The sequence below is a fragment of the Leuresthes tenuis genome, unplaced genomic scaffold (genome assembly GCF_036924035.1).
Source record: "Leuresthes tenuis unplaced genomic scaffold, fLeuTen1.0.hap1 SCAF_20, whole genome shotgun sequence".
In the NCBI taxonomy this organism is placed as follows: domain Eukaryota; kingdom Metazoa; phylum Chordata; class Actinopteri; order Atheriniformes; family Atherinopsidae; genus Leuresthes; species Leuresthes tenuis.
Window position 1 is genome coordinate 24,327,329 of NW_027325374.1, and position 72,089 is coordinate 24,399,417.

At 43.0% G+C, this 72,089-nt stretch overlaps 2 non-coding genes across 2 annotated transcripts; one reads left to right on the forward strand and one right to left on the reverse strand.

Annotated features, from left to right (window-relative positions):
* Positions 1 to 22,280: 22,280 nt before the first annotated feature.
* Positions 22,281 to 22,394, reverse strand: LOC140279111 (U5 spliceosomal RNA). The gene has a single exon (XR_011909307.1). It is a non-coding gene; the product is annotated as a U5 spliceosomal RNA (small nuclear RNA).
* Positions 22,395 to 64,806: 42,412 nt separating this feature from the next.
* LOC140279112 (U5 spliceosomal RNA) lies at positions 64,807 to 64,920 on the forward strand. The gene has a single exon (XR_011909308.1). It is a non-coding gene; the product is annotated as a U5 spliceosomal RNA (small nuclear RNA).
* Positions 64,921 to 72,089: the final 7,169 nt, after the last annotated feature.

Below are 72,089 nucleotides of genomic sequence, written 5' to 3' on the forward strand. Positions count from 1 at the left end.
GAGTGTGTGATTGAAAACCACCGCGGACTGCTTCTCCTCCTCCAGTTGCCGAGACTTTGTGTTTTTAATAACGCTTGTCTATAAACATGTGTTAAACATATAAATTGCATGAACAGAAAGAAGGGACTCACCTGTTGAGTAACACACATTTCCTTATACGGAAAGCCTTGTCGGAATGGTGGGACATTTGAACGTCGGAATAACGGGATGTCGGAATGGTGGGATGTCGGAATGGTGGGACGTTTGCATGTCGGAATGGTGGTATGTCGGAATGGTGGGATGTCGGAATGGTGGGATGTCGGAATAGCGGGATGTCAGAATGGCGGGATTTCGGAATGGGTGTTGCCACCCCCTTCGTCATATACACAGTTATTTATACATCACCTTCCACCATGAAGCGTCCCTTTTTGTTTCTCTCTTTGTTCTTAAAATGCTGTTATGCATGTCTAAACCAATCCATTAAATTAGATCATTTTTGCAGTAAAGCGATCTACAATGTGCTTGGTCGCAAAGCTGCTCATCTGTGGTAAACAGCTCTTCAGAAAGGCATTCTTCAATTGATTTCACTAATTTTATGTAATAATTTTGTGATTTCCTACAAAACTACACTTCTTCTCCCATCTGTCTGTTGTCCCTTTTTGTTTCTCTCTTTGTTCTTAAAATGCTGTTATGCATGTCTAAACCATCCATCCATCCATCCATCATCTGCCGCTTATCCGGGGGTCGGGTCGCGGGGGCTGCAGCTTGAGTAGAGAAACCCAGACGTCTCTGTCCCCGGCCACTTCCTCCAGCTCTTCCGGGGGGACCCCGAGGCGTTCCCAGGCCAGCCGAGAGACATAGTCTCTCCAGCGTGTCCTGGGTCTTCCCTGGGGTCTCCTCCCAGTGGGACATGCCCGGAACACCTCCCCAGAGAGGCGCCCAGGGGGCATCCTAACCAGATGCCCGAGCCACCTCATCTGACTCCTCTCAATGCGGAGGAGCAGCGGTTCTACTCCGAGCCCCTCCCAGATGACTGAGCTTCTCACCCTATCTCTAAGGGAGAGCCCAGACACCCTGCGGAGGAAACCCATTTCGGCCGCTTGTATTCGCGATCTTGTTCTTTCGGTCACTACCCACAACTCGTGACCATAGGTGAGGATGGGAACGTAGATTGACCAGTAAGTAGAGAGCTTCGCCTTCTGGCTCAGCTCCCTCTTCACAACGACGGGTCGGTGCAGAGCCCGCAACACTGCAGACGCCGCACCGATCCGCCCGTCAATCTCCCGCTCCATTCGTCCCTCACTCGTGAACAAGACCCCGAGATACTTGAACTCCTCCTCTTGGGGAAGGATCTCATTCCCGACCCGGAGAGAGCATTCCACCCTTTTCCGGCTGAGAACCATAGTCTCGGATTTGGAGGTGCTGATTCTCATCCCAGCCGCTTCACACTCGGCTGCGAATCGCTCCAGTGAGAGCTGAAGGTCACGGCCTGACGACGCTAACAGAACCACATCATCTGCAAAAAGCAGAGACCCGATTCTGACGTCGCCAAATCGGACACCCTCAACGCCCTGGCTGCGCCTAGAAATTCTGTCCATAAAAGTTAGGAACAGAATCGGTGACAAAGGGCAGCCCTGACGGAGTCCAACTCTCACCGGAAACGTATCCGACTTACTGCCGGCAATGCGGACCAAACTCTGGCACCGGTCATACAGAGACCAAACGGCCCCTATCAAGGGCTGTTTGGCGCATAGGCACAAACAACAGTCAGGACGGCACCCCCCACAGGACTCCACGAGGGACACGGTCGAACGCTTTCTCCAAGTCTACAAAACACATGTAGACTGGTTGGGCGAACTCCCATGCACCCTCCAGGATCCTGCCGAGGGTATAGAGCTGGTCCACTGTTCCACGGCCAGGACGAAAGCCACACTGCATCTCCTGAATCCGAGGCTCGATTATCCGACGGATCCTCCTCTCCAATACCCCCGAATAGACCTTACCAGGGAGGCTGAGGAGTGTTATACTATAGTTGGAACACACCCTCCGGTCCCCCTTTTTAAAGAGGGGGACCACCACCCCAATCTGCCAGTCCAGAGGCACTGTCCCTGATGTCCACGCGATGCTGCAGAGGCGTGTCAGCCAAGACAGCCCTACAACATCCAGAGCCTTGAGAAACTCAGGACGGACCTCATCCACCCCCGGGGCCTTGCCACCGAGGAGCTTTTTGACCACCTCGGCAACCTCAGCCCCAGAAATGGGAGGCCCCGTCTCCGAGCTCTCCGACTCTGCCTCTTCCGAGCACGTGTTGGTAGGATTGAGGAGTTCCTCGAAGTACTCCCCCCACCGACTCACAACATCCCTAGTTGAGGTCAAAGCCCCGTCCCCACTGTAAACAGTGTTGACTGTGAGCCGCTCCCCCCCCCTGAGACGCCGGATGGTGGATCAGAATCTCTTCGAGGCCGTCCGTGAATCGTTCTCCATGGTCTCACCGAACTCCTCCCAGGCCCGAGTTTTTGCCTCTGCAACCGCCAACGCCGCGGCCCGTCTGGCCTGTCGGTACCTATCAGCTGCTTCCAGGGTCCCACTGGCCAAAAAGGCCTGATAGGACTCTTTCTTCAGCTTGACGGCTTCCCTCACCACTGGTGTCCACCAGCAGGTTCGAGGGTTGCCGCCACGACAGGCACCGACCACCTTACGGCCACAACTCCGATCAGCTGCCTCGGCAATGGAGTCACGGAACATGGCCCATTCGGACTCAATGTCCCCCACCTCCCCCGGGATATGGTTGAAGCTCTGCCGGAGGTGGGAGTTAAAGCTCCTTCTGACGGGGGATTCTGACAAACGCTCCCAGCAGACCCTCACAATACGTTTGGGCCTGCCAGGTCTGATCGGCATCCTCCCCCACCAGCGGAGCCAACTCACCACCAGGCGTTGATCAGTTGACAGCTCCGCCCCTCTCTTCACCCGAGTGTCCAGGACATACGGCCGCAAGTCCGATGATACAACCACAAAGTCGATCATCGAACTGCGGCCAAGGGTGTCCTGGTGCCAAGTGCACATATGGACACCCTTATGTCTGAACATGGTGTTCGTTATGGACAGTCCATGACCAGCACAGAAGTCCAACAACATAACACCACTCTGGTTCAGATCGGGGGGGCCGTTCCTCCCAATCACACCCCTCCAGGTCTCACTGTCATTGCGCACGTGAGCATTGAAGTCCCCCAGCAGAACGAGGGAGTCTCCGGTAGGAGCATTCTCCAGTGCCTCCCCCAGAGACTCCAAAAAGGGTGGGTACTCTGAACTGCAGCACAGGGACAGCAGTCCAAGTCTTCTTTCCTCTTCTTCTTTCCTTGTCCCCCGGTCTGGTTCAGTTCAGTTCATGTCATATATTGTAAACAGAAATAAATAAATGGGCATCAAGGGGAGCTTTACATTTATAAAACTTCCCTTGGCAAAGCAAATCTGTTTGGCATCAAAGGTATTCAGACTACAATTCTTCTGAAGGGAAAAAAAAAAAAAAGTAAAGAAGACAGTTCTGCCGAAAGCCAGGGACTAGACCTGTTCTAAGTTCTATACTTTTTAAAAGGGGCGTGTTTATCAACTATGGAATTAGAAGATTTACAAAAATGGTCAAGTGCTAGATCTTCATCTGGGATTTTAACAGTGTCATATAACTATTCAACAGATCAGTTAAAAAAAAGCCTGCTCATGGAGATGTTTCAGGATCTGAATACCAAGCGTGGACCTAATTTTTTCATTTTTGCAATTCTGATACAGGCTATTGAGCGGTGATAACTAACACCAAGTTCAGATACTGCGGATTTTCTACGTTTGATTTGTTAAGATTGAGCAAATCAGGGACAACCTTGAAGGATCTCTTTGGTTTTGTAGGATCAGCAATTACCTGAGAAAGGTTGATATTGGTACACACCTTTTTTAAATGATCAGAGGCAGAGTCCAACTTGTTTAAATTAAAATTGCCACACAGAGATTGGGTTTAGGCCACATGCACACAGAATGACATCAACAAATATAAGAAATATTAAATATTTACACATAGATTTTTGAATACATGTAGAGGAATGATACTTTGAAATGTGCTCATTGCGGAGTTATGATCAGTTGAGTAATGAAGGTTGAACTATTCTGGGAAAGAGGTTCTATTCCCAGCATCATGATGGACACTCCTGATATAGAAGGTTTCGCTAACGCATTGGAATTGTTTTACTATTTTCATATGCATGTGCAATGAAGAATTGCTTGCTGCTGATAAATGCAAAGAAGAACAGCTTACACATAGATGCTCACATATAGGCTGCTGAATGCAATGAAGACCTGCTTATCCAGTAAAGTTCAATGTCAATCTGTAATATTCAATTAGGATTTGCAAAACAGTGAAGTTAAACAATGAATGGGTCCATAGTCGGTATGAGAAGACTACAGGAATATTTACCTGGGTGTACGTTCAAACAGAGATGAGAAAATTGCGATAAATAATTGTTTGTTTGTTTGTTAGTATGTATATGAATGTTATGTGTATAAACTGTGTTGAGTTATAGTTACTCAGTAGTGTCTCAGTGAAACAACCGACGGGGGAAGCCTTGCGGTGACAACAAAAGCAGTGTTTTACTGATCAGTCAAGTTGCTCCAGTGTACTCCATACAAACTGATTGGCTACTGAAGGGATAGAAAATGGGCAATACTTGTTTTAAAGCAAACAAGGAATTAGATGGGAAAAATACATGTTTTAACGGGACCCAGACAATATTAAATACTCAGACAGATGGGAGAAGAAGTGTAGTTTTGTAGGAAATCACAAAATTATTACATAAAATTAGTGAAATCAATTGAAGAATGCCTTTCTGAAGAGCTGTTTACCACAGATGAGCAGCTTTGCGACCAAGCACATTGTAGATCGCTTTACTGCAAAAATGATCTAATTTAATGGATTGGTTTAGACATGCATAACAGCATTTTAAGAACAAAGAGAGAAACAAAAAGGGACGCTTCATGGTGGAAGGTGATGTATAAATAACTGTGTATATGATGAAGGGGGTGGCAACACCCATTCCGAAATCCCGCCATTCTGACATCCCGCTATTCCGACATCCCACCATTCCGACATCCCACCATTCCGACATACCACCATTCCGACATGCAAACGTCCCACCATTCCGACATCCCACCATTCCGACATCCCACCATTCCGACATCCCGCTATTCCGACGTTCAAATGTCCCACCATTCCGACAAGGCTTTCCGTATAAGGAAATGTGTGTTACTCAACAGGTGAGTCCCTTCTTTCTGTTCATGCAATTTATATGTTTAACACATGTTTATAGACAAGCGTTATCAAAAACACAAAGTCTCTGCAACTGGAGGAGGAGAAGCAGTCCGCGGTGGTTTTCAATCACACACTCCAATGCTACTTGTTTCAACTTCCGAAAATTTAATCCAGGAAAAAAAGACTTACAAACATGGACCAAAACGGCTCCATAACACGCACAAGAATCCAAAAGAAACGAAAGTTAACTAAAAGAAAGCAAATGTGCAAAGCCCATCCGCGCTTCCCAAAATTGGAGTGAGTACTCATAAATCACGTGAATAACATGAATAAACGATTTTACTGCATTTTGTTGTGTTTTATACGTTCTATGCTGTCATTTCTCTCTTCTCCTATTGGCAAGGCAAGGCAGAGTGCTCGCAACTGTGTCCTGTGCAGTAGCCGTGATATCTGTTATTGCAATTATTACTTTTGCATATGATGACAGCGTGCAAAAGACGCATTGGCTCTGTGGAGAGCTCCGCTCCAGCTGGCTGCTGTGACAGCTCACTGACACTGTATTTCTGCTTAATCAGTTTCAGTCTCGCCAGAGTTACATTAATATCTGTATTTTTCTATTTGAAATTCAGGGGATTTTGATAATAGATTATTAAAGTTTGTTTGTGAGGCTGTGGCCTCTGGATGTGCAGAGCTTGTGCGCCAAACTTTAGGGCGTATTTGCGCCGGCATATCATTAGTGCAAAATGTTTTGGGTAAAAAATAGGCTATTAAAAGGAACTGTCGGAATGGCGGTATGTTAAATTAAAAAAAAAACATACCGCCATTCCGACCATAGGAGGAAAAAAGTGTCGGAATGGCGGGACGTTTGATAAAAAATTAAGTGTCGCCATTCCGACAATTGGAGACCCATGTCGGAATGGCGAGATGTCGGAATGGCAGCATGTAACCATGATGAAGGAGAGACCATTTGAGCAGCACAGCCATTTCGCAGCACAGGGACAGCAGTCCAAGTTAAAGGATCTCCCACGTGGTATCACCTGTCACATTGTGTCAAGGCATCAAAAGAAGAAAAAATCAGCAAACTCAAGGACAAAAAGACGAAGACTCCGGTGAACGAAGAGAGAGGACTGACAAACCAGAAATACAAAAGGATTCTCGATATCAAGATCCAGAAGAAGAGGCTAACAATGCCACGAACACTTACGATGCTGGGAATGATGCCAGCAATGAACAGAGAAGAAGATTCAGTGTCATCAATCTTCAACACGTGCCTCTAATGAGGGGGTGAATATAGAATCCTCAACGATTACAACGTCTCTGGGAACTGTGACAACAACAAGGTTTAAACCATTTTGATATATATTGTAACCTATTGGCTAAGGAATAGTGCTGAAAATGAGGTAAATCTAATACACCACTGTCCTTGGTCTTCTGTAGGGTTTTTAAACTAATACGTGGTGGTTTGTTTTTCCACAGAAATTTGGAGATGCATGAATCTAGTGACTTAAACCAAGTAGCAGATGGTTTTATGGGGATCATTGAAAACAAATAGTTAACTTTTGGTAGTATCATCATTTTAATGGATGTAACTCTCCCCATAAGTGATATAGGTAAGGACTTCCAACGAGAGAGATCGTCCTCTACTGTCTTTAATAATTGCACATAATTTAGCTTTGTTAGCTCTGAGAGCCTGGAGAAAATGTTTATGCCTAAATATCTAATATTTCCTGACTGTAAAGTGATCGCAGTTATATTATGGACCCTACAGTTAATGGGCAGAACTGTGGTCTTAGACCAGTTGATAGAGTAGTCAGAAAGTGCTGAGAATTTATTTATGAGTGTGATCGTGTGAGTGAGAGACGTCTGTGAGTTCTGAAGGAAAAGTAACACATCATCAGCATAAAGACTTATTTTATGCTCAATATTTTGGGATTAATTACTCACAAACGGGTAAGAAAAGGTAGTATTGCCAGACCATACATGATCAAAACAGGGAGCGGAGGTCGTTCAGCTGCAAGAAGGTGTGAATGTCCGACTAAAGTTTATAAAAAGCGGGTAAGACAAGGTGCGAATGCCCGACAATGTATGATCAAAAGAGGGAGCGGAGGTTTTCGGCTGCAAGAAGGTCTGAATGTCCACCCATAATTCCTGAAAAATGGGTAAAAAAAGAGTGCGAATGCCAAACCATACATCATCAAAAGCAGGAGTGGATGTGTTCGGCTACAAGAAGATTTGAATGTCCATCAATAATTGCTTTAAAACATGAAAGAAAATTTTCGAATATCAAACCGCACATGATCATAAGCGGGAGCGGAGGTGGTTCAGCTGCAAGAAGGTGTGAATGTCCGACTAAAGTTCAAATATATTAACAAAAGCGGGAGGAGAGGTCTTCGGATGAGAGTGGTTGAGAATTTCCAACCATAATCTATAAAATGCGGTGAAAAAAAAGGTGTGATAGAACACTAAAAGGTGGAGCGGAAGTGTTCGGCTGCAAGAAGGCGTGAATGTCCGACTATATTTGGTGAAAAGCAGGTGAAGCAAGGTCTGAATGCCCAACCTTACATCATCAAAAGCGAGATCAGAGGTGTTTGGCTGCAAGAAGGCCATAGTTTGCCAAAAGCGGGTAAGCTGCGAATGACCAACTAAATATCAACAAAAGTGGGGGCGGAGGTCTTCGGATGCAACTGGGTGTGAACATCCCACCATACAAGTATGGTGGAGAGGAAGCTGTGAACAGCCAACCATAGTTTGCAAAAAGCGGGTGAGAAAAGGTGCGAATGTCCAACCATACATGATCAAAACAGGGAGCGGAGGTGTTTGGCTGTGACAAGGTGTGAATGTCCACCCAAAATTAATGAAAAGCGGGCAAAAAATTAGGTTTGAATGCCCAAGCATACATCATCAAAAGAAGGAGTGGATGTGTTCGGCTACAAGAAGGTTTGAATGTCCGACCATAGTTTGTACAAAGCGGGTAAGATAAGGTGCGAATGCCCGACAATGTATAATCAAAAGAGGGAGCAGCGGTTTTCGGCTACAAGAAGGTTTGAATGTCCGACCATAGTTTGTAAAAAGCGGGTAAGAAAAGGTTCAAATGCCTGACTGTACACCATCAAAAGCGGGAGCGGAGATGTTCCGCTGTAAGACGGTGTGAATGTCCGACCAAAGTTGGCAAAAAGCAGTAAAGAAAAGGTTCGAATATCCAAACATAATTAAAAGCGAGAGAGATTGTGTTCAGCTGCAAGTAGGTGTGAATATCCAGCCATAATTACTCACAAACGGGTAAGAAAATGTAGTATTGCTTGACCATACATGATCAAAACAGGGAGCGGAGGTGGTTTAGCTGCAAAAAGGGGTGAATGTCCAACTAAAGTTCAAATATATTAACAAAAGCGGGAGGAGAGGTCTTCGGATTAGAGTGGTTGAGAATTTCCAACCATAATCTATAAAATGTGGTGAAAAAAAAAGGTGTGAAGGAATGAATTTTATAGCAAAATCCGAAATCATGCATAACTCCGCAAAAGGAACGTATTGCTCAACCAAAGAGATGCTTCTTTCTCATTCAGGGTAATATGAGGAACTTTATGCTTGATACATTTTAGACATGGATAACTATGAAGGACAAAGCAATTTTAACTTGGTTTGAGCAAAGCAATTCATTTTATAGGAAAATCCGAAATCGTGCAGGACTCATGAAAGTAAGCTTTTTCTCGGATTCCTGATCCTCCAGTGTTGCTCTTTCCTATAATGAAAAATACAGCCTTGTTCTTTGTTGAAATTTATATAGACATTGATAAATATGAAGGACAAAGCAGTTTCCACTTTGTTTGAGTGAAGGAATTAATTTTATAGCAAAATCCCAAATCAAGCAGAACGTATGAAAATAAGCTTGTTTTCGGATTCCTGATCCTTCAGTGTTGCTATTTCTTCTACTGCAAAATACAATGTTGTTCTTTGTTGAAGTCAATCTACACATTGATAAATATGAAGGACAAAGCAGTTTTAACATAGTTTGAGTAAAGGAATTCATTTTATACATAAAATCCCAAATCATGCAGAACGTATGAAAATAAGCTTATTCTCGGATTCCTGATCCTTCAGTGTTGCTTTTTCTTCTACTGCAAAATACAATGTTGTTCTTTGTTGAAGTCGATCTAGACATTGATAAATATGAAGGACAAAGCAGTTTTAACTTGGTTTGAGTGAAGGAATTCATTTTATACATAAAATCCCAAATCATGCAGAACGTATGAAAATAAGCTTATTCTCGGATTACTGATCCTTCAGTGTTGCTCTTTCTTCTACTGCAAAATCCAGTGTTGTTCTTTGTTGAAGTCAATCTAGACATTGATAAATATGAAGGAAAAAGCAGTTTTAACTTGGTTTGAGTGAATGAATTCATTTTATACATAAAATCCGAAATCGTGCAGAACTCATGAAAATAAGCTTATTCTCGGATTCCTAAAACTTTTGATTTGCTCTTTCTTTACTGCAAAGTACAATGTTGTTCTTTGTTGAAGTCGATCTAGACATTGATAAATATGAAGGACAAAGCAGTTTTCACTTGGTTTGAGTGAAGGATTTGCAGCTGAAAACCTCCCGCTCCCGCTTTTGATTGTGTATAGTCGGGCTTTCGAGCCTTTTCTTACCCGGTTTTTAGAAATTATGGTTGGACATTCAGACCTTGCAGCCGAAGACCTCCACTCCCTCTTTTGATCATACATTGTCGGGCATTCGCACCTTGTCTTACCCGCTTTTTACAAACTATAGTCAGACATTCACACCTTGCAGCTGAACCACCTCAGCTCCCTGTTTTGATCATGTATGGTCTGGCAATACTACATTTTCTTACCCGTTTGTGAGTAATTATGGCTGGACATTCACACCTACTTGCAGTCGAACAGCTCTGCTCCCGCTTTTGATGGTATATATTCGGGCATTCGAACCTTTTCTTAACTGCTTTTTGCAAACTTTGGTCGGATGTTCACACCTTCTTGCAGCCGAACACCTCCGCTTCCGCTTTTGATGGTATATATTCGGGCATTCGAACCTTTTCTTAGCAGCTTTTTACAAACCATGGTTGAACTTTCACACCTTCTTGTAGCCGAACAACTCCGCTCCCGCTATTGATTGTGTACAGTCAGGTATTTTAACCTTTTCTTACCCGCTTTTTACCAACTATGGTCGGACATTCACACCGTCTTACAGCGGAACACCTCCGCTCCCGCTTTTGATGGTGTATAGTCAGGCATTTGAACATTTTCTTACCCGCTTTTTACAAACTATGGTCGGACATTCAAACCTTCTTGTAGCCGAAAACCTCCGCTCCCTCTTTTGATCATACATTGTCGGGCATTCGCACCTTTTCTTACCCGTTTTTTACAAACCATGGTCGGACTGTCACACATTCTTGTAGCCAAACACATCCGCTCCCGCTATTGATTGTGTACAGTCGGGTATTTTAACCTTTTCTTACCCGTTTTTTACCAACTATGGTCGGACATTCACACCTTCTTACAGCGGAACACCTCCGCTCCCTCTTTTGATGGTGTATGTTTGGGCATTCGAATCTTTTCTTACCCGCTTTTTACAAACTATGCTCGGACATTCAAACCTTGTAGCCGAACACATCCACTCCTGCTTTTGATGATGTATGGTTGGGCATTCAAAGCTACTTGTTGCCCGCTTTTCATTAATTTTGGGTGGACATTCACACCTTGTCACAGCCAAACACCTCCGCTCCCTGTTTTGATCATGTATGGTTGGACATTCGCACCTTTTCTCACCCGCTTTTTGCCAACTATGGTCGGCTGTTCACAGCTTCCTCTCCACCATACTTGTATGGTGGGATATTCACACCCACTTGCATCCGAAGACCTTTTGTTGATATTTAGTCGGTCATTCGCAGCTTACCCGCTTTTGGCAAACTATGGCCTTCATGCAGCCAAACACCTCTGATCTCGCTTTTGATGATGTAAGGTTGGGCATTCAGACCTTGCTTCACCTGCTTTTCACCAAATATAGTCGGACATTCACACCTTCTTGCAGCCGAACACTTCCGCTCCACCTTTTAGTGTTCTATCACACCTTTTTTTTCACCGCATTTTATAGATTATGGTTGGAAATTCTCAACCACTCTCATCCGAAGACCTCTCCTCCCGCTTTTGTTAATATATTTGAACTTTAGTCGGACATTCACAACCTTCTTGCAGCTAAACCACCTCCGCTCCCTGTTTTGATCATGTATGGTCTGGCAATACTACCTTTTCTTACCCGTTTGTTAGTAATTATGGCTGGACATTCACACCTACTTGCAGCCGAACACCACCTCTCCCGCTTTTGATGATGTATGGACCGGCATTCTTACCTTTTCTAACACATTTTTCAGCAATTATGGTCGGAGATTCACACTTACTCACAGCCGAACAACTCCGCTCCCGCATTTGATGGTGTATAGTCGGGCATTCTCACCCTTTCTCATCAGCTTTTTGCAAATTATGATCTGACATTCACACCTGCTTTTGATAATGTATGGTTGGGCATTCGCACCTTTTCTTACCCATTTTTCAGTAATTATGGGTGGACATTCACACCTTCTTGCAGCTGAACACCTCCTCTCCCGCTATTGATTGTGTACAGTCGGGTATTTTAACCTTTTCTTACCCGCTTTTTACCAAATATGGTCGGACATTCACACCGTCTTACAGCGGAACACCTCTGCTCCCGCTTTTGATGGTGTATAGTCAGGCGCTTGAACCTTTTCTTACCCGCTTTTTACAAACTATGGTCGGACATTCAAACCTTCTTGTAGCCGAAAACCTCCGCTCCCTCTTTTGATTATACATTGTTGGGCATTCGCACCTTATTTACAAACTATAGTCAGACATTCACACCTTGCAGCTGAGCCACCTAAGCTCCCTGTTTTGATAGTGTATGTTCGGGCATTCGAACCTATTCTTACCCCCTTTTTACAAACTATGCTCGGAGATTCACACCTACTCACAGCCGAACAACTCCGCTCCCGCATTTGATGATGTATTGTCCGGCATTCTAGTCTCTTCTAACACATTTTTCAGCAATTATGGTCGGACATTCACACCTACTCACAGCCAAACACTTCCGCTCCCGCATTTGATGGTGTATAGCCGGGCATTCTCACCCTTTCTCATCAGCTTTTTGCAAATTATGATCTGACATTCACACCTACTTGCAGTCGAACAGCTCTTTTCCCGCTTTTGATTATGTTTGGTTGGATATTCGAACCTTTTCTTAACTGCTTTTTACAAACTTTGGTCGGACGTTCACAACTTCTTGCAGCCAAACACATCCACTTCCACTTTTGATGGTATATATTCGGGCATTCGAACCTTTTCTTACCCGCTTTTTACAATCCGTTCTCGGACTTTCACACCTTCTTGTAGCCAAACAACTCCGCTCCCGCTATTGATTGTGTAAAGTCGGGCATTCGAACCATTTCTTACCCGCTTTTTACAAACTATGGTCGGACATTCAAACCTTCTTGTAGCCGAACACATCCACTCCTGCTTTTGATGATGTATGGTTTGGCATTTTCACCTTTTCTTACCCATTTTTCAGTAATTATGGGTGGACATTCACACCTTCTGGCAGCTGAACAACTCCTCTCCCGCTTATGATCATGTGCGGTTTGATATTCGAAAATTTTCTTTCATGTTTTAAAGCAATTATTGATGGACATTCAAATCTTCTTGTAGCCGAACACATCCACTCCTGCTTTTGATGATGTATGGTTTGGCATTCGCACCCTTTTTTTACCCATTTTTCAGGAATTTTGGGTGGACATTCAGACCTTCTTGCAGTCGAAAACCTCCGCTCCCTCTTTTGATCATACATTGTCGGGCATTCGCACCTTATCTTACCCGCTTTTTACAAACTATAGTCAGACATTCACACCTTGCAGCTGAACCACCTCCGCTCCCTGTTTTGATCATGTATGGTCTGGCAATACTACCTTTTCTTACCCGTTTGTGAGTAATTAATCCCAAAATATTGAGCATAAAATAAGTCTTAATGCTGATGATGTATTACTTTTCCTTCAGAACTCACAGACGTCTCTCAGTCACACGATCACACTCATAAATAAATTCTCAGCACTTTCTGACTACTCTATCAACTGGTCTAAGACCACAGTTCTGCCCATTAACTGTAGGGTCCATAATATACCTGCGATCACTTTACAGTCAGGAAATATTAGATATTTAGGCATAAACATTTCCTCCAGGCTCTCAGAGCTAACAAAGCTAAATTATGTGCAATTATTAAAGACAGTAGAGGACGATCTCTCGTTGGAAGTCCTTACCTATATCACTTATGGGGAGAGTTACATCCATTAAAATGATGATACTACCAAAAGTTAACTATTTGTTCTCAATGATCCCCATAAAACCATCTGCTACTTGGTTTAAGTCACTAGATTCATGCATCTCCAAATTTCTGTGGAAAAACAAACCACCACGTATTAGTTTAAAAACCCTACAGAAGACCAAGGACAGTGGTGGATTAGATTTACCTCATTTTCAGCACTATTCCTTAGACAATAGGTTACAATATATATCAAAATGGTTTAAACCTTGTTGTTGTCACAGTTCCCAGAGACGTTGTAATCATTGAGGATTCTATATTCACCCCCTCATTAGAGGCACGTAATGCAGATTGATGACACTGAATCTTCTTCTCTGTTCATTGCTGGCATCATTTCCAGCATCGTAAGTGTTCGTGGCATTGTTAGCCTCTTCTTCTGGATCTTGATATCGAGAATCCTTTTGTATTTCTGGTTTGTCAGTCCTCTGTCTTCGTTCACCGGAGTCTTTGTCTTTTTGTCCTTGAGTTTGGTGATTTTTTCTTCTTTTGATGCCTTGACACAATGTGACAGGTGATACCACGTGGGAGATCCTGTAACTTGGACTGCTGTCCCTGTGCTGCGAAATGGCTGTGCTGCTCAAATGGTCTCTCCTAACACATTCTTCAGCAATTATGGTCGGACATTCACACCTACTCAGAGCCGAACACCTCCGCTCCCGCATTTGATGGTGTATAGTCGGGCATTCTCACCCTTTCTCATCAGCTTTTTACAAATTATGATCTGACATTCACACCTGCTTTTGATAATGTATTGTTAGGCATTCGCACCTTTTTTTTACCCATTTTTCATGAATTATGGGTGGACATTCACACCTTCCTGCAGCCGAACACCTCCTCTCCCGCTTATGATCATGTGCGGTTTGATATTCGAAAATTTACTTTCTTGTTTTAAAGCAATTATTGATGGACATTCAAACCTTCTTTTTGATGGTGTATAGTCGGGCTTTCGAGCCTTTTCTTCCCGGTTTTTACAAACCATGGTCGGACTTTCACACCTTCTTGTAGCCGAACAACTCCGCTCCCGCTATTGATTGTGTACAGTCGGGTATTTTAACCTTTTCTTACCCGCTTTTTACCAACTATGGTCGGACATTCAAACCTTCTTGTATCCGAAAACCTCCGCTCTCTCTTTTGATCATACATTGTTGGACATTCGCACCTTTTCTTACCCGCTTTTTACAAACCATGGTCGGACTTTCACATCTTCTTGTAGCCGAACACATCCGCTCCCGCTATTGATTGTGTACAGTCGGGTATTTTAACCTTTTCTTACCCGCTTTTTACCAAGTATGGTCGGACATTCACACCTTCGTACAGCGGAACACCTCCGCTCCCTCTTTTGATGGTGTATGTTCGGGCATTCAAACCTTTTCTTACCCGCTTTTTCCAAACTATGGTCGGCTATTCACAGCTTCCTCTCCACCATACCTGTATGGTGGGATATTCACACCCACTTGCATCTGAAGACCTCCGCCCCAAATTTTGTTGATATTTAGTCGGACATTCGCACCTTACCCGCTTTTGGCAAACTATGGCCTTCTTGCAGCCAAACACCTCTGATCTCGCTTTTGATGATGTAAGGTTGGGCATTCAGACCTTGCTTCACCTGCTTTTCACCAAATATAGTCGGACATTCACACCCTCTTGCAGCCGAACACTTCCGCTCCACCTTTTAGTGTTCTATCACACCTTTTTTTCACCGCATTTAATACATTATGGTCGGAAATTTTCAACCACTCTCATCCGAAGACCTCTCCTCCCGCTTTTGTTAATATATTTGAACTTTAGTCGGACATTCAAACCTTCTTGCAGCTGAACCACCTCCGCTCCCTGTTTTGATCATATATGGTCTGGCAATACTACCTTTTCTTACCCGTTTGTGAGTAATTATGGCCTGACATTCACACCTACTTGCAGCCGAACACAACCTCTCTCGCTTTTGATGATGTATGGACCGGCATTCTTACCTTTTCTAACACATTTTTCAGCAATTATGGTCGGAGATTCACACCTACTCACAGCCGAACAACTCCGCTCCCACATTTGATGGTGTATAGTCGGGCATTCTCACCCTTTCTCATCAGCTTTTTGCAAATTATGATCTGACATTCACACCTACTTGCAGTCGAACAGCTCTGCTCCCGCTTTTGATTATGTTTGGTTGGATATTCGAACCTTTTCTTAACTTCTTTTTACATATTTTGGTTGGACGTTCACACCTTCTTGTAGCCGAACACTTCCACTCCTGCTTTTGATGATGTATGGTTGGGCATTCACACCTTTTTTTTGCCCATTTTTCAGGAATTATGGGTGGACATTCACACCTTGCAGCTGAACACCTCCTATCCCACTTATGATCATGTGCGGTTTGATTTTCGAAAAGTTTCTTTCATGTTTTCTAGCAATTATTGATGGACATGTAGACCTTCTTGCAGCTGAACACCTCCGCTCCCGCTTTTGATCATACATTGTCAGGCATTCGCACCTTGTCTTACCCACTTTTTACAAACTTTAGTCGAACAGTCACACCTTTTTGCAGCCGAACACCACCTCTCCCGCTTTTGATGATGTATGGTCCAGCATTCTTACCTTTTCTAACACATTCTTCAGCAATTATGGTCGGACATTCACACCTACTCAGAGCCGAACACCTCCGTTCCCGCATTTGATGGTGTATAGTCGGGCATTCTCACCCTTTCTCATCAGCTTTTTACAAATTATGATCTGACATTCACACCTGCTTTTGATAATGTATTGTTAGGCATTCGCACCTTTTTTTTACCCATTTTTCATGAATTATGGGTGGACATTCACACCTTCTTGCAGCCGAACACCTTCTCTCCCGCTTATGATCATGTGCGGTTTGATATTCGAAAATTTACTTTCTTGTTTTAAAGCAATTATTGATGGACATTCAAACCTTCTTTTTGATGGTGTATAGTCGGGCTTTCGAGCCTTTTCTTCCCGGTTTTTACAAACCATGGTCGGACTTTCACACCTTCTTGTAGCCGAACAACTCCGCTCCCGCTATTGATTGTGTACAGTCGGGTATTTTAACCTTTTCTTACCCGCTTTTTACCAACTATGGTCGGACATTCACACCGTCTTACAGCGGAACACCTCTGCTCCCGCTTTTGATGGTGTATAGTCGGGCATTCGAAGCTTTTCTTACCCGCTTTTTACAAACTATGGTGGGACATTCAAACCTTCTTGTATCCGAAAACCTCCGCTCTCTCTTTTGATCATACATTGTCGGACATTCGCACCTTTTCTTACCCGCTTTTTACCAAACCATGGTCGGACTTTCACATCTTCTTGTAGCCGAACACATCCGCTCCCGCTATTGATTGTGTACAGTCGGGTATTTTAACCTTTTCTTACCCGCTTTTTACCAAGTATGGTCGGACATTCACACCTTCGTACAGCGGAACACCTCCGCTCCCTCTTTTGATGGTGTATGTTCGGGCATTCAAACCTTTTCTTACCCGCTTTTTCCAAACTATGGTCGGCTATTCACAGCTTCCTCTCCACCATACTTGTATGGTGGAATATTCACACCCACTTGCATCCGAAGACCTCCGCCCCAAATTTTGTTGATATTTAGTCGGACATTCGCACCTTACCCGCTTTTGGAAAACTATGGCCTTCTTGCAGCCAAACACCTCTGATCTCGCTTTTGATGATGTAAGGTTGGGCATTCAGACCTTGCTTCACCTGTTTTTCACCAAATATAGTCGGACATTCACACCTTCTTGCAGCCGAACACTTCCGCTTTTAGTGTTCTATGAGGCATTCACATATTTTTTTTCACCGTATTTTATAGATTATGGTTGGAAATTCTCACCCACTCTCATCTGAAGACCTCTCCTCCCGCTTTTGTTAATATATAGTCGGGCATTCGAACCTTTTCTTACCCGCTTTTTACAAATTATAGTCGAACATTCACACCTACTTGCAGCTGAATACTTCCGCTCCACCTTTTAGGTATGTATGGTTGGCATTTGCACCTCTTTTTATACTGATTGCTGAAGATTAAGTTGTACTTTCTCAAACTACAACATTTTTTTATTTGTTGAAACTTGATTTGAAGTGGATAAATAAGGAGGACAAACAGTTTTAAGTCAGGCTGATAGAAGGAATTAATTTTATAGCAAAATCTGTACTTCGTCATATGTCGAGAGATGCTTATTGCTGAAGAAGTTCTTTCTCATTCTACAAAGTACAACGTTGTTTATCGTTGAAACTTGATTAGACATGAATAAATATGAAGGACAAAGCAGTCTTAACTTGGTTTGAGTTAAGGAATTCGTTTTATAGGAGAATCCGAATTCGTGCATAACTCATAAAATAGAGCTTATTTTCGGATTCCTGAAGAATGATTCTGGTTCTTTCTCATAATACAAAGTTTGTTGTTTATTGTTGAAACTTCATCAGAAGTGAAGAAATAAATGAATGCCTATCAACAAATGTGGGATCTAAACTCTAGTGCTTCCTCTAAAATAATTTCCTTTCTCAATTTAGAAATGTGTGTGTGTAAGTCACAACACCCGTGACACCAAAACGGCTTTCTTTTCTCTACACTCTGCACTATGAGCACACACACCAAATCAGAAAGGCTTTTTTCTCTCTTTTCTACATTATGGACTGTGGGGACACAAAACCGCTCTCTCTCTTTTTTTTTTTTATCGTGTGCCAGGGCGTTGTCTCATGTATTAGATTATGCTTAAGATACGAATGGGTTTATCAGTCACATCAGAATCCATACATACTGATCCTCCCGTAATAAAATGGTCGGATCTTATCAAACACACTTTGTTTCTTGTGACAATCAAGTCAGCGAAACAGCGTATACACGTCAAGACACTGAATCAAGTTTGCCACAAGAACTCATAAGTTTGGCAGTATTGCTCTGCCATCAGCAATGATACACCCATTTTATTTTCGTGAGACATGTGCAAGCACCTGTTCATCTACTGTTCTATCACTATGAATTAGTAATCTATTATCAATAAGGATACTTCTACAACTACTATCAAAGTATGTCCGGACTTCTTATGTTGTCAGTTGCTATATATGAATAAGTGGGTAGCTACTGACAAGCATTAAGCATGTCACACAGCCCAAACATATAACATTTCAGGACACACCACAAAGTTAACAACCACAGTGAAGCGTGTCAAAGCCCAAACATGTAACATTCAACAGGACACTTACACAACCGGCATTGCTCCCTGCCTATTTTCGTACAGCACACTATGTGTGCGCACACCTTTATTCACAAACTCTTCAACTTATACTCTTTTACCGAAGCTGCTACAGCTCGATTGGCCAAATACCCTTAGATCCTATTTCGGTTAATTTGACATCTGCCTTGTATGTAACAGATTAGCGGTTTAGCAGTTTTAATTTAGTTTGAGTGAAGGAATTAATTTTATAGCAAAATCCGAAATCGTGAAGAACTAAGCTTATTCTCGGATTCCTGAATCTTTAGATTTGCTCTTTCTTTTACTGCAAAGTACAATGTTGAGCAGCACTAATGAGTTGTTTCTATTTTTGGCAGGCTTTACGTTTGCGGGTGAAGCCCTTTCTGTCTGTGCAAAAGAAATCTTCTTACTGTGCAGAGTGACTTCTCTGAGTAGAGTCGCCTTACTTGTTGCGACTGTGCCGATGTTCGAAGCTGGAGTGCAAAGTTGTTGCTTGAATGGTGCTTGCTGGAGCGTGCGGGAGTGCAAAGTTATACCATTTAAAAGGGCTGAAGAGTGCTCAGTGCAGCGGGTGGGCGACACTCTGGCCACCTTGAAAACCGAGATTACATCCACTACCAGTGGTGAGCATGGGCACCTGGTTGAGGCTTGTACCAAGGTGTTATGTGGGAAGAGCAGAGAAATTGGGCAAACTTTTGGAGAGTGTCCAAATGGCAGGAAATGTAATCTCTGTGGAGAATTAAATCACCTCTTCAGAGATTGCCCTAAATCTTTTGCCAACAAATTAAAGACGGTAAAGCCACAGTCAAGCCAACAAAGAGAAGGACCAAAGGTGGCAGTTGGTGAACAAAGTGAAGAGGTTGACCCAATAAATTCAAACTTCCCGCCAAAAGCTTGGATTGGAAGTGAGGAGCAAAAAGGGGAGGGGCCTGTAGAGGCCTCACCACTCAGTGTTGAAGTCTGTGAGAATTCACAGGCAGAGGGTGGAGCTACGCTAAATGAGGAGGAAGAGCAGACAGGTGAGTCTAGTGAAGATACTCACCTCCCCGAAGGTCAACAGCCGAAGAGGACGGCATCTGAGCCTCTGATTCCCCAGTGGTATCAGAGAAGAGGGGAAGGGTTAGGTCCCTTTCAGACAGTTCTTCAGTGGAAGAACCTAGAGTCTTCCCCTCCGACTCACCAAATGAGGTCTCCTTTTTAACTTCAGCTCTGCACTCGACCCCCAGGGACTCAAAGTTAAATGCAACATTGCGTCAGAGGCCAACACCGAGAGTCCGAAAAGGAAATATAGATCAACCTACTCACTTTTCACCTAAAGAAATGAAGGAAGAGCTAGTTTCCCAAGAAATAACCTGTGTGTAATTTGTTTTGATAACTTAGAAAAACGAAAATGACATACCTACTTTCCTTTATGCTTTTAATGGTTCTCACCTTCTCAACACTAAATGTGAGAAGTGTGAAATCAAAGACAAGAGCCCAGAGTATTTTATCCATCTTAGACTCCATAAAATCAGATGTGTTTTTAATACAAGAATGTGGACTACCTTTTTTAAAAAACCATAGACAATGGGAGGAAATGTGGCCCCATTTATCGATATGGAGTGGCTCAAATCAAAATAAAAATGATGGTGTGGCCATTCTAATTAAAAATCCGCATGTTCTGGTGAAAGGTAGCACAGTGGTGAGAGACGGACGGGCACTTTTAGCACACTTGAATTTTATGGGGCAAGACTTTAACCTCTTAAATATTTATGGTTTCAATGGAAAAAATGAAAGGTATGACCTTTTAGAAGATATACAGCTTTACATGCTAGGGCAAGTACCTTTAGTTGTAGGAGGGGATTTTAACTGTATCTTGAGCAGGAAAGATAGAAAAAGAGCAGGGGTAGATTTTAAAGTGGATAAGACTTCGATTTTACTTCAGGGCATATGCAGGGATTTTAAGCTTACTGACTGTTTTAAAACCATGCATCCCAGAGAGGAGGGCTTCACCTGGTTTAGTCATGATGGCACCAGAGCCTCTCGCATTGATTATTTCTTTACTAGAGATTGCCCACCCACTGATGTTAGATTAACCCCTGTTTTCTTTTCAGACCACCTTATGCTCTCCTGCACCCTTTCACCCCCTTCTGGTGTGACGGTAGGAAGTGGTCTGTGGAAACTCAACTGTTCCCTGTTGGAGGATGAAATCATAGTCAGTCAGTACAGGGAATGTTATAAAGAGTGGCAGACCCTTCAAGACCTCTACGAAACACATGCACAATGGTGGGAAATGGTGAAGGAAACGACCCAGACTTTTTTTAAACAGCAAGGTAAACGTAAAAAAAGGAAAGAGAATAGATGTATGATGGGACTACATAAACGCTTACAGCGCTACTTTAAACTAAATCAGTGTGGCATAGACTTTAAAGAAGAAATCAAAGATGTCAAAAAGGAAATGTCAGTTTTAGCAGAAATAAAGAGTAAAGGAATTTTTGTAAGAAGCAGGGAGCAGGAAATTGAGGAAGGTGAAAAAGAAAGAAAGTTATAAATAAAAAGGAGTGTATTCAAAATCTAAAAAGAGAAGATGGGTTTTTAACAAAATCCACACAAGAGATGATTGAAACTGTACATACCTTTTATAGTAACATGTACAAAGAGAAACCAGTGCACTTGGAAACATCGGCAGAAATCTTAAAATTCGTTGACAAAACCGTAAAAGAGAATGCACACTTGACACAGAATTTTACTGCTTTAGAGTTAAAAAAATGCCTAACAGGTTTTAAGAGAAGTCGAGCTCCGGGTTTAGACGGGCTTCCTGCAGAATTCTATCTGACCTATTGGGACCTTTTATCATCAGACATTTTAGATGTTTTTAAAGATTTTGAAAAACTCGACCGACTGCCTGACAGTTTTAGAGTGGGAATAGTGACTCTACTTTATAAAAAAAATGATAAGACTGACCTAAAGAATTGGAGGCCCATCACACTTTTAAACTTTGACTGTAAACTTTTTAGCAAGGTTTTAGCGACACGGATGTCCTCTGTTTTAGAGGAGGTAATTCACCCAGACCAAGCTTGTGCCATCTCAGGGAGACAACTCACCGACAGCCTCGTACTGATTCGAGACATCATTGATTACGCTAGAGACAGAAACACCCGGCTTGTCATCTTAAATTTAGACTTTGAAAAAGCATTTGATCGGGTCTCGCATCAATATCTCTTTCAGGTGTTGCAGCCATCGAAAAGGACCCGATTGTTCCTACTTGGTGAGCTTTGCTTGGTTGAGACGCTTGCCCCCCCCCCCCTGCTCCTCGGCTGACCAAGTAGAAACAATCTATTCGATGGCTGCCTTGTCTTGTAAGGCGACTCTACTCAGAGAAGTCACTCTGCAAAGTAGCAAGATTTCTTTTGCACAGACAGAAAGGGCTTCACCCGCAAAGGTAAAGCCTGCCAATAATAGAAACAACTCATTAGTGCTGCTCTCCACGGAAGTCTTTAGTAAAAGGCGAAAGACTTGTATGTTATGAAGAGAAACCAGAGTACGATTATCCGTCACTGCGGGAGCAGGGCATCAGGCTAGTTGGTATAGCCACCTTCCCCATGGTGAGCTTTGCTTGGTTGAGACGCTTTTACTCTATGCAAAAGACAAGGCAGCAACAAGGCAGCAACAAAAACACCACGAGAATCCCGTATTGAGGCTTTGTTCTGACCGCTCATTCGGTGTCGCGTTTCTTTCAAGCAATTCTCCCGGTTAGCCGACACTCGGCTCGCTCCCATAGCCGTGTTAAAGTCTACTTCGCATTCACTCTCTTTTCTCAGCAGACTCTTGGGATTTTATCTATAAAATGAATTCCTTCACTCAAACTATGTTAAAACTGCTTTGTCGTTCATATTTACCATGTCTAGAAAGATTTAAACAAAAAAAACAACGTTGTACTTTGCAGTAAAAGAAAGAGCAAATCTAAAGTTTCAGGAATCCGAGAATAAGCTTACTTTCATGAGTGCTTCACGATTTCGGATTTTGCTATAAAATTAATTCCTTCACTCAAACTAAATTAAAACTGCTAAACCGCTAATCTGTTACATGTAAGGCAGATGTCAAATTCACCGAAATAGGATCTAAGGGTATTCGGCCAATCGAGCTGTAGCAGCTTCGGTAAAAGAGTATAAGTTGAAGAGTTTGTGAATAAAGGTGTGCGCACACATAGTGTGCTGTACGAAAATAGGCAGGGAGCAATGCCGGCTGGGGTATATGTTCTTGTATGTTGTCTGACTGTTTGATTTGAATGTGTTGTGTAAGTGTCCTGTTGAATGTTACATGTTTGGGCTTTGACACGCTTCACTGTGGTTGTTAACTGTGTGGTGTGTCCTGAAATGTTATATGTTTGGGCTGTGTGACATGCTTAATGCTTGTCAGTAGCTACCCACTTATTCATATATAGCAACTGACAACATAAGAAGTCCGGACATACTTTGATAGTAGTTGTAGAAGTATCCTTATTGATAATAGATCACTAATTCATAGTGATAGAACAGTAGATGAACAGGTGCTTGTACATGTCTCACGAAAATAAAATGGGTGTATCATTGCTGATGGCAGAGCAATACTGCCAAACTTATGAGTTCTTGTGGCAAACTTGATTCAGTGTCTTGACGTGTATACGCTGTTTCGCTGACTTGATTGTCACAAGAAACAAAGTGTGTTTGATAAGATCCGACCATTTTATTACGGGAGGATCAGTATGTATGGATTCTGATGTGACTGATAAACCCATTCGTATCTTAAGCATAATCTAATACATGAGACAACGCCCTGGCACACGATAAAAAAAAAAAGAGAGAGAGCGGTTTTGTGTCCCCACAGTCCATAATGTAGAAAAGAGAGAAAAAAGCCTTTCTGATTTGGTGTGTGTGCTCATAGTGCAGAGTGTAGAGAAAAGAAAGCCGTTTTGGTGTCACGGGTGTTGTGACTTACACACACACATTTCTAAATTGAGAAAGGAAATTATTTTAGAGGAAGCACTAGAGTTTAGATCCCACATTTGTTGATAGGCATTCATTTATTTCTTCACTTCTGATGAAGTTTCAACAATAAACAACAAACTTTGTATTATGAGAAAGAACCAGAATCATTCTTCAGGAATCCGAAAATAAGCTCTATTTTATGAGTTATGCACGAATTCGGATTCTCCTATAAAACGAATTCCTTAACTCAAACCAAGTTAAGACTGCTTTGTCCTTCATATTTATTCATGTCTAATCAAGTTTCAACGATAAACAACGTTGTACTTTGTAGAATGAGAAAGAACTTCTTCAGCAATAAGCATCTCTCGACATATGACGAAATACAGATTTTGCTATAAAATTAATTCCTTCTATCAGCCTGACTTAAAACTGTTTGTCCTCCTTATTTATCCACTTCAAATCAAGTTTCAACAATTAAAAAAATTTGTAGTTTGAGAAAGAACAACTTAATCTTCAGCAATCAGTATAAAAAGAGGTGCAAATGCCAACCATACATACCTAAAAGGTGGAGCGGAAGTATTCAGCTGCAAGTAGGTGTGAATGTTCGACCATAATTTGTAAAAAGCGGGTAAGAAAAGGTTCGAATGCCCGACTATATATTAACAAAAGCGGGAGGAGATGTCTTCGGATGAGAGTGGGTGAGAATTTCCAACCATATTCTATAAAATACGGTGAAAAAATATATGTGAATGCCTCATAGAACACTAAAAGCGGAAGTGTTCGGCTGCAAGAAGGTGTGAATGTCCGACTATATTTGGTGAAAAGCAGGTGAAGCAAGGTCTGAATGCCCAACCTTACATCATCAAAAGCGAGATCAGAGGTGTTTGGCTGCAAGAAGGCCATAGTTTGCCAAAAGCGGGTAAGGTGCGAATGACCGACTAAATATCAACAAAAGTGGGGGCGGAGGTCTTCGGATGCAAGTGGGTGTGAATATCCCACCATACAAGTATGGTGGAGAGGAAGCTGTGAATGGCCGACCATAGTAAAAGGCGGGTGAGAGAAGGTGCGAATGTCAAACCATACATAATCAAAAGAAGGAGCGGAGGTGTTCTGCTGTAAGAAGGTGTGAATGTCCAACCATAGTTGGTAAAAAGCGGGTAAGAAAAGGTTAAAATACCCGACTGTACACAATCAATAGCGGGAGCGGAGTTGTTCGGCTACTAAAAGGTGTGAAAGTCCGACCATGGTTTGTAAAAAGCGGGTAAGAAAAGGTGCGAATGCCCAACAATGTATGATCAAAAGAGGGAGTGGAGGTTTTCGGCTGCAAGAAGGTCTGAATGTCCAACCATAATTTGTAAAAACCGGGGAAGAAAAGGCTCGAAAGCCCGACTATACACCATCAAAAGTGGGAGCGGAGGTGTTCAGCTGCAAGACGGTCTGAATGTCAATCAATAATTGCTAGAAAACATGAAAGAAAATTTTCGAATATCAAACTGCACATGATCATAAGCGGGAGAGGATGTGTTCAGCTGCAAGAAGGTGTGAATGTCTACCCATAATTACTGAAAAATGGGTAAGAAAAGGTGCGAATGCCTAACCATACATCATCAAAAGAGGGAGCGGAGGTGTTCCGCTGTAAGACGGTGTGAATGTCCGACCATAGATGGTAAAAAGCGGGTAAGAAAAGGTTAAATTACCCGACTGTACACAATCAAAAGAGGAAGCGGAGTTGTTCAGCTAAGAGAAGGTGTGAAAGTCCGACCTTGGTTTGTAAAAAGCGGGTAAGAAAAGGTTCGTATGCCCGAATATACACCATCAAAAGCGGAAGCGGAGGTGTTCGGCTGCAAGATATTGTGAACGTCCAACCAAAGTTTGTAAAAAGCAGTTAAGAAAAGGTTCGAATATCTAACCAAACATAATCAAAAGCGGGAGCAGAGCTGTTCAACTGGAAGTAGGTGTGAATGTCAGATCATAATTTGCAAAAAGCTGATGAGAAAGGGTGAGAATGCTCGACTATACACCATCAAATTGCGGTAGGGGATTATTCGGCTGTGAGTAGGTGTGAATCTCCAACCATAATTGCTGAAAAATGTGTTAGAAAAGGTAAAAATGCCGGTCCATACATAATCAAAATCGGGAGAGGTGGTGTTCAGCTGCAAGAAGGTCTAAATGTCCATCAATAATTGCTAGAAAACATGAAAGAAAATTTCCGAAAATCAAACCACACATGATCATAAGTGGGAGAGGAGGTGTTCAGCTGCAAGAAGGTGTGAATGTCCACCCATAATACCTGAAAAATGGGTAAAAAAAAGGTGCGAATGCCCAACCATACATCATCAAAAGCAGGAGTGCATGTGTTCGGCTACAAGAAGGTGTGAACGTCCAACCAAAGTTTGTAAAAAGCAGTTAAGAAAAGGTTCGAATATCCAACCATACATAATCAAAAGCGGGAGCAGAGCTGTTCGACTGCAAGTAGGTGTGAATGTCAGATCATAATTTGCAAAAAGCTGATGAGAAAGGGTGAGAATGCCCGACTATACACCATCAAATGTGGTAGCGGAGTTGTTCGGCTGTGAGTAGGTGTGAATCTCCAACCATAATTGCTGAAAAATGTGTTAGAAAAGGTAAAAATGCCGGTCCATACATCATCAAAATCGGGAGAGGTGGTGTTCAGCTGCAAGAAGGTCTAAATGTCCATCAATAATTGCTAGAAAACATGAAAGAAAATTTTCGAAAATCAAACCACACGTGCTCATAAGTGGGAGAGGAGGTGTTCAGCTGCAAGAAGGTGTGAATGTCCACCCATAATACCTGAAAAATGGGTAAAAAAAAGGTGCGAATGCCCAACCATACATCATCAAAAGCAGGAGTGCATGTGTTCGGCTACAAGAAGGTGTGAACGTCCAACCAAAGTTTGTAAAAAGCAGTTAAGAAAAGGTTCGAATATCCAACCATACATAATCAAAAGCGGGAGCAGAGCTGTTCGACTGCAAGTAGGTGTGAATGTCAGATCATAATTTGCAAAAAGCTGATGAGAAAGGGTGAGAATGCCCGACTATACACCATCAAATGCGGGAGCGGAGTTGTTCGGCTGTGAGTAGGTGTGAATCTCCGACCATAATTGCTGAAAAATGTGTTAGAAAAGGTAAGAATGCCGGTCCATACATCATCAAAAGCGAGAGAAGTTGTGTTCGGCTGCAAGTAGGTGTGAATGTCCAGCCATAATTACTCACAAACGGGTAAGAAAAGGTAGTATTGCCAGACCATATATGATCAAAACAGGGAGCGGAGGTGGTTCAGCTGCAAGAAGGTTTGAATGTCCGACTAAAGTTCAAATATATTAACAAAAGCGGGAGGAGAGGTCTTCGGATGAGAGTGGTTGAAAATTTCCAACCATAATGTATAAAATGCGGTGAAAAAAAGGTGTGATAGAACACTAAAAGGTGGAGCGGAAGTGTTCGGCTGCAAGAAGGTGTGAATGTCCGACTATATTTGGTGAAAAGCAGGTGAAGCAAGGTCTGAATGCCCAACTTTACATCATCAAAAGCGAGATCAGAGGTGTTTGGCTGCAAGAAGGCCATAGTTTGCCAAAAGCGGGTAAGGTGCGAATGTCCGACTAAATATCAACAAAATTTGGGGCGGAGGTCTTCGGATGCAAGTGGGTGTGAATATCCGACTATATTTGGTGAAAAGCAGGTGAAGCAAGGTCTGAATGCCCAACCTTACATCATCAAAAGCGAGATCAGAGGTGTTGGGCTGCAAGAAGGCCATAGTTTGCCAAAAGCGGGTAAGGTGCGAATGTCCGACTAAATATCAAAAAAATTTGGGGCAGAGGTCTTCGGATGCAAGTGGGTGTGAATATCCAACCATACAAGTATGGTGGAGAGGAAGCTGTGAATAGCCGACCATAGTTTGGAAAAAGCGGGTAAGAAAAGGTTTGAATACCCGAACATACACCATCAAAAGAGGGAGCGGAGGTGTTCCGCTGTACGAAGGTGTGAATGTCCGACCATAGTTGGTAAAAAGCGGGTAAGAAAAGGTTAAAATACCCGACTGTACACAATCAATAGCGGGAGTGGATGTGTTCGGCTACAAGAAGGTGTGAAAGTCCGACCATGGTTTGTAAAAAGCGGGTAAGAAAAGGTGCGAATGTCCGACAATGTATGATCAAAAGAGAGAGCGGAGGTTTTCGGATACAAGAAGGTTTGAATGTCCCACCATAGTTTGTAAAAAGCGGGTAAGAAAAGGTTCGAATGCCCGACTATACACCATCAAAAGCGGGAGCAGAGGTGTTCCGCTGTAAGACGGTGTGAATGTCCGACCATAGTTGGTAAAAAGCGGGTAAGAAAAGGTTAAAATACCCGACTGTACACAATCAATAGCAGGAGCGGAGTTGTTCGGCTACAAGAAGGTGTGAAAGTCCGACCGTGGTTTGTAAAAACCGGGAAGAAAAGGCTCGAAAGCCCGACTATACACCATCAAAAAGAAGGTTTGAATGTCCATCAATAATTGCTTTAAAACAAGAAAGTAAATTTTCGAATATCAAACCGTACATGATCATAAGCGGGAGAGGAGGTGTTCCGCTGTAAGACGGTGTGAATGTCCGACCAAAGTTGGTAAAAAGCGGGTAAGAAAAGGTTAAAATACCCGACTGTACACAATCAATAGCGGGAGCGGAGTTGTTCGGCTACTAAAAGGTGTGAAAGTCCGACCCTGGTTTGTAAAAAGCGGGTAAGAAAAGGTTCGAATGCCCGAACATACACCATCAAAAGAGGTAGCGGAGGTGTTCCGCTGTAAGACGGTGTGAATGTCCGATCATAGTTGGTAAAAAGCGGGTAAGAAAAGGTTAAAATACCCGACTGTACACAATCAAAAGAGGGAGCGGAGTTGTTCAGCTAAGAGAAGGTGTGAACGTCCGACCAAAGTTTGTGAAAAAGCAGTTAAGAAAAGGTTCGAATATCTAACCAAACATAATCAAAAGCGGGAGCAGAGCTGTTCGACTGCAAGTAGGTGTGAATGTCAGAGAATAATTTGCAAAAAGCTGATGAGAAAGGGTGAGAAATCCCGAATATACACTATCAAAACCGGAAGCGTAGGTGTTCGGCTGCAAGAAGGTGTGAACGTCCGACCAAAGTTTGTGAAAAAGCAGTTAAGAAAAGGTTCGAATATCTAACCAAACATAATCAAAAGCGGGAGCAGAGCTGTTCGACTGCAAGTAGGTGTGAATGTCAGAGAATAATTTGCAAAAAGCTGATGAGAAAGTGTGAGAATGCCCAACCATAAATTATCAAAAGCGGCAGCAGAGTTTCGGCTCGTATTTATCAATGTCTAGATAGATTTCAACAAAAAACAACGTTGTACTTTACAGTAAAAGAAAGTGCAAATCAAAAGTTTTAGGAATCCGAGAATAAGCTTATTTTCATGAGTTCTGCACGATTTCGGATTTTATGTATAAAATGAATTCATTCACTCAAACCAAGTTAAAACTGCTTTTTCATTCATATTTATCAATGTCTAGATCGACTTCAACAAAGAAAAACATTGTATTTTGCAGTAGAAGAAAGAGCAAAACTGAAGTTTCCTGAACTGATCAGGAATCCGAGAATAAGCTTATTTTCTTATGGGCAAGTGGGAACTGCTTTGTCCTTCATATTTATCAATGTGTAGATGGATTTCAACTTCTTCAAAGTCCAATGTTTTTCTTTGTTGAAGTCGATCTAGAAATTGATGAATATGGAAGGACAAAGCAGTTTTAACTTGGTTTGAGCAAAGCAATTCATTTTATAGCAAAATCCGAAATCGTGCAGAACTCATGAAAGCAGGCTTATACTCGGATTCCTGAAACTTTAGATTTGCTCTTTCTTTTACTGCAAAGTACAACGTTGTTTTTTGTTTAAATCTTTGTAGACATGGTAAATATGAAGAACAAATCAGTTTTAACATAGTTTGAGTGAAGTAATGCATTTTATAAGCAAAATCCCAAATCATGCAGAACTCACGAAAAGCTTTTTCTCGCTTTTCACTGCTTTTTAATAACTTTGGTCGGACGTTCACACCTTCTTGCATCCGAACACCTCCGCTTCCGCTTTTGATGATGTATATTCGGGCATTCGAACCTTTTATTACCCGCTTTTTACAAACCATTGTCGGACTTTCACACCTTCTTGCAGCCGAACACCACCTCTACCGCTTTTGATGATGTATGGTTCAGTATTCTTACCTTTTCTAACACATTTTTCAGCAATTATGGTCTGACATTCACACCTACTTGCAGCCGAACACAACCTCTCCCGCTTTTGATGATATATAGTCCGGCATTCTTACCTTTTCTAACACATTTTTCAGCAATTATGGTCGGACATTCACACCTACTCACAGACGAACACCTCCGCTCCCACATTTGATAGTGTATAGTCGGGCATTCTCACCCTTTCTCAACAGCTTTTTGCAAATTATGATCTGATATTCACACCTACTTGCAGTCGAACAGCTCTGCTCCCGCTTTTGATTATGTTTGGTTGGATATTCGAACATTTTCTTAACTGCTTTTTACAAACTTTGGTCGGACGTTCACACCGTCTTGCAGCCGAACACCTCCGCTTCCGCTTTTGATGGTATATAGTCGGGCATTCGAGCCTTTTCTTCCCCGCCTATTACTTACTATGGTTGGACATTCAAACCTTCTCTTAGCTGAACAACTCCGCTCCCTCTTTTGATGGTGTACAGTCGGGTATTTTAACCTTTTCTTACCCGCTTTTTACCAACTATGATCGGACATTCACACCGTCTTACAGCGGAACACCTCCGCTACCTCTTTTGATGGTGTATGTTCGGGCATTCGAACCTTTTCTTACCCGCTTTTTAAAACCAGGGTCGGACTTTCACACCTTTTAGTAGCCGAACAACTCCGCTCCCGCTATTGATTGTGTACAGTCGGGTATTTTAACCTTTTCTTACCCGCTTTTTACAAACCATGGTCGGACTTTCACACCTTCTCTTAGCTGAACAACTCCGCTCCCTCTTTTGATGGTGTACAGTCGGGTATTTTAACCTTTTCTTACCCGCTTTTTACCAACTATGATCGGACATTCACACCGTCTTACAGCGGAACACCTCCGCTACCTCTTTTGATGGTGTATGTTCGGGCATTCGAACCTTTTCTTACCCGCTTTTTAAAACCAGGGTCGGACTTTCACACCTTTTAGTAGCCGAACAACTCCGCTCCCGCTATTGATTGTGTACAGTCGGGTATTATAACCTTTTCTTACCCGCTTTTTACAAACCATGGTCGGACTTTCACACCTTCTCTTAGCTGAACAACTCCGCTCCCTCTTTTGATGGTGTACAGTCGGGTATTTTAACCTTTTCTTACCCGCTTTTTACCAACTATGATCGGACATTCACACCGTCTTACAGCGGAACACCTCCGCTACCTCTTTTGATGGTGTATGTTCGGGCATTCGAACCTTTTCTTACCCGCTTTTTAAAACCAGGGTCGGACTTTCACACCTTTTAGTAGCCGAACAACTCCGCTCCCGCTATTGATTGTGTACAGTCGGGTATTTTAACCTTTTCTTACCCGCTTTTTACAAACCATGGTCGGACTTTCGCACCTTCTCTTAGCTGAACAACTCCGTTCCCTCTTTTGATTGTGTACAGTCGGGTATTTTAACCTTTTCTTACCCGCTTTTTACCAACTATGATTGGACATTCACACCTTCTTACAGCGGAACACCTCCGCTCCCTCTTTTGATGGTGTATGTTTGGGCATTCGAACCTTTTCTTACCCGCTTTTTACAAACTATGGTCGGACATTCAAACCTTCTTGTAGCCGAACACATCCACTCGTGCATTTGATGATGTATGGTTGGGAATTCGCACCTTTTCTTACCCATTTTTCAGTAATTATGGGTGGACATTCACACCTTCTTGCAGCTGAACACCTCCTCTCCCGCTTATTATCATGTGCGGTTTGATATTCGAAAATTCTCTTTCATGTTTTCTAGCAATTATTGATGGACATTCAGACCTTGCAGCTGAACACCTCCGCTCCAGCTTTTGATGGTGTATAGTCGGGCTTTCGAGCCTTTTCTTCCCCGGTTTTTACAAATTATGGTTGGACATTCAGACCTTCTTTCAGCCGAAAACCTCCGCTCCCTCTTTTGATCATACATTGTCGGGCATTCGCACCTTTTCTTACCCGCTTTTTACAAACCTTAGTCGGACATTAACACCTTCTTGCAGCTTAACCACCTCCGCTCCCTGTTTTGATCATGTATGGTCTGGCAATACTACCTTTTCTTACCCATTTGTGAGTAATTATGGCTGGACATTCACACCTACTTGCAGCCGAACACCACCTCTCCCGCTTTTGATGATGTATGGACCGGCATTCTTACCCACTTTTTACAAACCATGGTCAGACTTTCACTCTTTGTTGCTGAACAACTCCGCTCCCTCTTTTGATTGTGTACAGTCGGGTATTTTCACCTTTTCTTACCCGCTTTTTACAAACTATGGTCGGACATTTAAACCTTCTTGTAGCCGAACACATCCACTCCTGCTTATGATGATGTATGGTTGGGCATTCTCACCTTTTCTTACCCATTTTTCAGTAATTATGGGTGGACATTCACACCTTCTTGTAGCTGAACAACTCCTCTCCCGCTTATGATCATGTGCTGTTTGATATTCGAAAATCTTCTTTCATGTTTTAAAGCAATTATTGATGGACATTCAAATCTTCTTGTAGCCGAACACATCCACTCCTGCTTTTGATGATGTATGGTTTGGCATTCGCACTCTTTTTTTACCCATTTTTCAGGAATTATGGGTGGACATTCAGACCTTCTTGCAGCCGAAAACCTCCGCTCCCTCTTTTGATCATACATTGTCGGGCATTCGCACCTTGTCTTACCCGCTTTTTATAAACTTTAGTCGGACATTCACACCTTCTTGCAGCTGAACGACCTCCGCTCCCTGTTTTGATCATGTATGGTCTGGCAATACTACCTTTTCTTAACCGTTTGTGAGTAATTAATCCCAAAATATTGAGCATAAAATAAGTCTTTATGCTGATGATGTATTACTTTTCCTTCAGAACTCACAGACGTCTCTCACTCACACGATCACACTCATAAATAAATTCTCAGCACTTTCTGACTACTCTATCAACTGGTCTAAGACCACAGTTCTGCCCATTAACTGTAGGGTCCATAATATACCTGCGATGACTTTACAGTCAGGAAATATTAGATATTTAGGCATAAACATTTCCTCCAGGCTCTCAGAGCTAACAAAGCTAAATTATGTGCAATTATTAAAGACAGTAGAGGACGATCTCTCTCGTTGGAAGTCCTTAACTATATCATTTATGGGGAGAGTTACATCCATTAAAATGATGATACTACCAAAAGTTAACTATTTGTTCTCAATGATCCCCATAAAACCAAAAATTAAGTGTCGCCATTCCGACAATTGGAGACCCATGTCGGAATGGCGACACTTAATTTTTTCCTCCTATGGTTGGAATGGCGGTATGCTTTTTTTTTTTTTAACATACCGCCATTCCGACAGTTCCTTTTAATAGCCTATTTTTTACCCAAAACATTTTGCACTAATGATATGCCGGCAAACAAACTTTAATAATCTATTATCAAAATCCCCTGAATTTCAAATATAAAAATACAGATATTAATGTAACTCTGGCGAGACTGAAACTGATTAAGCAGAAATACAGTGTCAGTGAGCTGTCACAGCAGCCAGCTGGAGCGGCGCTCTCCACAGAGCCCATGCGTCTTTTGCACGCTGTCATCATATGCAAAAGTAATAATTGCAATAACAGATATCACGGCTACTGCACAGGACACAGTTGCGAGCACTCTGCCTTGCCTTGCCAATAGGAGAAGAGAGAAATGACAGCATAGAACGTATAAAACACAACAAAATGCAGTAAAAACGTTTATTCATGTTATTCACGTGATTTATGAGTACTCGCTCCAATTTTGGGAAGCGCGGATGGGCTTTGCGCATTTGTCACAAACACACAGCCGTTGCGCAAGGCTTTATACAGCCTGTTGATATCTTAAGGACCTAACTGGTCACACCTGGGAGTAAATGTCATGTAGAGATTGTTTTTACATGACATTACAGCTGAACATATAGCTTTCATCCACAAACCAACGTGGGAGAGCCCGAAGACGCATGTGCCAGACGCACATAGGCATGCGTAAAACCAATTTTGACCACTTCATACTTTTTATATGCTTTCTTTTAGTTAACTTTCGTTTCTTTTGGATTCTTGTGCGTGTTATGGAGCCGTTTTGGTCCATGTTTGTAAGCCTTTTTTTCCTGGATTAAATTTTCGGAAGTTGAAACAAGTTGCATTGGAGTGTGTGATTGAAAACCACCGCGGACTGCTTCTCCTCCTCCAGTTGCCGAGACTTTGTGTTTTTAATAACGCTTGTCTATAAACATGTGTTAAACATATAAATTGCATGAACAGAAAGAAGGGACTCACCTGTTGAGTAACACACATTTCCTTATACGGAAAGCCTTGTCGGAATGGTGGGACATTTGAACGTCGGAATAACGGGATGTCGGAATGGTGGGATGTCGGAATGGTGGGATGTCGGAATGGTGGGACGTTTGCATGTCGGAATGGTGGTATGTCGGAATGGTGGTATGTCGGAATGGTGGGATGTCGGAATAGCGGGATGTCAGAATGGCGGGATTTCGGAATGGGTGTTGCCACCCCCTTCGTCATATACACAGTTATTTATACATCACCTTCCACCATGAAGCGTTGTCCCTTTTTGTTTCTCTCTTTGTTCTTAAAATGCTGTTATGCATGTCTAAACCATCCATCCATCCATCTATCATCTGCCGCTTATCCGGGGGTCGGGTCGCGGGGGCTGCAGCTTGAGTAGAGAAACCCAGACGTCTCTGTCCCCGGCCACTTCCTCCAGCTCTTCCGGGGGGACCCCGAGGCGTTCCCAGGCCAGCCGAGAGACATAGTCTCTCCAGCGTGTCCTGGGTCTTCCCCGGGGTCTCCTCCCAGTGGGACATGCCCGGAACACCTCCCCAGAGAGGCGCCCAGGGGGCATCCTAACCAGATGCCCGAGCCACCTCATCTGACTCCTCTCAATGCGGAGGAGCAGCGGTTCTACTCCGAGCCCCTCCCAGATGACTGAGCTTCTCACCCTATCTCTAAGGGAGAGCCCAGACACCCTGCGGAGGAAACCCATTTCGGCCGCTTGTATTCGCGATCTTGTTCTTTCGGTCACTACCCACAACTCGTGACCATAGGTGAGGATGGGAACGTAGATTGACCAGTAAGTAGAGAGCTTCGCCTTCTGGCTCAGCTCCCTCTTCACAACGACGGGTCGGTGCAGAGCCCGCAACACTGCAGACGCCGCACCGATCCGCCCGTCAATCTCCCGCTCCATTCGTCCCTCACTCGTGAACAAGACCCCGAGATACTTGAACTCCTCCACTTGGGGAAGGATCTCATTCCCGACCCGGAGAGAGCATTCCACCCTTTTCCGGCTGAGAACCATAGTCTCGGATTTGGAGGTGCTGATTCTCATCCCAGCCGCTTCACACTCGGCTGCGAATCGCTCCAGTGAGAGCTGAAGGTCACGGCCTGACGACGCTAACAGAACCACATCATCTGCAAAAAGCAGAGACCCGATTCTGACGTCGCCAAATCGGACACCCTCAACGCCCTGGCTGCGCCTAGAAATTCTGTCCATAAAAGTTAGGAACAGAATCGGTGACAAAGGGCAGCCCTGACGGAGTCCAACTCTCACCGGAAACGTATCCGACTTACTGCCGGCAATGCGGACCAAACTCTGGCACCGGTCATACAGAGACCGAACGGCCCCTATCAAGGGCTGTTTGGCGCATAGGCACAAACAACAGTCAGGACGGAGCACCCCCCACAGGACTCCACGAGGGACACGGTCGAACGCTTTCTCCAAGTCTACAAAACACATGTAGACTGGTTGGGCGAACTCCCATGCACCCTCCAGGATCCTGCCGAGGGTATAGAGCTGGTCCACTGTTCCACGGCCAGGACGAAAGCCACACTGCATCTCCTGAATCCGAGGCTCGATTATCCGACGGATCCTCCTCTCCAATACCCCCGAATAGACCTTACCAGGGAGGCTGAGGAGTGTTATACTATAGTTGGAACACACCCTCCGGTCCCCCTTTTTAAAGAGGGGGACCACCACCCCAATCTGCCAGTCCAGAGGCACTGTCCCCGATGTCCACGCGATGCTGCAGAGGCGTGTCAGCCAAGACAGCCCTACAACATCCAGAGCCTTGAGAAACTCAGGACGGACCTCATCCACCCCCGGGGCCTTGCCACCGAGGAGCTTTTTGACCACCTCGGCAACCTCAGCCCCAGAAATGGGAGGCCCCGTCTCCGAGCTCTCCGACTCTGCCTCTTCCGAGCACGTGTTGGTAGGATTGAGGAGTTCCTCGAAGTACTCCCCCCACCGACTCACAACATCCCTAGTTGAGGTCAGCAAAGCCCCGTCCCCACTGTAAACAGTGTTGACTGTGAGCCGCTCCCCCCCCCTGAGACGCCGGATGGTGGATCAGAATCTCTTCGAGGCCGTCCGTAAATCGTTCTCCATGGTCTCACCGAACTCCTCCCAGGCCCGAGTTTTTGCCTCTGCAACCGCCAACGCCGCGGCCCGTCTGGCCTGTCGGTACCTATCAGCTGCTTCCAGGGTCCCACTGGCCAAAAAGGCCCGATAGGACTCTTTCTTCAGCTTGACGGCTTCCCTCACCACTGGTGTCCACCAGCAGGTTCGAGGGTTGCCGCCACGACAGGCACCGACCACCTTACGGCCACAACTCCGATCAGCTGCCTCGGCAATGGAGTCACGGAACATGGCCCATTCGGACTCAATGTCCCCCACCTCCCCCGGGATATGGTTGAAGCTCTGCCGGAGGTGGGAGTTAAAGCTCCTTCTGACGGGGGATTCTGACAAACGCTCCCAGCAGACCCTCACAATACGTTTGGGCCTGCCAGGTCTGATCGGCATCCTCCCCCACCAGCGGAGCCAACTCACCACCAGGCGTTGATCAGTTGACAGCTCCGCCCCTCTCTTCACCCGAGTGTCCAGGACATACGGCCGCAAGTCCGATGATACAACCACAAAGTCGATCATCGAACTGCGGCCAAGGGTGTCCTGGTGCCAAGTGCACATATGGACACCCTTATGTCTGAACATGGTGTTCGTTATGGACAGTCCATGACCAGCACAGAAGTCCAACAACATAACACCACTCTGGTTCAGATCGGGGGGGCCGTTCCTCCCAATCACACCCCTCCAGGTCTCACTGTCATTGCGCACGTGAGCATTGAAGTCCCCCAGCAGAACGAGGGAGTCTCCGGTAGGAGCATTCTCCAGTGCCTCCCCCAGAGACTCCAAAAAGGGTGGGTACTCTGAACTGCAGCACAGGGACAGCAGTCCAAGTGTTCTTTCCTCTTCTTCTTTCCTTGTCCCCCGGTCTGGTTCAGTTCAGTTCATGTCATATATTGTAAACAGAAATAAATAAATGGGCATCAAGGGGAGCTTTACATTTATAAAACTTCCCTTGGCAAAGCAAATCTGTTTGGCATCAAAGGTATTCAGACTACAATTCTTCTGAAGGGAAAAAAAAAAAAAAAGTAAAGAAGACAGTTCTGCCGAAAGCCAGGGACTAGACCTGTTCTAAGTTCTATACTTTTTAAAAGGGGCGTGTTTATCAACTATGGAATTAGAAGATTTACAAAAATGGTCAAGTGCTAGATCTTCATCTGGGATTTTAACAGTGTCATATAACTATTCAACAGATCAGTTAAAAAAAGCCTGCTCATGGAGATGTTTCAGGATCTGAATACCAAGCGTGGACCTAATTTTTTCATTTTTGCAATTCTGATACAGGCTATTGAGCGGTGATAACTAACACCAAGTTCAGATACTGCGGATTTTCTACGTTTGATTTGTTAAGATTGAGCAAATCAGGGACAACCTTGAAGGATCTCTTTGGTTTTGTAGGATCAGCAATTACCTGAGAAAGGTTGATATTGGTACACACCTTTTTTAAATGATCAGAGGCAGAGTCCAACTTGTTTAAATTAAAATTGCCACACAGAGATTGGGTTTAGGCCACATGCACACAGAATGACATCAACAAATATAAGAAATATTAAATATTTACACATAGATTTTTGAATACATGTAGAGGAATGATACTTTGAAATGTGCTCATTGCGGAGTTATGATCAGTTGAGTAATGAAGGTTGAACTATTCTGGGAAAGAGGTTCTATTCCCAGCATCATGATGGACACTCCTGATATAGAAGGTTTCGCTAACGCATTGGAATTGTTTTACTATTTTCATATGCATGTGCAATGAAGAATTGCTTGCTGCTGATAAATGCAAAGAAGAACAGCTTACACATAGATGCTCACATATAGGCTGCTGAATGCAATGAAGACCTGCTTATCCAGTAAAGTTCAATGTCAATCTGTAATATTCAATTAGGATTTGCAAAACAGTGAAGTTAAACAATGAATGGGTCCATAGTCGGTATGAGAAGACTACAGGAATATTTACCTGGGTGTACGTTCAAACAGAGATGAGAAAATTGTGATAAATAATTGTTTGTTTGTTTGTTAGTATGTATATGAATGTTATGTGTATAAACTGTGTTGAGTTATAGTTACTCAGTAGTGTCTCAGTGAAACAACCGACGGGGGAAGCCTTGCGGTGACAACAAAAGCAGTGTTTTATTGATCAGTCAAGTTGCTCCAGTGTACTCCATACAAACTGATTGGCTACTGAAGGGATAGAAAATGGGCAATACTTGTTTTAAAGCAAACAAGGAATTAGATGGGAAAAATACATGTTTTAACGGGACCCAGACAATATTAAATACTCAGACAGATGGGAGAAGAAGTGTAGTTTTGTAGGAAATCACAAAATTATTACATAAAATTAGTGAAATCAATTGAAGAATGCCTTTCTGAAGAGCTGTTTACCACAGATGAGCAGCTTTGCGACCAAGCACATTGTAGATCGCTTTACTGCAAAAATGATCTAATTTAATGGATTGGTTTAGACATGCATAACAGCATTTTAAGAACAAAGAGAGAAACAAAAAGGGACGCTTCATGGTGGAAGGTGATGTATAAATAACTGTGTATATGATGAAGGGGGTGGCAACAACCATTCCGAAATCCCGCCATTCTGACATCCCGCTATTCCGACATCCCACCATTCCGACATCCCACCATTCCGACATACCACCATTCCGACATGCAAACGTCCCACCATTCCGACATCCCACCATTCCGACATAAACACATGTTTATAGACAAGCGTTATCAAAAACACAAAGTCTCTGCAACTGGAGGAGGAGAAGCAGTCCGCGGTGGTTTTCAATCACACACTCCAATGCTACTTGTTTCAACTTCCGAAAATTTAATCCAGGAAAAAAAGACTTACAAACATGGACCAAAACGGCTCCATAACACGCACAAGAATCCAAAAGAAACGAAAGTTAACTAAAAGAAAGCAAATGCGCAAAGCCCATCCGCGCTTCCCAAAATTGGAGCGAGTACTCATAAATCACGTGAATAACATGAATAAACGATTTTACTGCATTTTGTTGTGTTTTATACGTTCTATGCTGTCATTTCTCTCTTCTCCTATTGGCAAGGCAAGGCAGAGTGCTCGCAACTGTGTCCTGTGCAGTAGCCGTGATATCTGTTATTGCAATTATTACTTTTGCATATGATGACAGCGTGCAAAAGACGCATGGGCTCTGTGGAGAGCGCCGCTCCAGCTGGCTGCTGTGACAGCTCACTGACACTGTATTTCTGCTTAATCAGTTTCAGTCTCGCCAGAGTTACATTAATATCTGTATTTTTATATTTGAAATTCAGGGGATTTTGATAATAGATTATTAAAGTTTGTTTGCCGGCATATCATTAGTGCAAAATGTTTTGGGTAAAAAATAGGCTATTAAAAGGAACTGTCGGAATGGCGGTATGTTAAAAAAAAAAAAAACATACCGCCATTCCAACCATAGGAGGAAAAAAGTTTCGGAATGGCGGGACATTTGATAAAAAATTAAGTGTCGCCATTCCGACATGGGTCTCCAATTGTCGGAATGGCGACACTTAATTTTTGGTTTTATGGGGATCATTGAGAACAAATAGTTAACTTTTGGTAGTATCATCATTTTAATGGATGTAACTCTCCCCATAAATGATATAGTTAAGGACTTCCAACGAGAGAGATTGTCCTCTACTGTCTTTAATAATTGCACATAATTTAGCTTTGTTAGCTCTGAGAGCCTGGAGGAAATGTTTATGCCTAAATATCTAATATTTCCTGACTGTAAAGTGATCGCAGGTATATTATGGACCCTACAGTTAATGGGCAGAACTGTGGTCTTAGACCAGTTGATAGAGTAGTCAGAAAGTGCTGAGAATTTATTTATGAGTGTGATCGTGTGAGTGAGAGACGTCTGTGAGTTCTGAAGGAAAAGTAATACATCATCAGCATAAAGACTTATTTTATGCTCAATATTTTGGGATTAATTACTCACAAACGGTTAAGAAAAGGTAGTATTGCCAGACCATACATGATCAAAACAGGGAGCGGAGGTCGTTCAGCTGCAAGAAGGTGTGAATGTCCGACTAAAGTTTATAAAAAGCGGGTAAGACAAGGTGCGAATGCCCGACAATGTATGATCAAAAGAGGGAGCGGAGGTTTTCGGCTGCAAGAAGGTCTGAATGTCCACCCATAATTCCTGAAAAATGGGTAAAAAAAGAGTGCGAATGCCAAACCATACATCATCAAAAGCAGGAGTGGATGTGTTCGGCTACAAGAAGATTTGAATGTCCATCAATAATTGCTTTAAAACATGAAAGAAGATTTTCGAATATCAAACAGCACATGATCATAAGCGGGAGAGGAGTTGTTCAGCTACAAGAAGGTGTGAATGTCCACCCATAATTACTGAAAAATGGGTAAGAAAAGGTGAGAATGCCCAACCATACATCATCATAAGCAGGAGTGGATGTGTTCGGCTACAAGAAGGTTTAAATGTCCGACCATAGTTTGTAAAAAGCGGGTAAGAAAAGGTGAAAATACCCGACTGTACACAATCAAAAGAGGGAGCGGAGTTGTTCAGCAACAAAGAGTGAAAGTCTGACCATGGTTTGTAAAAAGTGGGTAAGAATGCCGGTCCATACATCATCAAAAGCGGGAGAGGTGGTGTTCGGCTGCAAGTAGGTGTGAATGTCCAGCCATAATTACTCACAAATGGGTAAGAAAAGGTCGTATTGCCAGACCATACATGATCAAAACAGGGAGCGGAGGTGGTTAAGCTGCAAGAAGGTGTTAATGTCCGACTAAGGTTTGTAAAAAGCGGGTAAGAAAAGGTGCGAATGCCCGACAATGTATGATCAAAAGAGGGAGCTGAGGTTTTCGGCTGAAAAAAGGTCTGAATGTCCAACCATAATTTGTAAAAACCGGGGAAGAAAAGGCTCGAAAGCCCGACTATACACCATCAAAAGCTGGAGCGGAGGTGTTCAGCTGCAAGGTCTGAATGTCCATCAATAATTGCTAGAAAACATGAAAGAGAATTTTCGAATATCAAACCGCACATGATAATAAGCGGGAGAGGAGGTGTTCAGCTGCAAGAAGGTGTGAATGTCCACCCATAATTACTGAAAAATGGGTAAGAAAAGGTGCGAATTCCCAACCATACATCATCTAATGCACGAGTGGATGTGTTCGGCTACAAGAAGGTTTGAATGTCCGACCATAGTTTGTAAAAAGCGGGTAAGAAAAGGTTCGAATGCCCAAACATACACCATCAAAAGAGGGAGCGGAGGTGTTCCGCTGTAAGGTGTGAATGTCCAATCATAGTTGGTAAAAAGCGGGTAAGAAAAGGTTAAAATACCCGACTGTACACAATCAAAAGAGGGAGCGGAGTTGTTCAGCTAAGAGAAGGTGTGAAAGTCCGACCATGGTTTGTAAAAAGCGGGTAAGAAAAGGTTAAAATACCCGACTGTACACAATCAATAGCGGGAGCGGAGTTGTTCGGCTACTAAAAGGTGTGAAAGTCCGACCCTGGTTTTAAAAAGCGGGTAAGAAAAGGTTCGAATGCCCGAACATACACCATCAAAAGAGGTAGCGGAGGTGTTCCGCTGTAAGACGGTGTGAATGTCCGATCATAGTTGGTAAAAAGCGGGTAAGAAAAGGTTAAAATACCCGACTGTACACCATCAAAAGAGGGAGCGGAGTTGTTCAGCTAAGAGAAGGTGTGAAAGTCCGACCATGGTTTGTAAAAAGCGGGTAAGAAAAGGTTCGTATTCCCGAATATACACTATCAAAACCGGAAGCGTAGGTGTTCGGCTGCAAGAAGGTGTGAACGTCCGACCAAAGTTTGTGAAAAAGCAGTTAAGAAAAGGTTCGAATATCTAACCAAACATAATCAAAAGCGGGAGCAGAGCTGTTCGACTGCAAGTAGGTGTGAATGTCAGAGAATAATTTGCAAAAAGCTGATGAGAAAGGGTGAGAATGCCCAACCATAAATTATCAAAAGCGGCAGCAGAGTTTCGGCTCGTATTTATCAATGTCTAGATAGATTTCAACAAAAAACAACGTTGTACTTTGCAGTAAAAGAAAGTGCAAATCAAAAGTTTTAGGAATCCGAGAATAAGCTTATTTTCATGAGTTCTGCACGATTTCGGATTTTATGTATAAAATGAATTCCTTCACGCAAACTAAGTTAACACTGCTTTGTCCTTCATATGTACCCATTTCTACATATATTTCAAGCATAAACGTTCTCATACTACCCTGAATGAGAAAGAGCCAAACTTGTGATTAAGCCATACGACCCTTTTGAGGAGTTCTGCATGGTTTGGGATTTTATCTATAAAATTAATTCCTTCACTCAAACTATGTTAAAACGGCTTTTACCTTCATATTTATCAATGTCTCGATAGATTTAAACAAAAAAACAACGTTGTACTTTGCAATAAAAGAAAGAGCAAATCAAAAGTTTTAGGAATCCGAGAATAAGCTTATTTTCATGAGTTCTGCACGATTTCGGATTTTATGTATAAAATGAATTCATTCACTCAAACCAAGTTAAAACTGCTTTTTCCTTCATATTTATCAATGTCTAGATCGACTTCAACAAAGAACAACATTGTATTTTGCAGTAGAAGAAAGAGCAAAACTGAAGGATCAGGAATCCGAGAATAAGCTTCTTTTCATACGTTCTGCATGATTTGGGATTTTATGTATAAAATGAATTCCTTCACTCAAACTAAGTTAACACTGCTTTGTCCTTCATATGTACCCATTTCTACATATATTTCAAGCATAAACTTCCTCATACTACCCTGAATGAGAAAGAGCCACACTTGTGATTAAGCCATACGCCCCTTTTGAGGAGTTCTGCATGATTTGGGATTTTATCTATAAAATCAATTCCTTCACTCAAACTATGTTAAAACGGCTTTTACCTTCATATTTATCAATGTCTCGATAGATTTAAACAAAAAAACAACGTTGTAATTTGCAGTAAAAGAAAGAGCCAATCAAAAGTTTTAGGAATCCGAGAATAAGCTTATTTTCATGAGTTCTGCACGATTTCGGATTTTATGTATAAAATGAATTCATTCACTCAAACCAAGTTAAAACTGCTTTTTCATTCATATTTATCAATGTCTAGATCGACTTCAACAAAGAAAAACATTGTATTTTGCAGTAGAAGAAAGAGCAAAACTGAAGTTTCCTGAACTGATCAGGAATCCGAGAATAAGCTTATTTTCTTATGGGCAAGTGGGAACTGCTTTGTCCTTCATATTTATCAATGTGTAGATGGATTTCAACTTCTTCAAAGTCCAATGTTTTTCTTTGTTGAAGTCGATCTAGACATTGATGAATATGGAAGGACAAAGCAGTTTTAACTTGGTTTGAGCAAAGCAATTCATTTTATAGCAAAATCCGAAATCGTGCAGAACTCATGAAAGCAGGCTTATACTCGGATTCCTGAAACTTTAGATTTGCTCTTTCTTTTACTGCAAAGTACAACGTTGTTTTTTTGTTTAAATCTTTGTAGACATGGTAAATATGAAGAACAAATCAGTTTTAACATAGTTTGAGTGAAGTAATGCATTTTATAAGCAAAATCCCAAATCATGCAGAACTCACGAAAAGCTTTTTCACGCTTTTCACTGCTTTTTACAAACTTTGGTCGGACGTTCACACCTTCTTGCATCCGAACACCTCCGCTTCCGCTTTTGATGATGTATATTCGGGCATTCGAACCTTTTATTACCCGCTTTTTACAAAACATTGTCGGACTTTCACACCTTCTTGCAGCCGAACACCACCTCTACCGCTTTTGATGATGTATGGTTCAGTATTCTTACCTTTTCTAACACATTTTTCAGCAATTATGGTCTGACATTCACACCTACTTGCAGCCGAACACAACCTCTCCCGCTTTTGATGATATATGGTCCGGCATTCTTACCTTTTCTAACACATTTTTCAGCAATTATGGTCGGACATTCACACCTACTCACAGACGAACACCTCCGCTCCCACATTTGATAGTGTATAGTCGGGCATTCTCACCCTTTCTCAACAGCTTTTTGCAAATTATGATCTGACATTCACACCTACTTGCAGTCGAACAGCTCTGCTCCCGCTTTTGATTATGTTTGGTTGGATATTCGAACATTTTCTTAACTGCTTTTTACAAACTTTGGTCGGACGTTCACACCGTCTTGCAGCCGAACACCTCCGCTTCCGCTTTTGATGGTATATAGTCGGGCATTCGAGCCTTTTCTTCCCCGCCTATTACTTACTATGGTTGGACATTCAAACCTTCTTGTAGCCGAACACATCCGCTCCTGCTTTTGATGATGTATGATTTGGCATTCGCACCTTTTCTTACCCATTTTTCAGTAATTTTTGGTCGGACATTCAGACCTTCTTGCACCGGAACACCTCTGCTCCCGCTTTTGATGGTGTATAGTCAGGCTTTCGAGCCTTTTCTTCCCCGATTTTTACAAATTGTGGTTGGACATTCAGACCTTGCAGCCGAAAACCTCCGCTCCCTCTTTTGATCATACATTGTCGGGCATTCGCCCCTTGTCTTACACGGTTTTTACAAACTTTAGTCAGACATTCACACCTTGCAGCTGAACCACCTCCATTCCCTGTTTTGATCATGTGTCGTCTGGAAATACTACCTTTTCTTCCCCCGTTTCTGAGTAATTATGTCTGGACATTCACACCTACTTGCAGCCGAAAAACCACCTCTCCCGCTTTTGATGATGTATTGTCCGGCATTCTAGTCTTTTCTATCACATTTTTCAGCAATTATGATCTGACATTCACACCTACTTGCAGTCGAACAGCTCTGCTCCCACTTTTGATTATGTTCGGTTGGATATTCAAACCTTTTCTTAACTGCTTTTTACAAACTTTGGTCGGACGTTCACACCTTCTTGCAGCCGAACACCTCCGCTTCCGCTTTTGATGGTATATATTCGGGTATTCGAACCTTCTCTTACCCGCTTTTTACAAACCATGGTTGGACTTTCATACCTTCTTGTAGCTGAACAACTCCACTCCTGCTTTTGATGATTTATGGTTGGACATTCGCATCTTTTCCTACCCATTTTTCAGTAATTATGGGTGGATATTCACACCTTCTTGCAGCTGAACACCTCCTCTCCCGCTAATGATCATGTAAGGTTTGATATTCGAAAATTTTATTTCATGTTTTAAAGCAATTATTAATGGACATTCACACCTACTTGCAGCCGAACACCACCTCTCCCGCTTTTGATGATGTATGGACCGGCATTCTTACCTTTTCTAACACATTTTTCAGCAATTATGGTTGGAGAATCACACCTACTCACAGCCGAACAACTCCGCTACCGCATTTGATGGTGTATAGTCGGGATTTCTCACCCTTTCTCATCAGCTTTTTGCAAATTATTCTCTGACATTCACACCTACTTGCAGTCGAACAGCTCTGCTCCCGCTTTTGATTATGTTTGGTTAGATATTCGAACCTTTTCTTAACTGCTTTTTCACAAACTTTGGTCGGACGTTCACACCTTCTTGCAGCCGAACACCTACGCTTCCGGTTTTGATAGTGTATATTCGGGCATACGAACCTTTTCTTACCCGCTTTTTACAAACCATGGTCGGACTTTCACACCTTCTCTTAGCTGAACAACTCCGCTCCCTCTTTTGATGGTGTACAGTCGGGTATTTTAACCTTTTCTTACCCGCTTTTTACCAACTATGATCGGACATTCACACCGTCTTACAGCGGAACACCTCCGCTACCTCTTTTGATGGTGTATGTTCGGGCATTCGAACCTTTTCTTACCCGCTTTTTAAAACCAGGGTCGGACTTTCACACCTTTTAGTAGCCGAACAACTCCGCTCCCGCTATTGATTGTGTACAGTCGGGTATTTTAACCTTTTCTTACCCGCTTTTTACAAACCATGGTCGGACTTTCACACCTTCTCTTAGCTGAACAACTCCGCTCCCTCTTTTGATTGTGTACAGTCGGGTATTTTAACCTTTTCTTACCCGCTTTTTACCAACTATGATCGGACATTCACACCTTCTTACAGCGGAACACCTCCGCTCCCTCTTTTGATGGTGTATGTTTGGGCATTCGAACCTTTTCTTACCCGCTTTTTACAAACTATGGTCGGATATTCAAACCTTCTTGTAGCCGAACACATCCACTCGTGCATTTGATGATGTATGGTTGGGAATTCGCACCTTTTCTTACCCATTTTTCAGTAATTATGGGTGGACATTCACACCTTCTTGCAGCTGAACACCTCCTCTCCCGCTTATTATCATGTGCGGTTTGATATTCAAAAATTCTCTTTCATGTTTTCTAGCAATTATTGATGGACATTCAGACCTTGCAGCTGAACACCTCCGCTCCAGCTTTTGATGGTGTATAGTCGGGCTTTCGAGCCTTTTCTTCCCCGGTTTTTACAAATTATGGTTGGACATTCAGACCTTCTTTCAGCCGAAAACCTCCGCTCCCTCTTTTGATCATACATTGTCGGGCATTCGCACCTTTTCTTACCCGCTTTTTACAAACCTTAGTCGGACATTAACACCTTCTTGCAGCTTAACCACCTCCGCTCCCTGTTTTGATCATGTATGGTCTGGCAATACTACCTTTTCTTACCCATTTGTGAGTAATTATGGCTGGACATTCACACCTACTTGCAGCTGAACACCACCTCTCCCGCTTTTGATGATGTATGGACCGGCATTCTTACCCACTTTTTACAAACCATGGTCAGACTTTCACTCTTTGTTGCTGAACAACTCCGCTCCCTCTTTTGATTGTGTACAGTCGGGTATTTTCACCTTTTCTTACCCGCTTTTTACAAACTATGGTCGGACATTTAAACCTTCTTGTAGCCGAACACATCCACTCCTGCTTATGATGATGTATGGTTGGGCATTCTCACCTTTTCTTACCCATTTTTCAGTAATTATGGGTGGACATTCACACCTTCTTGTAGCTGAACAACTCCTCTCCCGCTTATGATCATGTGCTGTTTGATATTCGAAAATCTTCTTTCATGTTTTAAAGCAATTATTGATGGACATTCAAATCTTCTTGTAGCCGAACACATCCACTCCTGCTTTTGATGATGTATGGTTTGGCATTCGCACTCTTTTTTTACCCATTTTTCAGGAATTATGGGTGGACATTCAGACCTTCTTGCAGCCGAAAACCTCCGCTCCCTCTTTTGATCATACATTGTCGGGCATTCGCACCTTGTCTTACCCGCTTTTTATAAACTTTAGTCGGACATTCACACCTTCTTGCAGCTGAACGACCTCCGCTCCCTGTTTTGATCATGTATGGTCTGGCAATACTACCTTTTCTTAACCGTTTGTGAGTAATTAATCCCAAAATATTGAGCATAAAATAAGTCTTTATGCTGATGATGTATTACTTTTCCTTCAGAACTCACAGACGTCTCTCACTCACATGATCACACTCATAAATAAATTCTCAGCACTTTCTGACTACTCTATCAACTGGTCTAAGACCACAGTTCTGCCCATTAACTGTAGGGTCCATAATATACCTGCGATCACTTTACAGTCAGGAAATATTAGATATTTAGGCATAAACATTTCCTCCAGGCTCTCAGAGCTAACAAAGCTAAATTATGTGCAATTATTAAAGACAGTAGAGGACGATCTCTCTCGTTGGAAGTCCTTAACTATATCATTTATGGGGAGAGTTACATCCATTAAAATGATGATACTACCAAAAGTTAACTATTTGTTCTCAATGATCCCCATAAAACCAAAAATTAAGTGTCGCCATTCCGACAATTGGAGACCCATGTCGGAATGGCGACACTTAATTTTTTATCAAATGTCCCGCCATTCCGAAACTTTTTTCCTCCTATGGTCGGAATGGCGGTATGTTTTTTTTTTTTTTAACATACCGCCATTCCGACAGTTCCTTTTAATAGCCTATTTTTTACCCAAAACATTTTGCACTAATGATATGCCGGCAAACAAACTTTAATAATCTATTATCAAAATCCCCTGAATTTCAAATATAAAAATACAGATATTAATGTAACTCTGGCGAGACTGAAACTGATTAAGCAGAAATACAGTGTCAGTGAGCTGTCACAGCAGCCAGCTGGAGCGGCGCTCTCCACAGAGCCCATGCGTCTTTTGCACGCTGTCATCATATGCAAAAGTAATAATTGCAATAACAGATATCACGGCTACTGCACAGGACACAGTTGCGAGCACTCTGCCTTGCCTTGCCAATAGGAGAAGAGAGAAATGACAGCATAGAACGTATAAAACACAACAAAATGCAGTAAAAACGTTTATTCATGTTATTCACGTGATTTATGAGTACTCGCTCCAATTTTGGGAAGCGCGGATGGGCTTTGCGCATTTGTCACAAACACACAGCCGTTGCGCAAGGCTTTATACAGCCTGTTGATATCTTAAGGACCTAACTGGTCACACCTGGGAGTAAATGTCATGTAGAGATTGTTTTTACATGACATTACAGCTGAACATATAGCTTTCATCCACAAACCAACGTGGGAGAGCCCGAAGACGCATGTGCCAGACGCACATAGGCATGCGTAAAACCAATTTTGACCACTTCATACTTTTTATTTGCTTTCTTTTAGTTAACTTTCGTTTCTTTTGGATTCTTGTGCGTGTTATGGAGCCGTTTTGGTCCATGTTTGTAAGCCTTTTTTTCCTGGATTAAATTTTCGGAAGTTGAAACAAGTTGCATTGGAGTGTGTGATTGAAAACCACCGCGGACTGCTTCTCCTCCTCCAGTTGCCGAGACTTTGTGTTTTTAATAACGCTTGTCTATAAACATGTGTTAAACATATAAATTGCATGAACAGAAAGAAGGGACTCACCTGTTGAGTAACACACATTTCCTTATACGGAAAGCCTTGTCGGAATGGTGGGACATTTGAACGTCGGAATAACGGGATGTCGGAATGGTGGGATGTCGGAATGGTGGGACGTTTGCATGTCGGAATGGTGGTATGTCGGAATGGTGGTATGTCGGAATGGTGGGATGTCGGAATAGCGGGATGTCAGAATGGCGGGATTTCGGAATGGGTGTTGCCACCCCCTTCGTCATATACACAGTTATTTATACATCACCTTCCACCATGAAGCGTTGTCCCTTTTTGTTTCTCTCTTTGTTCTTAAAATGCTGTTATGCATGTCTAAACCATCCATCCATCCATCCATCATCTGCCGCTTATCCGGGGGTCGGGTCGCGGGGGCTGCAGCTTGAGTAGAGAAACCCAGACGTCTCTGTCCCCGGCCACTTCCTCCAGCTCTTCCGGGGGGACCCCGAGGCGTTCCCAGGCCAGCCGAGAGACATAGTCTCTCCAGCGTGTCCTGGGTCTTCCCCGGGGTCTCCTCCCAGTGGGACATGCCCGGAACACCTCCCCAGAGAGGCGCCCAGGGGGCATCCTAACCAGATGCCCGAGCCACCTCATCTGACTCCTCTCAATGCGGAGGAGCAGCGGTTCTACTCCGAGCCCCTCCCAGATGACTGAGCTTCTCACCCTATCTCTAAGGGAGAGCCCAGACACCCTGCGGAGGAAACCCATTTCGGCCGCTTGTATTCGCGATCTTGTTCTTTCGGTCACTACCCACAACTCGTGACCATAGGTGAGGATGGGAACGTAGATTGACCAGTAAGTAGAGAGCTTCGCCTTCTGGCTCAGCTCCCTCTTCACAACGACGGGTCGGTGCAGAGCCCGCAACACTGCAGACGCCGCACCGATCCGCCCGTCAATCTCCCGCTCCATTCGTCCCTCACTCGTGAACAAGACCCCGAGATACTTGAACTCCTCCTCTTGGGGAAGGATCTCATTCCCGACCCGGAGAGAGCATTCCACCCTTTTCCGGCTGAGAACCATAGTCTCGGATTTGGAGGTGCTGATTCTCATCCCAGCCGCTTCACACTCGGCTGCGAATCGCTCCAGTGAGAGCTGAAGGTCACGGCCTGACGACGCTAACAGAACCACATCATCTGCAAAAAGCAGAGACCCGATTCTGACGTCGCCAAATCGGACACCCTCAACGCCCTGGCTGCGCCTAGAAATTCTGTCCATAAAAGTTAGGAACAGAATCGGTGACAAAGGGCAGCCCTGACGGAGTCCAACTCTCACCGGAAACGTATCCGACTTACTGCCGGCAATGCGGACCAAACTCTGGCACCGGTCATACAGAGACCGAACGGCCCCTATCAAGGGCTGTTTGGCGCATAGGCACAAACAACAGTCAGGACGGCACCCCCCACAGGACTCCACGAGGGACACGGTCGAACGCTTTCTCCAAGTCTACAAAACACATGTAGACTGGTTGGGCGAACTCCCATGCACCCTCCAGGATCCTGCCGAGGGTATAGAGCTGGTCCACTGTTCCACGGCCAGGACGAAAGCCACACTGCATCTCCTGAATCCGAGGCTCGATTATCCGACGGATCCTCCTCTCCAATACCCCCGAATAGACCTTACCAGGGAGGCTGAGGAGTGTTATACTATAGTTGGAACACACCCTCCGGTCCCCCTTTTTAAAGAGGGGGACCACCACCCCAATCTGCCAGTCCAGAGGCACTGTCCCTGATGTCCACGCGATGCTGCAGAGGCGTGTCAGCCAAGACAGCCCTACAACATCCAGAGCCTTGAGAAACTCAGGACGGACCTCATCCACCCCCGGGGCCTTGCCACCGAGGAGCTTTTTGACCACCTCGGCAACCTCAGCCCCAGAAACTGTTCATGTCATCTCCGAGCTCTCCGACTCTGCCTCTTCCGAGCACGTGTTGGTAGGATTGAGGAGTTCCTCGAAGTACTCCCCCCACCGACTCACAACATCCCTAGTTGAGGTCAGCAAAGCCCCGTCCCCACTGTAAACAGTGTTGACTGTGAGCCGCTCCCCCCCCCTGAGACGCCGGATGGTGGATCAGAATCTCTTCGAGGCCGTCCGTAAATCGTTCTCCATGGTCTCACCGAACTCCTCCCAGGCCCGAGTTTTTGCCTCTGCAACCGCCAACGCCGCGGCCCGTCTGGCCTGTCGGTACCTATCAGCTGCTTCCAGGGTCCCACTGGCCAAAAAGGCCTGATAGGACTCTTTCTTCAGCTTGACGGCTTCCCTCACCACTGGTGTCCACCAGCAGGTTCGAGGGTTGCCGCCACGACAGGCACCGACCACCTTACGGCCACAACTCCGATCAGCTGCCTCGGCAATGGAGTCACGGAACATGGCCCATTCGGACTCAATGTCCCCCACCTCCCCCGGGATATGGTTGAAGCTCTGCCGGAGGTGGGAGTTAAAGCTCCTTCTGACGGGGGATTCTGACAAACGCTCTCAGCAGACCCTCACAATACGTTTGGGCCTGCCAGGTCTGATCGGCATCCTCCCCCACCAGCGGAGCCAACTCACCACCAGGCGTTGATCAGTTGACAGCTCCGCCCCTCTCTTCACCCGAGTGTCCAGGACATACGGCCGCAAGTCCGATGATACAACCACAAAGTCGATCATCGAACTGCGGCCAAGGGTGTCCTGGTGCCAAGTGCACATATGGACACCCTTATGTCTGAACATGGTGTTCGTTATGGACAGTCCATGACCAGCACAGAAGTCCAACAACATAACACCACTCTGGTTCAGATCGGGGGGGCCTTTCCTCCCAATCACACCCCTCCAGGTCTCACTGTCATTGCGCACGTGAGCATTGAAGTCCCCCAGCAGAACGAGGGAGTCTCCGGTAGGAGCATTCTCCAGTGCCTCCCCCAGAGACTCCAAAAAGGGTGGGTACTCTGAACTGCAGCACAGGGACAGCAGTCCAAGTCTTCTTTCCTCTTCTTCTTTCCTTGTCCCCCGGTCTGGTTCAGTTCAGTTCATGTCATATATTGTAAACAGATATAAATAAATGGGCATCAAGGGGAGCTTTACATTTATAAAACTTCCCTTGGCAAAGCAAATCTGTTTGGCATCAAAGGTATTCAGACTACAATTCTTCTGAAGGGAAAAAAAAAAAAAAAGTAAAGAAGACAGTTCTGCCGAAAGCCAGGGACTAGACCTGTTCTAAGTTCTATACTTTTTAAAAGGGGCGTGTTTATCAACTATGGAATTAGAAGATTTACAAAAATGGTCAAGTGCTAGATCTTCATCTGGGATTTTAACAGTGTCATATAACTATTCAACAGATCAGTTAAAAAAAAAGCCTGCTCATGGAGATGTTTCAGGATCTGAATACCAAGCGTGGACCTAATTTTTTCATTTTTGCAATTCTGATACAGGCTATTGAGCGGTGATAACTAACACCAAGTTCAGATACTGCGGATTTTCTACGTTTGATTTGTTAAGATTGAGCAAATCAGGGACAACCTTGAAGGATCTCTTTGGTTTTGTAGGATCAGCAATTACCTGAGAAAGGTTGATATTGGTACACACCTTTTTTAAATGATCAGAGGCAGAGTCCAACTTGTTTAAATTAAAATTGCCACACAGAGATTGGGTTTAGGCCACATGCACACAGAATGACATCAACAAATATAAGAAATATTAAATATTTACACATAGATTTTTGAATACATGTAGAGGAATGATACTTTGAAATGTACTCATTGCGGAGTTATGATCAGTTGAGTAATGAAGGTTGAACTATTCTGGGAAAGAGGTTCTATTCCCAGCATCATGATGGACACTCCTGATATAGAAGGTTTCGCTAACGCATTGGAATTGTTTTACTATTTTCATATGCATGTGCAATGAAGAATTGCTTGCTGCTGATAAATGCAAAGAAGAACAGCTTACACATAGATGCTCACATATAGGCTGCTGAATGCAATGAAGACCTGCTTATCCAGTAAAGTTCAATGTCAATCTGTAATATTCAATTAGGATTTGCAAAACAGTGAAGTTAAACAATGAATGGGTCCATAGTCGGTATGAGAAGACTACAGGAATATTTACCTGGGTGTACGTTCAAACAGAGATGAGAAAATTGCGATAAATAATTGTTTGTTTGTTTGTTAGTATGTATATGAATGTTATGTGTATAAACTCTGTTGAGTTATAGTTACTCAGTAGTGTCTCAGTGAAACAACCGACGGGGGAAGCCTTGCGGTGACAACAAAAGCAGTGTTTTACTGATCAGTCAAGTTGCTCCAGTGTACTCCATACAAACTGATTGGCTACTGAAGGGATAGAAAATGGGCAATACTTGTTTTAAAGCAAACAAGGAATTAGATGGGAAAAATACATGTTTTAACGGGACCCAGACAATATTAAATACTCAGACAGATGGGAGAAGAAGTGTAGTTTTGTAGGAAATCACAAAATTATTACATAAAATTAGTGAAATCAATTGAAGAATGCCTTTCTGAAGAGCTGTTTACCACAGATGAGCAGCTTTGCGACCAAGCACATTGTAGATCGCTTTACTGCAAAAATGATCTAATTTAATGGATTGGTTTAGACATGCATAACAGCATTTTAAGAACAAAGAGAGAAACAAAAAGGGACGCTTCATGGTGGAAGGTGATGTATAAATAACTGTGTATATGATGAAGGGGGTGGCAACAACCATTCCGAAATCCCGCCATTCTGACATCCCGCTATTCCGACATCCCACCATTCCGACATCCCACCATTCCGACATACCACCATTCCGACATGCAAACGTCCCACCATTCCGACATCCCACCATTCCGACATCCCACCATTCCGACATCCCGCTATTCCGACGTTCAAATGTCCCACCATTCCGACAAGGCTTTCCGTATAAGGAAATGTGTGTTACTCAACAGGTGAGTCCCTTCTTTCTGTTCATGCAATTTATATGTTTAACACATGTTTATAGACAAGCGTTATCAAAAACACAAAGTCTCGGCAACTGGAGGAGGAGAAGCAGTCCGCGGTGGTTTTCAATCACACACTCCAATGCTACTTGTTTCAACTTCCGAAAATTTAATCCAGGAAAAAAAGACTTACAAACATGGACCAAAACGGCTCCATAACACGCACAAGAATCCAAAAGAAACGAAAGTTAACTAAAAGAAAGCAAATGCGCAAAGCCCATCCGCGCTTCCCAAAATTGGAGTGAGTACTCATAAATCACGTGAATAACATGAATAAACGATTTTACTGCATTTTGTTGTGTTTTATACGTTCTATGCTGTCATTTCTCTCTTCTCCTATTGGCAAGGCAAGGCAGAGTGCTCGCAACTGTGTCCTGTGCAGTAGCCGTGATATCTGTTATTGCAATTATTACTTTTGCATATGATGACAGCGTGCAAAAGACGCATTGGCTCTGTGGAGAGCTCCGCTCCAGCTGGCTGCTGTGACAGCTCACTGACACTGTATTTCTGCTTAATCAGTTTCAGTCTCGCCAGAGTTACATTAATATCTGTATTTTTATATTTGAAATTCAGGGGATTTTGATAATAGATTATTAAAGTTTGTTTGCGAGGCTGTGGCCTCTGGATGTGCAGAGCTTGTGCGCCAAACTTTAGGGCGTATTTGCGCCGGCATATCATTAGTGCAAAATGTTTTGGGTAAAAAATAGGCTATTAAAAGGAACTGTCGGAATAGCGGTATGTTAAATTAAAAAAAAAACATACCGCCATTCCGACCATAGGAGGAAAAATGTGTCGGAATGGCGGGACGTTTGATAAAAAATTAAGTGTCGCCATTCCGACAATTGGAGACCCATGTCGGAATGGCGAGATGTCGGAATGGCAGCATGTAACCATGATGAAGGAGAGACCATTTGAGCAGCACAGCCATTTCGCAGCACAGGGACAGCAGTCCAAGTTAAAGGATCTCCCACGTGGTATCACCTGTCACATTGTGTCAAGGCATCAAAAGAAGAAAAAATCAGCAAACTCAAGGACAAAAAGACGAAGACTCCGGTGAACGAAGAGAGAGGACTGACAAACCAGAAATACAAAAGGATTCTCGATATCAAGATCCAGAAGAAGAGGCTAACAATGCCACGAACACTTACGATGCTGGGAATGATGCCAGCAATGAACAGAGAAGAAGATTCAGTGTCATCAATCTTCAACACGTGCCTCTAATGAGGGGGTGAATATAGAATCCTCAACGATTACAACGTCTCTGGGAACTGTGACAACAACAAGGTTTAAACCATTTTGATATATATTGTAACCTATTGGCTAAGGAATAGTGCTGAAAATGAGGTAAATCTAATACACCACTGTCCTTGGTCTTCTGTAGGGTTTTTAAACTAATACGTGGTGGTTTGTTTTTCCACAGAAATTTGGAGATGCATGAATCTAGTGACTTAAACCAAGTAGCAGATGGTTTTATGGGGATCATTGAAAACAAATAGTTAACTTTTGGTAGTATCATCATTTTAATGGATGTAACTCTCCCCATAAGTGATATAGGTAAGGACTTCCAACGAGAGAGATCGTCCTCTACTGTCTTTAATAATTGCACATAATTTAGCTTTGTTAGCTCTGAGAGCCTGGAGGAAATGTTTATGCCTAAATATCTAATATTTCCTGACTGTAAAGTGATCGCAGTTATATTATGGACCCTACAGTTAATGGGCAGAACTGTGGTCTTAGACCAGTTGATAGAGTAGTCAGAAAGTGCTGAGAATTTATTTATGAGTGTGATCGTGTGAGTGAGAGACATCTGTGAGTTCTGAAGGAAAAGTAACACATCATCAGCATAAAGACTTATTTTATGCTCAATATTTTGGGATTAATTACTCACAAACGGGTAAGAAAAGGTAGTATTGCCAGACCATACATGATCAAAACAGGGAGCGGAGGTCGTTCAGCTGCAAGAAGGTGTGAATGTCCGACTAAAGTTTATAAAAAGCGGGTAAGACAAGGTGCGAATGCCCGACAATGTATGATGAAAAGAGGGAGCGGAGGTTTTCGGCTGCAAGAAGGTCTGAATGTCCACCCATAATTCCTGAAAAATGGGTAAAAAAAGAGTGCGAATGCCAAACCATACATCATCAAAAGCAGGAGTGGATGTGTTCGGCTACAAGAAGATTTGAATGTCCATCAATAATTGCTTTAAAACATGAAAGAAAATTTTCGAATATCAAACCGCACATGATCATAAGCGGGAGCGGAGGTGGTTCAGCTGCAAGAAGGTGTGAATGTCCGACTTAATTTCAAATATATTAACAAAAGCGGGAGGAGAGGTGTTCGGATGAGAGTGGTTGAGAATTTCCAACCATAATCTATAAAATGCGGTGAAAAAAAAGGTGTGATAGAACACTAAAAGGTGGAGCGGAAGTGTTCGGCTGCAAGAAGGTGTGAATGTCTGACTATATTTGGTGAAAAGCAGGTGAAGCAAGGTCTGAATTCCCAACCTTACATCATCAAAAGCGAGATCAGAGGTGTTTGGCTGCAAGAAGGCCTTAGTTTGCCAAAAGCGGGTAAGCTGCGAATGACCGACTAAATATCAACAAAAGGTCTTCGGATGCAAGTGGGTGTGAATATCCCACCATACAAGTATGGTGGAGAGGAAGCTGTGAACAGCCGACCATAGTTTGCAAAAAGCGGGTGAGAAAAGGTGCGAATGTCCAACCATACATGATCAAAACAGGGAGCGGAGGTGTTTGGCTGTGACAAGGTGTGAATGTCCACCCAAAATTAATGAAAAGCGGGCAACAAGTAGGTTTGAATGCCCAACCATACATCATCAAAAGCAGGAGTGGATGTGTTCGGCTACAAGAAGGTTTGAATGTCCGAGCATAGTTTGTAAAAAGCGGGTAAGAAAAGGTTCGAATGCCCAAACATACACCATCAAAAGAGGGAGCGGAGGAGTTCCGCTGTAAGAAGGTGTGAATGTCCGACCATAGTTGGTATAAAACGGGTAAGAAAAGGTTAAAATACCCGACTGTACACAATCAATAGCGGGAGCGGATGTGTTTGGCTACAAGAATGTGTGACAGTCCGACCATGGTTTGTAAAAAACGGGTAAGAAAAGGTTCGAATGCCCGAATATATACCATCAAAAGCGGAAGCGGAGGTGTTCGGCTGCAAGAAGGTGTGAACGTCCGACCAAAGTTTTTAAAAAGCAGTAAAGAAAAGGTTCGAATATCCAACCAAACATAATCAAAAGCGGGAGCAGAGCTGTTCGACTGCAAGTAGGTGTGAATTTGAATTTGCAAAAAGCTGATGAGAAAGGTTGAGAATGCCTGACTATACACCATCAAATACCGGAGCGGAGCTCCGAGCATAGTTTGTAAAAAGGGGGTAAGAATAGGTTCGAATGCCCGAACATACACTATCAAAAGAGGGAGCGGAGGTGTTCCGCTGTAAGAAGGTGTGAATGTCCGACCATAGTTGGTAAAAAGCGGGTAAGAAAAGGTTAAAATACCCGACTGTACACTGTAGTCGGACATTCACACCTTCTTGCAGCCGAACACTTCCGCTCCACCTTTTAGTGTTCTATCACACCTTTTTTTTCACCGCATTTTATACATTATGGTTGGAAATTTTCAACCACTCTCATCCGAAGACCTCTCCTCCCGCTTTTGTTAATATATTTGAACTTTAGTTTTACATTCAAACCTTCTTGCAGCTGAACCACCTCCGCTCCCTGTTTTGATCATATATGGTCTGGCTACTACCTTTTCTTACCCGTTTGTGAGTAATTATGGCTGGACATTCACACCTACTTGCAGTCGAACACAACCTCTCTCGCTTTTGATGATGTATGGACCGGCATTTTTACCTTTTCTAACACATTTTTCAGCAATTATGGTCGGAGATTCACACCTACTCACAGCCGAACAACTCCGCTCCCGCATTTGATGATGTATAGTCGGTCATTCTCACCCTTTCTCATCAGCTTTTTACAAATTATGATCTGACATTCACACCTGCTTTTGATAATGTATTGTTAGGCATTCGCACCTTTTTTTTTACCCATTTTTCATGAATTATGGGTGGACATTCACACCTTCTTGCAGCCGAACACCTCCTCTCCCGCTTATGATCATGTGCGGTTTGATATTCGAAAATTTACTTTCTTGTTTTAAAGCAATTATTGATGGACATTCAAACCTTCTTTTTGATGGTGTATAGTCGGGCTTTCGAGCCTTTTTTTCCCGGTTTTTACAAACCATGGTCGGACTTTCACACCTTCTTGTAGCCGAACAACTCCGCTCCCGCTATTGATTGTGTACAGTCGGGTATTTTAACCTTTTCTTACCCGCTTTTTACCAACTATGGTCGGACATTCACACCATCTTACAGCGGAACACCTCTGCTCCCGCTTTTGATGGTGTATAGTCGGGCATTCGAACCTTTTCTTACCCGCTTTTTACAAACTATGGTGGGACATTCAAACCTTCTTGTATCCGAAAACCTCCGCTCTCTCTTTTGATCATACATTGTCGGACATTCGCACCTTTTCTTACCCGCTTTTTACAAACCATGGTCGGACTTTCACATCTTCTTGTAGCCGAACACATCCGCTCCCGCTATTGATTGTGTACAGTCGGGTATTTTAACCTCTTCTTACCCGCTTTTTACCAAGTATGGTCGGACATTCACACCTTCGTACAGCGGAACACCTCCGCTCCCTCTTTTGATGGTGTATGTTCGGGCATTCAAACCTTTTCTTACCCGCTTTTTCCAAACTATGGTCAGCTATTCACAGCTTCCTCTCCACCATACTTGTATGGTGGGATATTCACACCCACTTGCATCCGAAGACCTCCGCCCCAAATTTTGTTGATATTTAGTCGGACATTCGAACCTTACCCGCTTTTGGCAAACTATGGCCTTCTTGCAGCCAAACACCTCTGATCTCGCTTTTGATGATGTAAGGTTGGGAATTCAGACCTTGCTTCACCTGCTTTTCACCAAATATAGTCGGACATTCACACCCACTTGCATCCGAACACCTCCGCCCCAAATTTTGTTGATATTTAGTCGGACATTCGCACCTTACCCGCTTTTGGCAAACTATGGCCTTCTTGCAGCCAAACACCTCTGATCTCGCTTTTGATGATGTAAGGTTGGGCATTCAGACCTTGCTTCACCTGCTTTTCACCAAATATAGTCGGACATTCACACCTTCTTGCAGCCGAACACTTCCGCTCCACCTTTTAGTGTTCTATCACACCTTTTTTTCACCGCATTTTATACATTATGGTCGGAAATTTTCAACCACTCTCATCCGAAGACCTCTCCTCCCGCTTTTGTTAATATATTTGAACTTTAGTCGGACATTTAAACCTTCTTGCAGCTGAACCACCTCCGCTCCCTGTTTTGATCATATATGGTCTGGCAATACTACCTTTTCTTACCCGTTTGTGAGTAATTATGGCTGGACATTCACACCTACTTGCAGCCGAACACAACCTCTCTCGCTTTTGATGATGTATGGACCGGCATTTTTACCTTTTCTAACACATTTTTCAGCAATTATGGTCGGAGATTCACACCTACTCACAGCCGAACAACTCCGCTCCCGCATTTGATGGTGTATAGTCGGGCATTCTCAACCTTTCTCATCAGCTTTTTGCAAATTATGATCTGACATTCACACCTACTTGCAGTCGAACAGCTCTGCTCCCGCTTTTGATGATGTATGGACCGGCATTTTTACCTTTTCTAACACATTTTTCAGCAATTATGGTCGGAGATTCACACCTACTCACAGCCGAACAACTCCGCTCCCGCATTTGATGATGTATAGTCGGGCATTCTCACCCTTTCTCATCAGCTTTTTGCAAATTATCATCTGACATTCACACCTACTTGCAGTCGAACAGCTCTGCTCCCGCTTTTGATTATGTTTGGTTGGATATTCGAACCTTTTCTTAACTTCTTTTTACATATTTTGGTTGGACGTTCACACCTTCTTGTAGCCGAACACTTCCACTCCTGCTTTTGATGATGTATGGTTGGGCATTCACACCTTTTTTTTGCCCATTTTTCAGGAATTATGGGTGGACATTCACACCTTGCAGCTGAACACCTCCTATCCCACTTATGATCATGTGCGGTTTGATTTTCGAAAAGTTTCTTTCATGTTTTCTAGCAATTATTGATGGACATGTAGACCTTCTTGCAGCTGAACACCTCCGCTCCCGCTTTTGATCATACATTGTCAGGCATTCGCACCTTGTCTTACCCACTTTTTACAAACTTTAGTCGAACAGTCACACCTTTTTGCAGCCGAACACCACCTCTCCCGCTTTTGATGATGTATGGTCCAGCATTCTTACCTTTTCTAACACATTCTTCAGCAATTATGGTCGGACATTCACACCTACTAAGAGCCGAACACCTCCGCTCCTGCATTTGATGGTGTATAGTCGGGCATTCTCACCCTTTCTCATCAGCTTTTTGCAAATTATGATCTGACATTCACACCTACTTGCAGTCGAACAGCTCTGCTCCCGCTTTTGATTATGTATGGTTGGATATTCGAACCTTTTCTTAACTGCTTTTTACAAACTTTGGTTGGACGTTCACACCTTCTTGTAGCCGAACACATGCACCCCTGCTTTTGATGATGTATGGTTGGGCATTCGCACCTTTTTTTTACCCATTTTTCAGGTATTATGGGTGGACATTCACACCTTCTTGCAGCTGAACACCTCCTCTCCCACTTATGATCCTGTGTGGTTTGATTTTCGGAAATTTTCTTTCATGTTTTCTAGCAATTATTGATGGACATTTAGACCTTCTTGCAGCTGAACACCACCTCTCCCGATTTTGATTATGTATGGACCGGCATTTTTACCTTTTCTAACACATTTTTCAGCAATTATGGTTGGAGATTCACACCTACTCACAGCCGAATAATCCCCTACCGCAATTTGATGGTGTATAGTCGGGCATTCTCACCCTTTCTCATCAGCTTTTTGCAAATTATGATCTGACATTCACACCTACTTCCAGTTGAACAGCTCTGCTCCCGCTTTTGATTATGTTTGGTTAGATATTCGAACCTTTTCTTAACTGCTTTTTACAAACTTTGGTCGGACGTTCACAATATCTTGCAGCCGAACACCTCCGCTTCCGCTTTTGATGGTGTATATTCGGGCATACGAACCTTTTCTTACCCGCTTTTTACAAACCAAGGTCGGACTTTCACACCTTCTCTTAGCTGAACAACTCCGCTTCCTCTTTTGATTGTGTACAGTCGGGTAATTTAACCTTTTCTTACCCGCTTTTTACCATCTATGGTTGGACATTCACACCGTCTTACAGCGGAACACCTCCGCTCCCTCTTTTGATGATGTATGGTTAGGCATTCGCACCTTTTCTTACCCATTTTTCAGTAATTATGGGTAGACATTCACACCTTCTTGCAGCTGAACACCTCCTCTCCCACTTATGATCATGTGCAGTTTGATATTCGAAAATTTTCTTTCATGTTTTCTAGCAATTATTGATGGACATTCAGACCGTCTTGCAGCTGAACACCTCCGCTCCCACTTTTGATGGTGTATAGTCGGGCTTTCGAGCCTTTTCTTCCCCGGTTTTTACAAATTATGGTTGGACATTCAGACCTTCTTGCAGCCGAAAACCTCCACTCCCTCTTTTGATCTTACATTGTCGGGCATTCGCACCTTTTCTTACCCGCTTTTTACAAACCATGGTCGGACTTTCACACCTTTTAGTAGCCGAACAACTCCGCTCCCGCTATTGATTGTGTACAGTCGGGTATTTTAACCTTTTCTTACCCGCTTTTTACCAACTATGGTTGGACATTCACACCTTCTTACAGCAGAACACCTCCGCTCCTTCTTTTGATTATGTATGGTTTGACATTCGCACCTTCTCTCACCCGCCTTTTACTATGGTCGGCCATTCACAGCTTCCTCTCCACCATACTTGTATGGTGGGATATTCGCACCCACTTGCATCCGAAGACCTCCGCCCCCACTTTTGTTGATATTTACTCGGTCATTCGCACCTTACCCGCTTTTGGCAAACTATGGCCTTCTTGCAGCCAAACACCTCTGATCTCGCTTTTGATGATGTAAGGTTGGGCATTCAGACCTTGCTTCACCTGCTTTTCACCAAATATAGTCGGACATTCACACCTTCTTGCAGCCGAACACTTCCGCTTTTAGTGTTCTATGAGGCATTCACATATATTTTTTCACCGTATTTTATAGATTATGGTTGGAAATTCTCACCCACTCTCATCCGAAGACATCTCCTCCCGCTTTTGTTAATATATAGTCGGGCATTCGAACCTTTTCTTACCCGCTTTTTACAAATTATGGTCGAACATTCACACCTACTTGCAGCTGAATACTTCCGCTCCACCTTTTAGGTATGTATGGTTGGCATTTGCACCTCTTGTTATACTGATTGCTGAAGATTAAGTTGTTCTTTCTCAAACTACAAATTTTTTTAATTGTTGAAACTTGATTTGAAGTGGATAAATAAGGAGGACAAACAGTTTTAAGTCAGGCTGATAGAAGGAATTAATTTTATAGCAAAATCTGTATTTCGTCATATGTCGAGAGATGCTTATTGCTGAAGAAGTTCTTTCTCATTCTACAAAGTACAACGTTGTTTATCGTTGAAACTTGATTAGACATGAATAAATATGAAGGACAAAGTAGTCTTAACTTGGTTTGAGTTAAGGAATTCGTTTTATAGGAGAATCCGAATTCGTGCATAACTCATAAAATAGAGCTTATTTTCGGATTCCTGAAGAATGATTCTGGTTCTTTCTCATAATACAAAGTTTGTTGTTTATTGTTGAAACTTCATCAGAAGTGAAGAAATAAATGAATGCCTATCAACAAATGTGGGATCTAAACTCTAGTGCTTCCTCTAAAATAATTTCCTTTCTCAATTTAGAAATGTGTGTGTGTAAGTCACAACACCCGTGACACCAAAACGGCTTTCTTTTCTCTACACTCTGCACTATGAGCACACACACCAAATCAGAAAGGCTTTTTTCTCTCTTTTCTACATTATGGACTGTGGGGACACAAAACCGCTCTCTCTCTTTTTTTTTTTATCGTGTGCCAGGGCGTTGTCTCATGTATTAGATTATGCTTAAGATACGAATGGGTTTATCAGTCACATCAGAATCCATACATACTGATCCTCCTGTAATAAAATGGTCGGATCTTATCAAACACACTTTGTTTCTTGTGACAATCAAGTCAGCGAAACAGCGTATACACGTCAAGACACTGAATCAAGTTTGCCACAAGAACTCATAAGTTTGGCAGTATTGCTCTGCCATCAGCAATGATACACCCATTTTATTTTCGTGAGACATGTGCAAGCACCTGTTCATCTACTGTTCTATCACTATGAATTAGTGATCTATTATCAATAAGGATACTTCTACAACTACTATCAAAGTATGTCCGGACTTCTTATGTTGTCAGTTGCTATATATGAATAAGTGGGTAGCTACTGACAAGCATTAAGCATGTCACACAGCCCAAACATATAACATTTCAGGACACACCACACAGTTAACAACCACAGTGAAGCGTGTCAAAGCCCAAACATGTAACATTTAACAGGACACTTACACAACACATTCAAATCAAACAGTCAGACAACATACAAGAACATATACCCCAGCCGGCATTGCTCCCTGCCTATTTTCGTACAGCACACTATGTGTGCGCACACCTTTATTCACAAACTCTTCAACTTATACTCTTTTACCGAAGCTGCTACAGCTCGATTGGCCGAATACCCTTAGATCCTATTTCGGTGAATTTGACATCTGCCTTACATGTAACAGATTAGCGGTTTAGCAGTTTTAATTTAGTTTGAGTGAAGGAATTCATTTTATAGCAAAATCCGAAATCGTGAAGCACTCATGAAAGTAAGCTTATTCTCGGATTCCTGAAACTTTAGATTTGCTCTTTCTTTTACTGCAAAGTACAACGTTGTTTTTTTTGTTTAAATCTTTCTAGACATGGTAAATATGAACGACAAAGCAGTTTTAACATAGTTTGAGTGAAGGAATTCATTTTATAGATAAAATCCCAAGAGTCTGCTGAGAAAAGAGAGTGAATGCGAAGTAGACTTTAACACGGCTATGGGAGCGAGCCGAGTGTCGGCTAACCGGGAGAATTGCTTGAAAGAAACGCGACACCGAATGAGCGGTCAGAACAAAGCCTCAATACGGGATTCTCGTGGTGTTTTTGTTGCTGCCTTGTCTTTTGCATAGAGTAAAAGACAAGGCAGCCATCGAATAGGGCCCGATTGTTCCTACTTGGTCAGCCGAGGAGCAAGGGGGGGAGGGGGGGGGGGGCAAGCGTCTCAACCAAGCAAAGCTCACCATGGGGAAGGTGGCTATACCAACTAGCCTGATGCCCTGCTCCCGCAGTGACGGATAATCGTACTCTGGTTTCTCTTCATAACATACAAGTCTTTCGCCTTTTACTAAAGACTTCCGTGGAGAGCAGCACTAATGAGTTGTTTCTATTATTGGCAGGCTTTACCTTTGCGGGTGAAGCCCTTTCTGTCTGTGCAAAAGAAATCTAGCTACTTTGCAGAGTGACTTCTCTGAGTAGAGTCGCCTTACAAGACAAGGCAGCCATCGAATAGATTGTTTCTACTTGGTCAGCCGAGGAGCAGGGGGGGGGGGGGCAAGCGTCTCAACCAAGCAAAGCTCACCAAGTAGGAACAATCGGGCCCTTTTCGATGGCTGCAACACCTGAAAGAGATATTGATGCGAGACCCGATCAAATGCTTTTTCAAAGTCTAAATTTAAGATGACAAGCCGGGTGTTTCTGTCTCTAGCGTAATCAATGATGTCTCGAATCAGTACGAGGCTGTCGGTGAGTTGTCTCCCTGAGATGGCACAAGCTTGGTCTGGGTGAATTACCTCCTCTAAAACAGAGGACATCCGTGTCGCTAAAACCTTGCTAAAAAGTTTACAGTCAAAGTTTAAAAGTGTGATGGGCCTCCAATTCTTTAGGTCAGTCTTATCATTTTTTTTATAAAGTAGAGTCACTATTCCCACTCTAAAACTGTCAGGCAGTCGGTCGAGTTTTTCAAAATCTTTAAAAACATCTAAAATGTCTGATGATAAAAGGTCCCAATAGGTCAGATAGAATTCTGCAGGAAGCCCGTCTAAACCCGGAGCTCGACTTCTCTTAAAACCTGTTAGGCATTTTTTTAACTCTAAAGCAGTAAAATTCTGTGTCAAGTGTGCATTCTCTTTTACGGTTTTGTCAACGAATTTTAAGATTTCTGCCGATGTTTCCAAGTGCACTGGTTTCTCTTTGTACATGTTACTATAAAAGGTATGTACAGTTTCAATCATCTCTTGTGTGGATTTTGTTAAAAACCCATCTTCTCTTTTTAGATTTTGAATACACTCCTTTTTATTTATAACTTTCTTTCTTTTTCACCTTCCTCAATTTCCTGCTCCCTGCTTCTTACAAAAATTCCTTTACTCTTTATTTCTGCTAAAACTGACATTTCCTTTTTGACATCTTTGATTTCTTCTTTAAAGTCTATGCCACACTGATTTAGTTTAAAGTAGCGCTGTAAGCGTTTATGTAGTCCCATCATACATCTATTCTCTTTCCTTTTTTTACGTTTACCTTGCTGTTTAAAAAAAGTCTGGGTCGTTTCCTTCACCATTTCCCACCATTGTGCATGTGTTTCGTAGAGGTCTTGAAGGGTCTGCCACTCTTTATAACATTCCCTGTACTGACTGACTATGATTTCATCCTCCAACAGGGAACAGTTGAGTTTCCACAGACCACTTCCTACCGTCACACCAGAAGGGGGTGAAAGGGTGCAGGAGAGCATAAGGTGGTCTGAAAAGAAAACAGGGGTTAATCTAACATCAGTGGGTGGGCAATCTCTAGTAAAGAAATAATCAATGCGAGAGGCTCTGGTGCCATCATGACTAAACCAGGTGAAGCCCTCCTCTCTGGGATGCATGGTTTTAAAACAGTCAGTAAGCTTAAAATCCCTGCATATGCCCTGAAGTAAAATCGAAGTCTTATCCACTTTAAAATCTACCCCTGCTCTTTTTCTATCTTTCCTGCTCAAGATACAGTTAAAATCCCCTCCTACAACTAAAGGTACTTGCCCTAGCATGTAAAGCTGTATATCTTCTAAAAGGTCATACCTTTCATTTTTTCCATTGAAACCATAAATATTTAAGAGGTTAAAGTCTTGCCCCATAAAATTCAAGTGTGCTAAAAGTGCCCGTCCGTCTCTCACCACTGTGCTACCTTTCACCAGAACATGCGGATTTTTAATTAGAATGGCCACACCATCATTTTTATTTTGATTTGAGCCACTCCATATCGATAAATGGGGCCACATTACCTCCCATTGTCTATGGTTTTTTAAAAAAGGTAGTCCACATTCTTGTATTAAAAACACATCTGATTTTATGGAGTCTAAGATGGATAAAATACTCTGGGCTCTTGTCTTTGATTTCACACTTCTCACATTTAGTGTTGAGAAGGTGAGAACCATTAAAAGCATAAAGGAAAGTAGGTATGTCATTTTCGTTTTTCTAAGTTATCAAAACAAATTACACACAGGTTATTTCTTGGGAAACTAGCTCTTCCTTCATTTCTTTAGGTGAAAAGTGAGTAGGTTGATCTATATTTCCTTTTCGGACTCTCGGTGTTGGCCTCTGACGCAATGTTGCATTTAACTTTGAGTCCCTGGGGGTCGAGTGCAGAGCTGAAGTTAAAAAGGAGACCTCATTTGGTGAGTCGGAGGGGAAGACTCTAGGTTCTTCCACTGAAGAACTGTCTGAAAGGGACCTAACCCTTCCCCTCTTCTCTGATACCACTGGGGAATCAGAGGCTCAGATGCCGTCCTCTTCGGCTGTTGACCTTCGGGGAGGTGAGTATCTTCACTAGACTCACCTGTCTGCTCTTCCTCCTCATTTAGCGTAGCTCCACCCTCTGCCTGTGAATTCTCACAGACTTCAACACTGAGTGGTGAGGCCTCTACAGGCCCCTCCCCTTTTTGCTCCTCACTTCCAATCCAAGCTTTTGGCGGGAAGTTTGAATTTATTGGGTCAACCTCTTCACTTTGTTCACCAACTGCCACCTTTGGTCCTTCTCTTTGTTGGCTTGACTGTGGCTTTACCGTCTTTAATTTGTTGGCAAAAGATTTAGGGCAATCTCTGAAGAGGTGATTTAATTCTCCACAGAGATTACATTTCCTGCCATTTGGACACTCTCCAAAAGTTTGCCCAATTTCTCTGCTCTTCCCACATAACACCTTGGTACAAGCCTCAACCAGGTGCCCATGCTCACCACACTTGCGGCAGAACTTGGGCTGCCCCTGGTAGTGGATGTAATCTCGGTTTTCAAGGTGGCCAGAGTGTCGCCCACCCGCTGCACTGAGCACTCTTCAGCCCTTTTAAATGGTATAACTTTGCACTCCCGCACGCTCCAGCAAGCACCATTCAAGCAACAACTTTGCACTCCAGCTTCGAACATCGGCACAGTCGCAACAAGTAAGGCGACTCTACTCAGAGAAGTCACTCTGCACAGTAAGAAGATTTCTTTTGCACAGACAGAAAGGGCTTCACCCGCAAAGGTAAAGCCTGCCAAAAATAGAAACAACTCATTAGTGCTGCTCAACATTGTACTTTGCAGTAAAAGAAAGAGCAAATCTAAAGATTCAGGAATCCGAGAATAAGCTTAGTTCTTCACGATTTCGGATTTTGCTATAAAATTAATTCCTTCACTCAAACTAAATTAAAACTGCTAATGTATGTATTAACATGAGACAACGCCCTGGCACACGATAAAAAAAAAAAAGAGAGAGAGCGGTTTTGTGTCCCCACAGTCCATAATGTAGAAAAGAGAGAAAAAAGCCTTTCTGATTTGGTGTGTGTGCTCATAGTGCAGAGTGTAGAGAAAAGAAAGCCGTTTTGGTGTCACGGGTGTTGTGACTTACACACACACATTTCTAAATTGAGAAAGGAAATTATTTTAGAGGAAGCACTAGAGTTTAGATCCCACATTTGTTGATAGGCATTCATTTATTTCTTCACTTCTGATGAAGTTTCAACAATAAACAACAAACTTTGTATTATGAGAAAGAACCAGAATCATTCTTCAGGAATCCGAAAATAAGCTCTATTTTATGAGTTATGCACGAATTCGGATTCTCCTATAAAACGAATTCCTTAACTCAAACCAAGTTAAGACTGCTTTGTCCTTCATATTTATTCATGTCTAATCAAGTTTCAACGATAAACAACGTTGTACTTTGTAGAATGAGAAAGAACTTCTTCAGCAATAAGCATCTCTCGACATATGACGAAGTACAGATTTTGCTATAAAATTAATTCCTTCTATCAGCCTGACTTAAAACTGTTTGTCCTCCTTATTTATCCACTTCAAATCAAGTTTCAACAAATAAAAAAATGTTGTAGTTTGAGAAAGTACAACTTAATAAAAGATGAGAGTGGGTGAGAATTTCCAACCATAATCTATAAAATACAGTGAAAAAAAATATGTGAATGCCTCATAGAACACTAAAAGCGGAAGTGTTCGGCTGCAAGAAGGTGTGAATGTCCGACTATATTTGGTGAAAAGCAGGTGAAGCAAGGTCTGAATGCCCAACCTTACATCATCAAAAGCGAGATCAGAGGTGTTTGGCTGCAAGAAGGCCATAGTTTTCCAAAAGCGGGTAAGGTGCGAATGTCCGACTAAATATCAACAAAATTTGGGGCGGAGGTCTTCGGATGCAAGTGGGTGTGAATATTCCACCATACAAGTATGGTGGAGAGGAAGCTGTGAATAGCCGACCATAGTTTGGAAAAAGCGGGTAAGAAAAGGTTTGAATGCCCGAACATACACCATCAAAAGAGGGAGCGGAGGTGTTCCGCTGTACGAAGGTGTGAATGTCCGACCATAGTTGGTAAAAAGCGGGTAAGAAAAGGTTAAAATACCCGACTGTACACAATCAATAGCGGGAGCGGATGTGTTCGGCTACAAGAAGATGTGAAAGTCCGACCATGGTTTGGTAAAAAGCGGGTAAGAAAAGGTGCGAATGTCCGACAATGTATGATCAAAAGAGAGAGCGGAGGTTTTCGGATACAAGAAGGTTTGAATGTCCCACCATAGTTTGTAAAAAGCGGGTAAGAAAAGCTTCGAATGCCCGACTATACACCATCAAAAGCGGGAGCAGAGGTGTTCCGCTGTAAGACGGTGTGAATGTCCGACCATAGTTGGTAAAAAGTGGGTAAGAAAAGGTTAAAATACCCGACTGTACACAATCAATAGCGGGAGCGGAGTTGTTCGGCTACAAGAAGGTGTGAAAGTCCGACCATGGTTTGTAAAAACCGGGAAGAAAAGGCTCGAAAGCCCGACTATACACCATCAAAAAGAAGGTTTGAATGTCAATCAATAATTGCTTTAAAACAAGAAAGTAAATTTTCGAATATCAAACCGCACATGATCATAAGCGGGAGAGAAGGTGTTCGGCTGCAAGAAGGTGTGAATGTCCACCCATAATTCATGAAAAATGGGTAAAAAAAAGGTGCGAATGCCTAACAATACATTATCAAAAGCAGGTGTGAATGTCAGATCATAATTTGTAAAAAGCTGATGAGAAAGGGTGAGAATGCCCGACTATACACCATCAAATGCGGGAGCGGAGGTGTTCGGCTCTGAGTAGGTGTGAATGTTCGACCATAATTGCTGAAGAATGTGTTAGAAAAGGTAAGAATGCTGGACCATACATCATCAAAAGCGGGAGAGGTGGTGTTCGGCTGCAAAAAGGTGTGACTGTTCGACTAAAGTTTGTAAAAAGTGGGTAAGACAAGGTGCGAATGCCTGACAATGTATGATCAAAAGCGGGAGCGGAGGTGTTCAGCTGCAAGAAGGTCTACATGTCCATCAATAATTGCTAGAAAACATGAAAGAAACTTTTCGAAAATCAAACCGCACATGATCATAAGTGGGATAGGAGGTGTTCAGCTGCAAGGTGTGAATGTCCACCCATAATTCCTGAAAAATGGGCAAAAAAAAGGTGTGAATGCCCAACCATACATCATCAAAAGCAGGAGTGGAAGTGTTCGGCTACAAGAAGGTGTGAACGTCCAACCAAAATATGTAAAAAGAAGTTAAGAAAAGGTTCGAATATCCAACCAAACATAATCAAAAGCGGGAGCAGAGCTGTTCGACTGCAAGTAGGTGTGAATGTCAGATCATAATTTGCAAAAAGCTGATGAGAAAGGGTGAGAATGCCCGACTATACACCATCAAATGTGGGAGCGGAGTTGTTCGGCTGTGAGTAAGTGTGAATCTCCGACCATAATTGCTGAAAAATGTGTTAGAAAAGGTAAGAATGCCGGTCCATACATCATCAAAAGCGAGAGAGGTTGTGTTCGGCTGCAAGTAGGTGTGAATGTCAGGCCATAATTACTCACAAACGGGTAAGAAAAGGTAGTATTGCCAGACCATATATGATCAAAACAGGGAGCGGAGGTGGTTCAGCTGCAAGAAGGTTTGAATGTCCGACTAAAGTTCAAATATATTAATAAAAGCGGGAGGAGAGGTCTTCGGATGAGAGTGGTTGAAAATTTCCGACCATAATGTATTAAATGCGGTGAAAAAAAGGTGTGATAGAACACTAAAAGGTGGAGCGGAAGTGTTCGGCTGCAAGAAGGTGTGAATGTCCGACTATATTTGGTGAAAAGCAGGTGAAGCAAGGTCTGAATGCCCAACCTTACATCATCAAAAGCGAGATAAGAGGTGTTTGGCTGCAAGAAGGCCATAGTTTGCCAAAAGCGGGTAAGGTGCGAATGTCCGACTAAATATCAACAAAATTTGGGGCGGAGGTCTTCAGATGCAAGTGGGTGTGAATATCCCACCATACAGGTATGGTGGAGAGGAAGCTGTGAATAGCCGACCATAGTTTGGAAAAAGCGGGTAAGAAAAGGTTTGAATGCCCGAACATACACCATCAAAAGAGGGAGCGGAGGTGTTCCGCTGTACGAAGGTGTGAATGTCCGACCATACTTGGTAAAAAGCGGGTAAGAAAAGGTTAAAATACCCGACTGTACACAATCAATAGCGGGAGCGGATGTGTTCGGCTACAAGAAGATGTGAAAGTCCGACCATGGTTTGTAAAAAGCGGGTAAGAAAAGGTGCGAATGTCCGACAATGTATGATCAAAAGAGAGAGCGGAGGTTTTCGGATACAAGAAGGTTTGAATGTCCCACCATAGTTTGTAAAAAGCGGGTAAGAAAAGGTTCGAATGCCCGACTATACACCATCAAAAGCGGGAGCAGAGGTGTACCGCTGTAAGACGGTGTGAATGTCCGACCATAGTTGGTAAAAAGCGGGTAAGAAAAGGTTAAAATACCCGACTTTACACAATCAATAGCGGGAGCGGAGTTGTTCGGCTACAAGAAGGTGTGAAAGTCCGACCATGGTTTGTAAAAACCGGGAAGAAAAGGCTCGAAAGCCCGACTATACACCATCAAAAAGAAGGTTTGAATGTCCATCAATAATTGCTTTAAAACAAGAAAGTAAATTTTCGAATATCAAACCGCACATGATCATAAGCGGGAGAGGAGGTGTTAGGCTGCAAGAAGGTGTGAATGTCCACCCATAATTCATGAAAAATGGGTAAAAAAAAGGTGCGAATGCCTAACAATACATTATCAAAAGCAGG